The sequence below is a fragment of the Mus caroli genome, unplaced genomic scaffold (assembly GCF_978045245.1).
Source record: "Mus caroli unplaced genomic scaffold, Mus_caroli_1 scaffold_6, whole genome shotgun sequence".
Classification (NCBI taxonomy): Eukaryota; Metazoa; Chordata; class Mammalia; order Rodentia; family Muridae; genus Mus; species Mus caroli.
In genome coordinates this window covers 41,383,206-41,455,294 of record NW_028227261.1, presented here as the reverse complement: position 1 = coordinate 41,455,294, position 72,089 = coordinate 41,383,206, and the positions used below count along the sequence as shown (strand labels likewise).

Genomic DNA, 72,089 nt, shown 5'->3' with positions numbered 1-72,089 from the left:
CTTTTGTTCAGATACAGAGATATTTCACATTATATGGAGAAACTGATGGAAGAAATTTCAGATATTAGCAGAAGTCATTTGGATACTTGGAACATTGATGAGTTGACCAGCAATTTGAAAAAAAATCTAAATGCATTGAATCCCTTGGATTGGGTTTAGTATATAATCTTGCTTGCTATTATAATTGGCATTAATTTATTAGTAATTGTTGTGTTTCCACTTATCTTTAGAGTTCTTCGGAGATCCCTAGCCACGGCAATGAGACATTCTGGAACTTCATCTAAAAAATAAAAAGGGAAATCCAACACCCATTCATGATAAAAGTCTTTGAAAGATCAGGAATTCAAAGCCCATACCTAATCATGATAAAAGCAATCTACAGCAAACCAGTAGCCAACATCAAAGTAAATGGTGAGAAGCTGGAAGAAATCCCACTAAAATCAGGGACTAGACAAGGCTGTCCACTCTTTCCCTACCTATTCAACATTGTACTTGTAGTCCTAGCCAGAGCAATTAGAAAACAAAAGGAGATCAAGGGGATACAAACTGGAAAGGAAGAAGTCAAAAGATCACTCTTTGCAGATGATATGATAGTATATATAAGTGACCCTAAAAATTCCACCAGAGAACTCCTAAGCCTGATAAACAGCTTCAATGAAGTAGCTGGATATAAAATTAACTCAAACAAGTCAATGGCCTTTCTGTACACAAAGGATAAACAGGCTGAGAAAGAAATTAGGGAAACAACACACTTCTCTCAATAGTCAAAAATAATATAAAATACCTTGGCATGACTCTAACTAAGGAAGTGAAAGATCTGTATGAAAAGAACTTCAAGACTCTGAAGAAAGAAATTAAAGAAGATCTCAGAAGATGGAAAGATCTCCCATGCTCATGGATTGGCAGGATCAATATAGTAAAAATGGCTATCTTGCCAAAAGCAATCTACAGATTCAATGCAATCCCCATCAAAATTCCAACTCAATTCTTCAACGAATTAGAAAGGGCAATCTGCAATTTCATCTGGAATAACAAAAAACCTAGGATAGCAAAAACTCTTCTTAATGATAAAAGAACCGCTGGTGGAATCACCATGCCTGACCTAAAGCTGTACTACAGAGCAATTGTGATAAAAACTGCACGGTACTGGTATAGCCACAGACAAGTAGACCAATGGAACAGAATAGAAAACCCTGAGATGAACCCACACACCTATGGTCACTTGATCTTTTGCAATGGAGCTAAAACCATCCAGTGGAAAAAAGACAGCATTTTCAACAAATGGTGCTGGCACAACTGGCGTTTATCATGTAGAAGAATGTGAATTGATACATTCCTATCTCCTTGTACTAAGGTCATTTCTAAGTGGATTAAGGAACTCCACATAAAACCAGAGAAACTGAAACTTATAGAGGAGAAAGTAGGGAAAAGCCTCAAAGATATGGGTACAAGTGAAAAATTCCTGAATAGAACAGCAATGGCTTGTACTGTAAGATCGAGAATCAATAAATGGGACTTCATAAACTTGCAAAGTTTCTGCAAGGCAAAAGACACTGTCAATAAGACAAAAAGGTCACAAACAGATTAGGAAAAGATCTTTACCTATCCTAAATCAAATAGCGGACTAATATCCAATATATATAAAGAACTCAAGAAGGTGGACTCCAGAAAATCAAATAACCCCATTAAAAAATGGGGCACAGAACTGAACAAAGAATTCTCACCTGAGGAATACCAAATGGCAGAGAAGCACCTGAAAAAATGTTCAACATCCTTAATCATCAGGGAAATGCAAATCAAAACAACCCTGAGATTCCACCTCACACCAGTCAGAATGGCTAAGATCAAAAATTCAGGTGACAGCAGATGCTGGCGAGGATGTGGAGAAAGAGGAACACTCCTCCATTGTTGGTGGGATTGCAAGCTTGTACAACCACTCTGGAAATCAGTCTGGCGGTTCATCAGAAAATTGGACATAGTACTACCGGAGGATCCTGCAATACCTCTCCTGGGCATATATCCAGAAGATGTCCCAACCGGTAAGAAGGACACATGCTCCACTATGTTCATAGCAGCCCTATTTATAATAGCCAGAAGCTGGAAAGAACCCAGATGTCCCTCAACAGAGGAATGGATACAAAAATGTGGTTCATTTACACAATAGTACTACTCAGCTATTAAAAAGAATGAATTTATGAAATTCCTAGCCAAATGGATGGATCTGGAGGGCATCATTCTGAGTGACATAACACAATCACAAAGGAACTCACACAATATGTACTCACTGATAATTGGATATTAGCCCATAAACTTAGGATACCCAAGATATCAGATACAATTTACTAAATGCATGAAACTCAAGAAGAATGAAGACCAAAATGTGGACACTGTGCCCCTTCTTAGAATTGGGAACAAAACACCCATGGAAGGAGTTACAGAGACAAAGTTTGGAGCTGTGACGAAAGGATGCACCTTCTAGAGTATGCCATATCCAGGAATCAATCCCATAATCTGCTTCCAAACGCTGACACCATTGAATACACTAGCAAGATTTTGCTGAAAGGACCCAGATAGAGCTGTCTCTTGTGAGACTATGCCGGGGCCTAGCAAACACAGAAGTGGATGCTCACAGTCAGCTATTGGATGGATCACAGGGCCCCCAATGGAGGAGCTAGAGAAAGTACCCAAGGAGCTAAAGAGATCTGCAACCCTATAGGTGGAACAACATTATGAACTAACCAGTACCCTGGAGCTCTTGACTCTACCTGCATATGTATCAAAAGATGGCCTAGTCGGCCATCACTGGAAAGAGAGGCCCATTGGACTTGCAAACTTTATATGTCCCAGTACAGGGGAACGTCAGTGCCAAAAAATGGGAGTGGGTGGGTAGGGGAGTGGCGGGGGGGAGGGTATGGGGACCTTTGGGATAGCATTGGAAATATAAATGAGGAAAATACCTAATAAAAATTTAAAAAAAAAAAAAAGGGAAAATGCCACACCCACTCCAGTGGAGTCTGAATGACAAGTCCAAACAAAGGGTGGCCACAGTCCTGAGGCAAAAAGTTTCACAGAAATGGTCTCTGGGAGGTCCTTGGCATCCCATATCATGGATGTGGTCCAGATTTGTCCTTGCGATACTCGGTGGAGAGTTTTGCATGCTTTCTTTCAGTGTTGTTTTATTATAGGTGACCCCAAGGGGTGATTTGGCAAATAGCCAAGTTAGATTGAACATTGCTTCCTGGCCTCCACTAGTGTCCCAATATCCTAGTCAATCATTGAGTTGACCTTGGGCTCTGAATTTCATAAGAATGTTACTTATTCAGAAGAAATGTCTCCGGTGTTGATAGAGAGATAGTGAAAAGAAATCAGGCATTGCAGTTTACTTGATAAGAGTCAGAAATCTCAGGGCAAGTTCAACAAAGCAAACTTAGAATTCTCATTACACTCATGCATGGCTGACTGCATTACATAATCATAGAAAGAAGGTGGGTTGTAGTTTAAGAAGGAAGTAGAGTAAATTATTCTAACAACTGAGTCACTCCCATATACAGGAATTTACAATGGCCTAGGGAGAAGGTGGATTATACAATAGGCTAGAATTGGAATTATGCCTAGGGCGTGAAGCCCTTTCCCCTGGCTTCTAAAAATAAGCTGACTTTAGATAGGGCTGATTTTCATCTCAGTTGTAAACACTGCCTGGTTTCTGCCAGTTTTCATGTACACATTTCTCTGTTTTGTTTAAAGTGTCATTATTCATTGGATGGCCTCAGTGTATCTTGGCTGATGTATCTCCTAACTTCCCTGTTTCCTTCTCTAATGACTATATAAGTCTGATCCTTGCTTTGAAAGATTACACTCAGATTCAGCGCTCTCTAGTGTTCGTGTCTGTCACTCAACGACTCCTTGCCCACCTGAGTACCAGAACCCTGACTTTTCTCCAGATTGAGGGACCCTAAATGTTTCTGCCCATGGTACCATGTCATGAGAAGCAGCAATTTTTGACACTTTTAATGATACTGTGTTAGTTGTACAAATAGGAATATAGCATGGCTGCCCTCTGAGAAGCTCTACCTAGCAGTTGACTCAGACAGATACAGACATACACAGCCAAACAGAGCTTGGGATGCTTATGGAAGAATAGGAGGAAGGAAACTGGCTCCTAAGGGGATAGGAACTCCACAGGAAGACCAACAGGTTCAAGTAACCTACCCTTCGGCCTCTCAGAGACTGAATCATTAATTAAAAAAAAAAAAACCAAAACAAACAAACAAAAAAGCAGTATACTTGGGCTGGATCTAGATCTCCCTGCACAAATGTAGCAGATGTGTAGCTTAGTCTTCATGTCTGTCTGGAACAACTGGAGCAGGGGCTATCCAAAAGGTGTTGAGTGTATTTGGGATATGTTCTTCTAGCTGGGCTTCCCTGTATGCCTCAGCCTACAGAGACTTGTTCCTATCAGACAGAGACTTGATGAGGCAGGGCAAGGAGGATGACCAGGGGACCCCCATCTACTCAGAGGAGAAAAGGAGGGGGAGGGGGATGATTGTGGGAGGAAGTGACTGGGAGGGGGCATTGAGCTGGATGTAACATGAAAATGTACAAAATTATAAAATAATAAATTTTAAAAAATGACCACTAACATAAAGCCTTTGATTTGCCAGGATAATCAACATTGATCAGCTGGGACTGAAGAATCAGCTGTGATTAGGAAGAAACCACCATCATTGTGGCATAATCTTCTGTTAAGCAGAAGATGGGGCAGAAAGGTTTTAAAAGAGGAGGACTAGGGAGTTTGTTATTAGAGTGTATCTCTTATATAACAGAAGCTATAAACATAAAGTTCACCAACATGGTCACATGTTGTGAGCTCAACAAAGACTACATCTAAGAATATGTCAAAGCCACAAGGCCTCAACCCTACATAAAGACTCTAGGCAACTAAGGGGAGCTGGGAGCAGAAGGGGTGCCTTCCACAGGGAAGTGCTTGTTCAATGCCAAATGTTCAGCCCTGAAAGCATATGTAGATATGTACAAATAACATTGTTCAAACTAAGTAGATTATATTTCTCTCTCTCTCTGTCTCTCTCTCTTTGTGTGTGTGTCTGTGTGTGTGTGTGTGTGTGTGATAGTGATTCATGAAAAAGGACATCATGAATTTGAAGGAGAGTGGAAAGAGGTATATAGAAAGGTTTGAGGGAGGAAAGAGAAGGGAGGAATGTAATCATAATCTCAGAAATTAAAAAAAATTAAACCTTTGCTTAAGTGCTTCTTCAGGGTCAGCACACAGAGGCTGTGGTCCAAAGGGGTCCAAGTCTATATCTTGTGCTCCCAGGTGAACTTGTTATTGTATAATAGACTTCTAAGTAGTACTTATTTTGAAGACAGAAGGGGTCATGAAGAGGACCTGAGGCTTGGCACCAAGAGAGGTTAGGAGAGACATTGTTAAGGTACTTCCTGAACTGCACTTGAAACACCGGGATGGAGGGGTCTTGGAGGGAAGTTAAGGCTTGGCTCCATGTGATGGGGTCAAAATCACTGAAGAGAGGCCAGAAGAGGCTATTGGTAAGGTTTTAGCAAAGCTTCAACAGAGACTCCAGCATATTAGAGAAACCAGTACTATTGGACAACCCTGAAGGACAGCAGCATCTATGGAGTGGGAGTGGCTTGAGTCTAAAAGACAAACTGGATGCTGTGAATGGCAGAGGCACAGAAAGTGAAACTTTCCAAGCCCTTTGAAGCCCAGAGGATCATAAATGAATCCTACATATCGGAACATTGGGCCCTGAGTTATTTACACTGGTAGAGTTTGGATTTGTTTTGATTTTTTTAAAAATGACTGTGCCCTAGTTATTTCCCTTTGGAGTAAAATATATATATATACTTATTTTGATTTGACAGGAGCCTGTGGCCCTCTCTTCTCCCTGGGGGCTATTGGGCACTGGCCCAAGAGGGCACCGGAAGAGGAAGGTGGTCAGACAGCACGCATACTGTTAAGCAGATTGACTCCTGGAATCAGCTTCTGTGAGATGGCTCAAATTTATTTGGGATGAGCAAGGGCTATATAGATTTAGGGGAGTGGGTAGGGAATTTCAAGGTGGATATACTTTACTGGCTAGGATGGAAGCCTGGGAATTCTTCATTTACATAAAGAAGGATCCCTAGAACCTGGCAGACAGGTTCTTATTGGAGGTGGAGGCATTGAAACTTTGATCTGGCCATAGATTACTTGACTCCTCAAAGGTGGGAGAGGTAGATGTTCTGTTCCAGAACAGATAGGATGAGATCAGGGAGAGAGAGGCCCTAACTTCTACCACTCTCAGAATGAGATTTGTGGGGTTTGGAGCACCTCTTAGTCTTGCTCTGCCCCAGGCCAGCTCCTCGGTAATGCTTCCCTACAAGAGCCCACAGTTAAGAGGCTTTGGATATTTTAAAGAGGATAAACTTTGGAGTGTTTTTGAACTTCTAAAGACTGTGGGTCTTTGAAAAGTTACAGTATTGTATAATGTGATATTATTATTTACATTAGATCTTGAGGATGAGCAAGAAAGGAAAGATTATGGTTTAACAGTAATGTGTTTGTATGTCAAGATGACAAGGAGTCAGTTGTGCTTGCTAGTTTTGTGTCAATTTGACACAAACTAGAGTCATATGGAAAAGGGAACCTCAATTAAGAAAATGTTCCCACCAAATTGGCCTGTATGAAAACTAGTGGTGTATTTTTCTAATTAGTGATTGAAGTAGGAGGTCTCATTGCCATTGTGAGTGATGATTACCTTGGGTAAGTGAGCCTGATAAGACAGAGAGAACTAATAAAAGCAAGATGCAGATTTTGTCCACAACTTCAGCATTACTTCAAACCTCCAGTTTACACTCCTGCTTGAACTCCTGACCTGCTTTCCTTGAATAATATACTACAACCTGTAAGATGAAATAAACCCTTTCTCCCAAAACTATTTTTGGTCATAGTATTTTATCATAGCCATAGAAATCCTAACTAAGATAGTGATTATTGCATCATCTGTCTTAGTTAGGGTTTTACTGCTGTGAACAGACATCATGACCAACGTACCTCTTTTTTTTTTTAATTTTTAATATTTTTATTACATATTTTCCTCAATTACATTTCCAATGCTATCCCAAAAGTCCCCCATAGCGCCCCCCACTTCCCTACCCACCCATTCCCATTCTTTTGGCCCTGGCATTCCCCTATATTGGGGCATATAAAGTTTGCAAGTCCAATGGGCCTCTCTTTCCATTGATGGCCGACTAGGTCATCTTTCGATACATATGCAGCTAGAGACAAGAGCTCCGGGGTTCTGGTTAGTACATCATGTTGATCCAACCATAGGGTTGCAGATCCCTTTAGCTCCTTGAGTACTTTCTCTAGCTTCTCATTGGGAGCCCTGTGATACATCCAATAGCTGACTGTGAACATCCACTCCTGTGTTTGCTAGGCCCCGGCATCGTCTCACAAGAGACAACTATATTTGGGTCCTTTGAGCAAAATCTTGCTAGAGTATGCAATGGTGTCAGCGTTTAGAAGCTGCTTATGGGATGGATCCCTGGATACGGCAGTCTCTAAATGGTCCATCCTTTCATCACAGCTACGAACTTTGTCTCTGTAACTCCTTCCCTGGGTGTTTTGCTCCCAATTCTAAGAAGGTGCACAGTGTCCACACTTTGGTCTTCATTCTTCTTGAGTTTCATGCGTTTAGCAAATTGTATCTTATATCTTGGGTATCCTAAGTTTTGGGCTAATATCCACTTATCAGTGAATACATATTGTGTGAATTCTTTTGTGATTGTGTTACTTCACTCAAGATGATGCCCTCCAGGTCCATCCATTTGGCTAGGAATTTCATAAATTCATTCTTTTTAATAGCTGAGTAGTAGTCCATTGTGTAAATGTACCATAATTTCTGTATCCATTCCTCTGTTGAGGGACATCTGGGTTCTTTCCAGCTTCTGGCTATTATAAATAGGGCTGCTATGAACATAGTGGAGCATGTGTCCTTTTTACCGGTTGGGACATCTTCTGGATATATGCCCAGGAGAGGTATTGCTGGATCCTCCGGTAGTACTATGTCCAATTTTCTGAGGAACCGCCAGACTGATTTCCAGAGTGGTTGTACAAGCTTGCAATCCCACCAACAATGGAGGAGTGTTCCTCTTTCTCCACATCCTCGCCAGCATCTGCTGTCACCTGAATTTTTGATCTTAGCCATTCTGACTGGTGTGAGGTGGAATCTCAGGGTTGTTTTGATTTGCATTTCCCTGATGATTAAGGATGTTGAACATTTTTTCAGGTGCTTCTCTGCCATTCGGTATTCCTCAGGTGAGAATTCTTTGTTCAGTTCTGAGCCCCATTTTTTAATGGGGTTATTTGACTTTCTGGAGTCCACCTTCTTGAGTTCTTTATATATATTGGATATTAGTCCCTTATCTGATTTAGGATAGGTGAAGATCCTTTCCCAATCTGTTGGTGGTTTTTTTGTCTTATTGATGGTGTCTTTAGCCTTGCAGAAGCTTTGCAGTTTCATGAGGTCCCACTTGTCAATTCTCGATAACAGCACAAGCCATTACTGTTCTATTCAGGAATTTTTCCCCTGTGCCCATATCTTCAAGGCTTTTCCACACTTTCTCCTCTATAAGTTTCAGTGTCTCTGGTTTTATGTGAAGTTCCTTAATCCACTTAGTCTTGACCTTAGTACAAGGAGATAGGAATGGATCGATTCCCATTCTTCTACATGTTAACAAGTTGTGCCAGCACCATTTGTTGAAAATGCTGTCTTTCTTCCACTGGATGTTTTTAGCTCCCTTGTTGAAGATCAAGTGACCGTAGGTGTGTGGGTTCATTTCTGGGTCTTCAATTCTATTCCATTGGTCTATTTGTCTGTCACTATACCAGTACCATGCAGTTTTTATCACAATTGCTCTGTAGTAGAGCTTTAGGTCCGGCATGGTGATTCCACCAGAGGTTCTTTTATCCTTGAGAAGAGTTTTTGCTATCCTAGGTTTTTTGTTATTCCAGATGAATTTGCAGATTGCACTTTCTAATTCGTTGAAGAATTGATTTGGAATTTTGATGGGGATTGCATTGAATCTGTAGATTGCTTTTGGCAAGATAGCCATTTTTACAATGTTGATCCCGCCAATCCATGAGCATGGGAGATCTTTCCATCTTCTGAGATCTTCTATGATTTCTTTCTTCAGAGACTTGAAGTTTTTATTATACAGATCTTTCACTTCCTTAGTTAGAGTCACGCCAAGATATTTTATATTATTTGTGACTATTGAGAAAGGTGTTGTTTCCCTAATTTCTTTCTCAGCCTGTTTATTCTTTGTGTAGAGAAAGGCCATTGATTTGTTTGAGTTAATTTTATATCCAGCTACTTCACCGAAGCTGTTTATCAGGCTTAGGAGTTCTCTGGTGGAATTTTTAGGGTCACTTATATATACTATCATATCATCTGCAAAGAGTGATATTTTGACTTCATCTTTTCCAATTTGTATCCCTTTGATCTCCTTTTGTTGTTGAATTGCTCTGGCTAGGACTTCAAGTACAATGTTGAATAGGTATGGAGAAAGTGGACAGCCTTGTCTAGTCCCTGATTTTAGAGGGATTGCTTCAAGCTTCTCACCATTTACTTTGATGTTGACTACTGGTTTGCTGTAGATTGCTTTTATCATGTTTAGGTATGGGCCTTGAATTCCTGATCTTTCCAAGACTTTTATCATGAATGGGTGTTGGATCTTGTCAAATGCTTTTTCCGCATCTAACGAGATGACCATGTGGTTTTTGTCTTTGAGTTTGTTTATATACTGGATTACGTTGATGGATTTCCGTATATTGAACCATCCCTGCATCCCTGGGATGAAACCTACTTGGTCAGGATGGATGATTGTTTTGATGTGTTCTTGGATTCGGTTAGCAAGAACTTTATTGAGGATTTTTGCATCAATATTCATAAGGGATATTGGTCTGAAGTTTTCTATCTTTGTTGGGTCTTTTTGTGGTTTAGGTATCAGAGTAATTGTGGCTTCATAGAATGAGTTGGGTAGAGTACCTTCTGTTTCTATTTTGTGGAATAGTTTGTGAAGAACTGGGATTAGATCTTCTTTGAAGGTCTGATAGAACTCTGCACTAAACCCATCTGGTCCTGGGCTTTTTTTAGTTGGGAGACTATTAATGACTGCTTCTATTTCTTTGGGGGATATAGGGCTGTTTAGATCATTAACCTGATCTTGATTCAACTTTGGTACCTGGTATCTGTCTAGGAACTTCTCCATTTCATCCAGGTTCTCCAGTTTTGTTGAGTATAGCCTTTGGTAGAAGGATCTGATGGTATTTTGGATGTCTTCAGGATCTGTTGTTATGTCTGTCTCCTTTTTCATTTCTGATTTTTTAATTAGGATGCTTTCCCTGTGCCCTCTAGTGAGTCTGGCTAAGGGTTTATTTATCTTGTTGATTTTCTCAAAGAACCAGCTCTTTGATTGGTTGATTCTTTGAATAGTTCTTCTTGTTTCCACTTGGTTGATTTCACCCCTAAGTTTGATTATTTCCTGCCCTCTACTCCTCTTGGGTGAATTTGCTTCCTTTTGTTCTAGTGCTTTTAGGTATGTTGTCAAGCTGCTAATGTGTGCTCTCTCTAGTTTCCTTTTGGAGGCACTCAGAGCTATGAGTTTTCCTCTTAGAAATGCTTTCATTGCGTCCCATAAGTTTGGGTATGTTGTGGCTTCATTTTCATTGAACTCTAAAAAGTCCTTAATTTCTTTCTTTATTCCTTCCTTGACCAAGGTATCATTGAAAAGAGTGTTGTTCAGTTTCCACGTGAAGGTTGGCTTTCTATTATTTATTTTGTTATTGAAGATCAGCCTTAGTCCATGGTGATCTGATAGGATGCATGGGACAATTTCAATATTTTTGTATCTGTTGAGGCCTGTTTTGTGACCAATTATGTGGTCAACTTTGGAGAAGGTACCATGAGGTGCTGAGAAGAAGGTATATCCTTTTGTTTTAGGATAGAATGTTCTGTAGATATCTGCCAGATCCATTTGATTCATAATTTCTCTTAGTTTCTCTGTGTCCCTGTTTAGTTTCTGTTTCCATGATCTGTCCATTGGTGAAAGTGGTTTGTTGAAGTCTCCCACTATTATTGTATGAGGTGCAATGTGTGCTTTGAGATTTACTAAAGTTTCTTTAATGAATGTGGCTGCCTTTGTATTTGGAGCATAGATATTCAGGATTGATAGTTCCTCTTGGAGGATTTTACCTTTGATGAGTATGAAGTGTCCCTCCCTGTCTTTTTTAATGACTTTGGGTTGGAAGTCAATCTTATCAGATATTAGAATGGCTACTCCAGCTTGTTTCTTCATACCATTTGCTTGGAAAATTGTTTTCCAGCCTTTCATTCTGAGGTAGTGTCTATCTTTTTCTCTGAGATGAGTTTCCTGTAAGCAGCAAAATGTTGGGTCTTGTTTGTGTAGCCAGTTTGTTAGTCTATGTCTTTTTATCGGGGAGTTGAGTCCATTGATATTAAGAGATATTAAGGAAAAGTAATTGTTGTTTCCTGTTATTTTTGTTGTTAAAGTTGGCATTTTGTTCTTGTGGCTGTCTTCTTTTAGGTTCGTTGAGGGATTACCTTCTTGTTGTTTCTAGGGCGTGGTTCCTGTCCTTGTATTGGTTTTTTTCTGTTATTATCCTTTGAAGGGCTGGATTCGTGGAGAGATAATGTGTGAATTTGGTTTTGTCGTGGAATACTTTGGTTTCTCCATCTATGTTAATTGAGAGTTTGGATGGGTATAGTAGCCTGGGCTGGAATTTGTGTTCTTTTAGTGTCTGTATAACATCCGTCCAGGATCTTCTGGCTTTCATAGTCTCTGGTGAAAAATCTGGTGTAATTCTGATAGGCTTGCCTTTATATGTTACTTGGCCTTTTTCTCTTACTGCTTTTAGTATTCTATCTTTATTTAGAGCATTTGTTGTTCTGATTATTATGTGTCGGGAGGTATTTCTTTTCTGGTCCAGTCTATTTGGAGTTCTGTAGGCTTCTTGTATGTTCATGGGCATCTCTTTCTTTAGATTTGGGAAGTTTTCTTCTATAATTTTGTTGAAGATGTTTGCTGGTCCTTTGAGTTGAAAATCTTCATTCTCATCCACTCCTATTATCCGTAGGTTTGGTCTTCTCATTGTGTCCTGTATTTCCTGGATGTTTTGAGTTAGGATCTTTTTGCATTTTACATTTTCCTTGATTGTTGTGCCGATGTTCTCTATGGAATCTTCTGCACCTGAGATTCTCTCTTCCATCTCTTGTATTCTGTTGCTGATGCTCGTATCTATGGTTCCAGATTTCTTTCCTAGGGTTTCTATCTCCAGTGTTGCCTCATTTTGGGTTTTCTTTATTGTGTCTACTTCCTTTTTTAGGTCTAGTATGGTTTTCTTCATTTCCATCATCTGTTTGGATGTGTTTTCCTGTTTTTCATTAAGGACTTCTACCTGTTTGATTAGGTTATCCTGTTTTTCTTTAAGGATTTGTAACTCTTTAGCAGTGTTCTCCTGCAATTCTTTAAGGGATTTTTGTGCTTCCTCTTTATTGTCTTCTACCTGTTTACCAGTGTTCCTTTGTATTTCTTTAAGTGTGTTATTAAAGTCCTTCTTGAAGTCCTCTACCATCATTAGGAGATATGCTTTTAGATCCGTGTCTAGCTTTTCCGGTGTGTTGGGGTGCCCTGGATTGGGCGAAGTGGGAGTGCTGGGTTCTGATGATGGTGAGTGGTCTTGGTTTCTGTTAGTAAGATTATTACGTTTACCTTTCGCCATCTGGTAATCTCTGGGGTTAGTTGTTGTCGTTGTCACTGTTTAAAGATTGGAGCAGAAGCTGTGTTCCACTCACCAGCAGTCTCAAAATCCTGTGACGGGGGGTCGTGGGTAGCTGGCGGTACCCTGGTGCTGGTCCAGCCAGAAGAGGCCTGTGGTCCTACTCAGGCTGGTTTTCTGCTTCCCTAACTAATGCAGTCTCAGGTCCTGCGCGCAATTGGATTGGAGCAGAAGCTGTGTTCCACTCTCCAGAAGTCTTAAGATCCTGTGGTGGGTGTTGTGGGTAGCTGTCCAGTGTCAGCAGACCCTGCGCCCTAGCTACCCCGGTGCTTTTCTGACTGGAAGAGGCTTGTGGCCCTATGTAGGCCGGATTTCTCTTTCCCCAACCAGAGCAGTCTCAGGTCCCGCGTGATTGGACTGGAGCAGAAGCTGTGTTCCACTCACCAGCAGTCTCAAAATCCTGTGGCGGGGGTCGTGGGTAGCTGGCGGGTGTCAGCCGACCCTGTGCTCTAGCTACCCCAGTGCTGATCCGGCCGGATGAGGCCTGTGACCCTACTCAGGCCGGTTTCTGCTTCCCTAACTAATGCAGTCTCAGGTCCCGCGCGCAATTGGATTGGAGCAGAAGCTGTGTTCCACTCACCAGAAGTCTGAAGATCCTGTGGCGGGTGTTGTGGGTAGCTGGCGAGTGTCAGCCGACCCTGCGTCCTCGCTACCCCGGTGCTTTTCTTCCAATGTACCTCTTAAGGAGTATTCAATTGGGGCTGGCTTACAGGTTCAGAATTTCAGTCCATTATCAAGGCAGGAACATGGCAGCATCACATGATGCAGGAGGAGCTGAGAGTTCTACATCTTCATCTAAAGGCTTCTAGAAGACTGGCTTCCAGGCAGCTAGGCTGAGGGTCTTAAAGCCCATACCCACAGTGACACACCTGCTCCAACAAAGCCACAACTCCTACCTGTGCCACTCTCTGGGCTAAGCATATCAAACCATCATATCCCACTCCCTGGTCCCTATAGGATGATCAAACATGAGTCTCTGGGGGCCATAACTAAACATAGCATAAAGCAAAATACATTTAGTCAAACTTCAAAAGTCCCCATATTCTACAGCAGTCTCAAAATGTTAAAGTTCAGAGTCTCTTTTGGGATTCACCTAATCACTTAACTACAGTCCCCAAAGCAAGACCCATGTCCTCTTGGGCCAGATGGGCAAACTCCAAACTCTGCACCTCCATGTCTGATGTCAAAGTGGTCTTCAGATCTCTAACTCCTTTTATTAATATTTGTTGACTGCAAAAAACTTCTTTCTGCTGGGTCTGTTTCTACTCCCTGTTAGCAGATTTGCTCAGCAGATATCCCACAACCTTGGCATCTCAAACATCTTGGGATCTCCAAGGCAACTTCAATGGTATAACTTCTTGTTCAACATCTGGAATCCACAGATGATCATTTGGGCTCCTCCAAAGGACTTAATCTCCAGCTCTGCCCTAGGTAGCATTCTAAATTCTGGTTGACTCCACTCCACTGCTGCTAATCTTTGTGATCATCTTATGGCACTGGCCTCTCCAATATGATAGGGTCTTCCCCTACAGATAGGCTTCACCAATAGCTGCTCATAGGCTCCCTTCGTGTTGCCAAGCCTCAACTTATTTGTATGACTCCTTCAGCCCTGGGCCATCAATTGCAACTGAGGATGTACTGTAAGACCCTGAGGCCTTACACTGAGTGTGCAACCCCCCAAAACAAAATTTGATGACAGATAGCTGCAATGGCAAGAGGTTTATTGTTCTGATGTGCATGGGGTTGCTCAGCCTCGCAGGGAGAGTCAACCCTGAATTCAAAAAGCACAGCTCTTTTATACTCTTTTTATGGAGGGTTATTATGATTGGTCAGCGAAGCAGCAGTATGTTCTGAACTTATGAGTCAGCTATTAATGTCCCAGCTATTAACATCACGGGGGATTCTAGCGACAAGATCAGGACAGTTTGTGTTTTTTCTCAGAATTCAGTGTGGGGCAGTGTAGGGCATTTTTTTTTTTTTGGAATTGCTAATCTTATTTTGGCAGCTTCAGGCTTCCTCTGGTCATTTTGACTGGTAGTTTGGTAAGTCCCTTCAGAAGAGAAGGGGCTGGGTGGTCTTAGGTTTATTTTGGATTCTACAGTACCTTCACCAATGGCCTTCCCTGGCTTCTCACAGTACCAAGCCTCAGCCACTCTCCATGAGTCCTTCATGCCTTCAAAACCAGAATCTTACCCATTACCTAGTATAGCTGCAGTAGGGGTACAACCTTGGCTATCTCTGGAATACAGCTTCTTTGCACTCTCAAAAATCATTCCCTGAATTCATCTCAGCGATGCTGGTCTTTTCTTAATTACTGCTAATTTCTTAGCTCCAGTTGCTTGCTGGGGTTGGAGCATGGTTCCCCTTATTCTATTACCATCTTTCTTTTTCCCAGCCTAAGTTGGCTGTCATGGAACTTGCTCTGTAAACTTGTTCTGTAGATTGACCTTAAGCTCAGAGATCCACATGGGCTCTGTCTCCTGGGATTAAACGTGTGTACCACCATGCCTGGGCCTAAATTTAGCTATTGGGATCTTGCCTTGAGATCACCGCTCCTTTAATCTCTTAGGATTCAGCTCCATTTCACTTACTGGTACCCTTTTATTACTTGCTACATACTTTATATTTTTTTTCTTTCTAAGCTTGCTATACTTATTCAAAACACTCTTCATGAGACTTAACCAGAGAACAAAGTCTCTGTCCTGCTTTTTTGAGACTTTCTTTGTTAATGCAATTAATATAAAATCTCTTTACCTTAGCCTCATGTAGCCACATTCTTCACCAAAATATCACAAGAACAATCTCTCTTCCACTTATTAAAATTCTTCTACTCTGAAATCTCTAGAACCAGGCTTTCAGAGTTCAAATCACCCTCAGCAACAAAACCTACCATATTTCTATTAAGATGTCCCATTAAGCCTCACTTAAAGCATTCCACTGCTTTCCAAATCTAAAGTCCCAAAAGCCATATTTTTCCACATAAAAACTTAGGATACCCAATATATAAGATACAATTTGCTAAATGCATGAAACTCAAGAAGAATGAAGACCAAAGTGGGGACACTGTACCCCTTCTTAGAATTGGGAACAAAACACTCATGGAAGGAGTTACAGAGACAAAGTTTGGAGCTGTGACGAAAGAATGGACCATCTAGAGACTGCCATATCCAGGGATCCACCCCATAATCAGCTTCCAAATGCTGACACCATTGTATACACTAGCAAGATTTTGCTGAAAGGACCCAGATAGAGCTGTCTCTTGTGAGACTATGCTGGGGCCTAGCAAACACAGAAGTGGATGCTCACAGTCAGGTATTGGATGGATCACAGGGCTCCCAATGGAGGAGCTAGAGAAAGTACCCAAGGAGCTAAAGGGATCTGCAACCCTATAGGTGGAACAACATTATGAACTAACCAGTACCCCGGAGCTCTTGACTCTGGCTGCATATGTATCAAAAGATGGCCTAGTCGGCCATCACTGGAAAGAGAGTCCCATTGGACACACAAACTGTATATGCCCCATTACAGGGGAACGCCAGGGCCAAAAAATGGGAATGGGTGGGGAGGGAAGTGGGGGGGGAGGGTATGGGGGTCTTTTGGGATAGCATTGGAAATGTAATTGAGGAAAATACGTAATAAAAAATATTTTAAAAAAAGCATGGTCAGTCCTATCACAGCATTATCTCAGTCCTTGGTACCAATAAGACTACACCTCCTAATAGTGCTACTCTCTGGGCCAAGCATATACAAGCCAGCACACTATCTTATAAAAAGGATCTGAATTCAGAGAGGAGAAGTTCATGCGTGTCTACAGATATAGTGGGGATGATTTGAGTCTTGAGTTTCCTGAATTCAATGCTAGTACTCCATCTACCAGAATAGACACTCCAGGTCATAACTCAGCAGTAGATATAGCAAGACTCAGAGGATATGTCAAAGACAGCTACACTGGAAAGCTCTGCAGCCCAACAAAGTTTTCTTATATCATCTTGAACTCTTAACAACATTTTCTTGAGAAAAAAAATTCCCTCTAGCAAGGAGTTTTTTATCAATGAGAAAATTTTAATACTAACCAGCTACATATACTAAACTTATTGTAAACTGGACTATAAATTGCATAAATCCAAGGTCTATGACTTTTTTTTTGTCCCTGTGAACTAGTCACCATCATTTTCAGCATATAGAAGGTACTCGTTAAATTTCTGGGGAAAAGTGGAGAAGGAAAATGACAGCATTTGGGACATTACCACTGTCTCATTATTTGCCAGTTCATCAGCTCAGAATTCTGATTCAGTTTCTGCTCAGTCTTCTCCCTCCCATATGTATATAGCACACAGGAAAGATGTGCAATGGCCAACCAATGACTGGCCCAACTGGAGACCAATCTTATGGGAGTCAGTCCCTGATTCTATTAATGATACTCTGCAATGCTTGCAGACAGGAGGCTAGTGTAACTGTCTTCTGAGAGGTTCCATACTTCAGGTGAACATTATACCCATAGCTAACCATTAGATTAAAGGACAGCAATCTACCCACAACACCTTCCCAAAATGCTTACAAGTGTTGAGGAACAAAAATGGATATGAGAGAGAGAGAGAGAGAGAGAGAGAGAGAGAGAGAGAGAGAGAGAGAGAGAGAGAGAAAGAGAGAGAATATGGACAACCATTGACTGGCTCACCCAGTTTTTAATTAGATAAATTTTATTTAAGCATCAGCTGCTCATAACCCTCTTGGTCAGATTGGAGATTGTTGCGCTGACTGAAGCTGGGAGAAGGTTTTTAAAGTCAGAAACCAGAATCACACAAATACTTTATTACTGAAGATATGTGCTTCAGAGGGTGTGAGAAATGTGCCATATCTTTTTCTGGAGGCAATTAGGCAAGTTTATAGAAGCCAAATAAGCAACTAGTTAACAATCTCACAACAGTTCCATGTTCTTAAGAAAGAGCAAAGGGAAGGTTTAGCGGCCAGCATTTCAGAAATAGTATAACAGTCAACATACTGGAATTGTTTTAATAGATTCAAGTTGCTGACAGGGTGTATTGGGGGGTATGGGCTAGCCTTGGACCTCTAAGATGGTTGCTTTTTTCAGAATAGAGTCACTTTAGACACTCTAAGAAAGCCCTGGAGCTGTGACACTAATGATAGTGGCTACAGAACTCCACACCTACTGGAACTCTACAAGAACTTTAACACTTGTCTAGGGCTAAGGGTTCTAGTACCAGGGACCCACACATCCACAGTGTCAGCAGAGTGCCACCTGATTCTCAAACTGTTTGTTCCCCAGTTTTGCTGACAGCAGTTGAGGGTAAAAATCTGTCAAAGAAAAGACCAGTGCGGCCAGAGTATCTCTTCACCATCCTGTGATTATTACCTAGGCAAAGCAAACAAACCCAGCCCCTCTGGTGAGAAGGAGCTTATTGAGAGTCCTCTCAACTCATGCCAAACCTGTTGGAGGTGTTGGAGAATTATGCAAGTTGCATCCACATTCCTCACCTGCTCTATTAAAGAATGTTGACCATGTACCCTGAGATGTTTGTCCTCTAAAGTAGCTTTACAGATGTCCCTGGGCATGTGACAATTGCCATATCTCACACAATCCCTTCCTGCTGACTGAGCTTCGATGGTGTATGGATTGTGTGTGTGGATGCCGGTGGTGTGTGGAGTGTGTATGTGGAGATACATTTGTTTCAGAACCACACTTGGTAGCATGGTCATTGTGGGCTACAGCAAGCTCTCCTCACTGAAATATATTCAGTAGTGTGTTGGCTACCAGTATATTTAGTCCAGAGGACACTAGTGTGTACACATGGCAGTGTGACAAAAATATAAGCTGTAGCATATCCCAGGAATGCCACACAGTGGGAGAAAAAAAGCAAGCCCCCACCTTCTGTGTTGGAAGGGATGGGGACACCAAAACATTTGTCAGCCTCTGTCAACACTCTCAGACTTGGCTCCCTTGTGAAACAATATAGAACTGGTCTTGTCCATATCACACACAGAGAGAAACAACAAACACTCTCCCAGTGTTCATAGTCTATGATCCTGATGCTCAGGGCCTTGTGTTGGACATTCCTCCCACTGTGACTGTCTGTTATGACTATCTCCTGTCCTGTCAATATGTCAGGGGACCTATCTTATGATTAATCCTTGTCTCTGATTCCCAGAATAGTTTGGTTCCTAACAAGAAAACTCACTTCCAGATATTGCCTGGTTATAGCACTCTGGAGTTTTTATTACAACACCAAGCACATTTTATCTAAAGTTGGTTTTCAGGGCATGAACTAGTTAAGTTCCTGCAAATTAAAGTCATTGTGTTAATAAATTGCTTTCTCTCTTGAAGTGGAAACGTATGGGTTCTTTGGAAAGTCTGGTGGATGATGTTTTGCTAGTAAAACATATGAAGGAATTTTTAGCCAAAATGGACACAGGTTAAAAACTAAGGCAGACTCATGAAGGAACATTTAGCTGAAGCAGACACAGGAGAAAGAATGTTTTGCTAAAGCAAGCTCATGAAAGGACACATGAGGAAGGATTCTTTGCTAACAACATGTATGTGTTGGTCAGCCTCGTGCTGCGTAGTTGAGCTGCATTTGTCATGACTCCATAGAGAGATATGCACCAAAAGATTTCTGGTGATGTGCTGCAGTTTCTTGCTGTTTCCTCTGATTCAGGCTGATTGGCAAAGTGATGTCAGCTTGTAGCAGCCCACAGCTACATGAACTGGGTTCCTGAAGGAAAGCTGGGGCTGTATGGAAGAAATTGCAAGAGAAATAATGAGCCAAGACACAGTTTTCTGATTAAGGCCCAAAGTTTACATAAGAGTCTGAGCTTATATAGGGGGCATCCAATCCCCCACCATGCCATGATCTCTTTTAGTCAGGATAGTGTCAGAACAGGTTCAGCCTCTCAGCAGGTAGTGGCATCTTGGAGGAAACAGAAGATGTGACAAAACAATAGACATAGACTAAGTCAGAAGACCCTGCCCTAGGTGGGCTGGCTGACAGTGGCAGAGCAGGTCTGAGCCAGCCTGCTCAAGACAGACTCATTGTTGAGGCAACACAGGAGCTGAGACAAGACATGTGGAGGATATGTGATGTTTAGAGGGTATAAATAGGACTTGATAGACAATGACAGAGGCTGAGCTAGGCTTGCTTATAGAGCTAGCTGTATAATGCTTGTAGGTCTCGAGTCTTCACTGACCTTAGCTGTGCTGAGAGAGCCACAGCCTCTTGCCTGGTGTGTGAGCCTCATAGAAAGTTAAACAAACTGCCTTAAGCCAAACCAGAGATATTTAAATTGCAGGGTAGTAAGTGATATAAAAGTAAGAGTCCATTTTTACAATATCTTCCTGTGGAACAGGCCTTAATTCCAATAGGGAAGTGATGTACCCATAACATTCCTGCCATAATGCACCCATGGGCATTTCTTGCCACACCAGGCATTACTGCAGTTCACAGGGTTCACAGCTGGGCAATCAATCCATTGATGGTTCTGTCCTTTCCCAACAATCTGCATAGACCTTCCGGTCCAATGGAAACTAATAAGCACCGAGGAAGCTTCCTGATCAGTACATATTGGATTTCTCTCTGTGCCATGATTAATGTGTGTGGTGTCTTCAATAATAAGGTCTTTCTATCAAATTCTGGTAGCCAACCAAGGACAGTGTCAATAGGTTGTATTGTTTGGGGATGTGTCTCTATGACATCTCTGTCCAGAAACTTGAAGAGAAGTATCACACTCTTGGCTTTTTATTTGGCAATCTATAGCATCTGGAATGAGAATAAGCACCTATGTAAGGTAGCTCCAGTTAAACACACACACACACACACACACAGAGAGAGAGAGAGACAGACAGACAGAGAGACAGACAGACAGAGACAGAAAGAGAGACAGAGACAGAGATAGAGAGAGAAGTGAGAGAAAATATAGGTTTCAATATGGCTTTTTCAAACATCATTAGAATAATTATTCTTCCCCCAATACCCATCTCTGCCTATCCTCCACCCTTAGCCTCATTCTCCAGTACTATTCCTCCCACTTCATATCACCAGTGTTCTATTCCTCCTCCCTGAGGATCTTTCCTTTAGGGGGCTCTCCTTTTTCATCTATTATCCTGTTTTAGTTTCCTGGATTCTACAATTGCTCCAAAATAAACATGTAAATATAAAGATTCAATATAAAGACTCTTCATAAGAGTCTAGCATTGAATCATTACACGTAATATTTGTCTCTCTAGGTTTAGTTAACGCATTCTTTATAATATTTTCATCTCTATTCTCTTATCTGCAAATTTCATTTTTTTAAAAGCTGAATAAAATTCCATTGTATATAGGCACTACACTTTAATTATCTACTTATCAGTTAATAGACATTTGGCTGTTTCCTGCTCTAGCCATTGTTACTAGAACTGCTATAGCACAGCATGGTGATGTGCCCAGGCAGAAATGCCCTGGCCACCAAGAGCATATCAGATTCACCAGAGCAGGAAGTGTTCCTGCTGATTTGTGTTTATGTAACCAGCTTCTCGAGGCCTCAGTGAATGTTTGCAGAGTGAATAAATACATTGATGTGATTAAGAAAGAAGAGACTCAGAGTCCCAAGAGACCAGTCCCTGTTCTGGACCTTGCTTATGTATCCTGGCTCTTTCCTGTCCTTGAGTTTTATGGGACTTTCCCCCATCCACAGTATTCTTTTGCTCTCTTCTGGATTTTTAAAAAATAGCTCATGATTATATGTGCTTATGTGTAACAAAAATATTAATGAAGACTCATTCACTCACTTTCCCATAGTGAACTCCTTCCCTTATCTTTAAAAGTAAAACTTGAATTCTGCAAGCCATGCTGCATGGTAGGCTCTGAAAAATCCTCAACTGACAGATTTTGAAGGAATGTTTTCCAGCACGGCATAAAGACTTACTTGGAAGCTATTAGAATCCAAAGAGAAGGACACCAAGAGGTGAGCAGGGTTGGTGTGTGGCCTGTGTGTGTGGATGCACACTGGCTTCAGAGGCATGCCTGGTAGCATGGTCACTGTGGGCTACAGCCAGCTCTTTTCACTGAGATACCTTCAGTAGGGTGCTGGCCACCAGTATGTTTAGTCCAGAGGACTCTAGTTTGTACACATGGTGGAATACATTTGGTGTTAATAAATTACATGAGCATATTTAACCATGGTGAGCTGGATTTCACTAACAACCTTTTGCTAAACACAGCATTGCTTACAACATTGTAAAATTGTACCAGTCCATGGGGCTGACACACTGACGAGCCATAGATTAAGCAACAGGAATTTCTGGTTCCTCAGTGTGGACACTAGAAGTTCCAGGCCACCTGATTATGCAGGTGGTTTCTTTTATAGGCTCTGAGGAGGTATCTGTTGTAGACCTATCATTGTAGTTTGTAAATGGCTATCATCTTAATATATACACCACCTCACATATTGTCTGTATGCATGTTATTGTGTATACAACTCCTCCTTTCATGAAGATATCATCTTAGTGAGTTACAGTCCACCCTTATCTGTCTCTGATTCTGTTGCCTGCCATTGGATCCCTTTCTTCTAACTGAACTACCTTGTTGGGTCTTAGTGGGAGAGGATGAACTTAGTCCTGCTGCCATTTAATTTCCCAGGGCAGGCTGGTACCCAAGGGGAATTTCTCCTTCTCTCAGGAGAAGGGGAGGAGGCAATGAGAGGAGGGATTTGTGAGGGTGGGAGTGGAAGGAGAAGAAAGATTGAGGATTGTGACCTGGATAGAATGTGAATAAATAACTTAATGGAGAAAAAAAAGTCTGCCCTCTTGATATAACTTTATGTTGATTACCTCTATAAAGTCTCTACCCTGTATTAATGTGACATTCTGAAGTATTAAGTGCCATTATCTTAATGTGTCAATTTAGAGGGATATATATATATCTTCCTAATTAACCCCCTACTGTAATATAAACATATATGTGCAAAAGTTTTATAGCTTATATAGTCCATTCCTGGACACTAATCAGATATTTACTATGTGTAAACTTCTAAGGAGATTTCCTGAGCAAAGATCCATTGGTGGCCCAACAAAAAATAATAATCTGATATAAGCTCAGATCCTGGGGACATAGCAGGAGTCTGCACTACATCACATCCTCACAGACAGTGATTCTCTGAGCTAATAGATCTAGTGCCATAGTCCTGTTACCTGTTTAACCTGTCACTCCTACTTGAAGGACAAAACTGAAAAGAAAGATTATATATATATAAATTATTTATTTATTTATTTATTTATTTATTTATTTATTTTACCCAGTGTCAGGTCCCAAAGGACTGAGAACTATACCAGACTATACCAGATCCTGAAAGCCTGTCTATTCTAGTTATAGGGATAAACCATATTGTTAGTCTACGACCCTGATTGAGTGACATTGATATTGGGGAGAGTAGGTGAGAGTGAATACCAGCTACAGGGACTCTTCTCATTTGAATATATGCCTTAAAATCTGAACACTGCCAAGAGTAGTAGTTAAAAACTTGAGTGCTAACCTCCAAATTGCTCGTCACTCCCCCAAAGCTACAACCTTGCTAAGGCCAATAAATAATATTTATGGAATATATATTATGGCTATGTGGATCTGAATCAATTTCCTCCTTCCTATCTTAAATGAGGTGATCTGTTACCCAAATCACTCAAAATAAGAAAGAAATACATCATATTCACACTGACTGGTGTGTGAAACCTCTAATCATTTGCTGTTCCAGGTCATGAATGCATGGTTTACCTCGCTTAGTAGAAGCTAGAAGTTGGTCTTACTGCTTATCATTAAGGACACTGCCGCAGACCCTTTTGGTCCCTTGTCTGCTTAGAACGGTGCAGGTGGACAAGGAGTCGGTGATGGACGACAGACAGATGAAACACAAGAGATTGTGTAGAATCTGAATGTATTGTCACAAAGTGAACACCAGTCTTATATAATACAGAAAATAAAGGGGGTAGGATGTCACAGCAGGCAAAGTACATTGAAGTTACCTGACACAAAACAAAGGAATGACTTCAAAAGTACTTACAGGAACCAGGTAATATTTACATTAAAATAAAACCGCCCTGCTTAGGGTCAGCTAATGAGAGCTGAGGATTTCACACCCTAGTCACAATTTGTGCTACTCCTTTGAGCCTTGTGAAAGCTAGCACCAGGGGGTTCTGCTCTAGCAGACCTTTTCATGAATAATGCAATACCACAACCCCCCTATTTCCTAGGTGCTGATAAATTCTTGTATGAGTGTAACTTGGCTGTTCTTTTAAGTATCTGTGGAGAATCTCCATTTGTCAGAAGAATTCACCAACTTGCTTCTAATATGCAGTGTAGCCTGCTATACCTGGCTGTTGTGAAGATTCCTGTCTCAGTGGGATTCCCTAACTTTTACATGGTAAACCCACCTATTAGCTAGGCCATTGTGTATTCCCTTGTTTGGGTAAGACTGGCTACTGTCCCAAGTAAACACTCTGCAGACAAGCTCTGAGATATTCCAGCTTCGTCCTTTGTAATGCCTAATCAGTTTTACCTTCTCTACCAGAAGTAAATTTGAATGTTACTGAATAGGTAACCTTCTGACTGAATTCCTACTGAATTCCAACTTTGTTGGCTCCAGGATTTTCTGGGACCTTGGAACACTGGCGAAGGCTTAGCTATGTCAGAATTCAATCTTAAAAGGCACTTATAATAAAATAATACTAAAAGAGAGCACATGGATCCATACACCAGACTAACGCGGGGATAGGGTATGAGTATATGGCCTATGAGAACTCCAAGGTTCCAGAACGTGAGTTTTTCTGAAACTCTTTGCCTTGTGAGTGCTCCCAGACCTCTCAGCCTGCCAATCAAACTTCACTGGAGCGTGCGTAGCAGGACACAGTGTATGTATGTCAACTAGTCCTCATTGTATTCTGGGACATTTGTGTTTCGGTGCACTGAGTCTGTTTTCCTGAGTCAATGTGTCTATAGGGACAGAAACACAGGGATGGTGAGCAGTGAGAGGTGGCATGGCACAGTCTTCCACAGTTACCCTGAATTCACAGCTGCCCATGGCCTCAACTGGGCCATCAGCTGTGATTAATGTCAGTTTCCTGTGAAGCATTTCCTTTCTTCCTCTCTTTCTGGCCCCACATTGGATAACACCTGTAGGTTCTTGTTTTCCTGGATTGGTATGTGTGGTGGTTTCAAAGAGAATAACCTCCATTGTCTAATATGTTTAAATGTTTGGTCCCATTAAAACCGGTTGGGAAAGATTAGGAGTGTGGCCTTGTGGAAGTAGATGTGGTCTTTTTGTAGAAAGTGTGTCACTGAAGGTGGGCTTTGAGGTTTCAAAAGTCCATGCCAGGTGCTCTCTCTCTCTCTCTCTCTCCTCCTCCTCCTCCTCCTCCTCCTCTTCTTACTCCTCTTCATCCCATTCTACTTCTTCTTCTCCCCTTCATCATCATCCCACAGCCTGTCTGTGACTCAGCACCATTCCCGCTAACCTGCAGCCACACCTCTGGCCACCGTGATTATAACCTTCTGAAAATGTAAGCAAGTCCACAATTAAAAACTTTCTTTGTATGTTGCCTTAGTCATGGTGTTTTGTCACAGCAATAGTTTTGGCACAGCAGCAGAACAACTAAAGCAGTTTGTTTGTCCATATATGTTTATTTCTCAGCTGGGGTAACAAGATACATCTGGTAGAATTTTGGGGGTCACTTAAGTATATGATCATATCATCTGCAAATAGTGATATTTTGACTTCTTCCACTGCATGATAGTGGTACAGCGACAGACAGGTAGATCAATGGAATAGAATTGAAGACCCAGAAATGAATCCACACATCTATGGTCACCTGATCTTTGAAAAGGGAGCTAAAATCATCCAGTAGAAAAAAGAGCGTTTTCAACAAATGGTGCTGGCACAACTGGCAGTTATCATGTAGAAGAATGTGAATTGATCCATTCTTATCTTCATGTACAAAGCTCAAGTCTAATTGGATCAAAGAACTCCCCATAAAACCAGAGACACTGAAATTTATAGAGGAGAAAGTGAAGAAAACCCTCAAAGATATGGGCACAGGGGAAAAAATTCCTAAACAGAAGAGCCATAGCTTGTGCTGTAAGATCGAGAATCGACAAATGGGACCTCATAAAATTGCAAAGCTTCTGTAGGGCAAAAGGTACTGTCAATAAGACAAAAAGGCCACCAACAGATTGGGAAAGAATTTTTACCAATCCTAAATCTGATAGGGGGTTAATATCCAATATATACAAAGAGCTCAAGAAGCTGAACTCCAGAAATTCAAATAATCCCATTAAAAATGTGGTACAGAGCTAAACAAAAGAATTCTCAACCGAGGACTACTGAAGGGCTGAGAAGCACTTGAAAAAATGTTCAACATCCTTAATCATCAGGGAAATGCAAATCAAAACAACCCTGAGATTCTACCTCAAACGAGTCAGAATGGCTAGGATCAAAAATTCAGGTGACAGCAGATGCTGGAGAGGATGTGGAGAAAGAGGACACTCCTCCATTGCTGGTGGGATTGCAAGCTTGTACAACCACTCTGGAAATCAGTTTGGCGGTTCATCAGAAAACTGGACATAGTACTACCAGAGGATCCAGCAATACCTCTCCTGGGCATATACCTAGAAGATGCTCCAACTGGTAATAAGGACACATGCTTGACTATGTTCATAGCAGCCCTATTTATAATAGCCAGAAGCTGGAAAGAACCCAGATGTCCCTCAATAGAAGAATTAATTCAGATATGAAGAGTTAAAGGTCTTGTTTCTGTGCCAAGTCCTGTGCTAAAAGTTAAAACGGAAGTCTATCTTCCAGTAGTTTAATGACAAAAACAAAATTGTGTCTTGTATTGTAAGAATCAAGTACCTGCACTTGGGACAGACAACATCTTTTCTTCATTCTTGCACTCCTTCATTTACTGAGTGGTTTGTGAAATGTTCCAGTTCCTGGCACTGTCCTGGGCCTGAACTATGGCATGTTCTTGAAGAAAACTCCAATAATACTAAAGAGGGCAAGTGCCTCTTTATACATACAGGCTCCAAGTGCCTGCTGCTTGCCATTCTGTCTTCCCATCATTTGCTCCCATCCCTTGCCAGTGTGTCCTCATCCTCGCTTTGGCTTGCTCACTGGTACTTCCTTCTACCACCCTTCTGTGGATTCTCCCATATCCCTCCCTCTACAGTCCCCACTTGCTAGTCTTTCCAGCTATCTCCTACCTGCTTGCGTGCCAATGTCCTCCTCACTTCTGACCACCTCTCTCTCCCCCACCACCTGCTCCCTTGTCTTTCCCTCTCTGTTTTTAGGTGGCCATCCCAGTTTGCTATTATGAACTAACGCCGCTTTCATGGAGTAAACAACATGTACTTAGTCTTCCATATTTGCAGGTTGGATGTTTACATTAGTTTTCCCTGAATAAAAAGTATGTTTTTCTTCAGGAGTTCTCAGGATAAACCACTCTCTCCCATCTTCTAGCTCCTACGGCTTTGTGCTCAAGGCAAAGTAGGTTAGGCCCACCAAGAGTCATCTCTTGTAACTGAAGTCAACTAATTATAGTCATTATTCACAGCAGAACTAAACTAGTTTTTAACTGAATGGTTGGGTAATTCACCACGGTCATGGTGAACTTAAAAGCTAAGCATGATATTTCACACTTATTAACTTGGTATGATTCATCCCTTTGAAACTACTTAATCTGCAAACATAGATTTGGTGGATACCCAACCAGCTTGAGGTTATTTTTGACATCAGAAATACAGCAGACACACTTCTTCCAACTGTGGTATATAACACTAAAAACACACTAACTTTACTGCCAAAATAATGCAAAAGTCATGTCATGGTCCCTCTTCTCCTTGGTGTTCTGTGACCTTCATATTGTGATATGAAAGAAATTAACATATCTTAATTTATATGCTAATGATATTGAGTGGAAGAACAAATGTTAGTATACATGACCATATTTCCAAGAATATGAAATGACTGGCCTTTATACACTTGTTTTTTCTACTGGTCACAAGGTTACAGTAGTATTTAGAACCATTACTTTCACTATCTGCTCCATGCTCCCTTTGATTTTAGAAGGTTCCTCAGTAGGTTGTCTTGTCTTTGCATAATGGAATAACCCAAACCTTCATCCTCTGAAGGACTGGGTTGCTCAAAATCCTGCTTGAGTTGGGTTTTTGTTTTTTTCAACTTTCTTTAGAGGAAGGGTATGTTAAAGGATAGAAGATGCTCAATGATGATTCTGTGCTCCAGACATTCTTTCCCTTCCTTCTTTGTAAGGACTTTACCAAGGTCATCCTGAAAAAATCAGAATCAATTATTAAGCAAAATAGTAGTTCTCTTTGACTCCAGCGCACAAGTGCCCTAAATGCCGGGTACTGGTCTTAATATCAGGGTCAATAAAATAGTGGTTGGAATTAAATGGAAGTTTTTCTCCCATTTGACCCTTTAGGCCATTTGCCAACATGAATTTTGGACAGGGAGACATTTTATTTTTTGTTCAGCTGCTAAGGGTAGCAGGAAGTATATGCCATTCTTATTTCTATCCCTTGCTTTCTGTACCCAGGATGCCTGGTTGTGGGGAAAATAGTGACATACTGGACATTGAGTTTTTTTTTATTTTTTATAAAATATATTTTGGTTATATTAATTCCTAAGTACACATCAGTTCCAAAGAACATTCCAGGTGAAAAATTCCTGAACAAAACACCAATGGTTTGTGCTGTAAGATCAAGAATCAACAAATGGGACCTCATAAAATTGCAAAGCTTCTGTAAGGCAAAGGACACCATCAATAAGACAAAAAGACAACCAACAGATTGCGAAAAGATCTTTACCAATCCTAATTCAGATAGGGGGCTAATATCCAATATACATAAAGAACTCAAGAAGTTGGACCCCAGAAAACCAAATAAACCTATTAAAAATGGGGTACAGTGCTAAACAAAGAATTCTCACCCGAGGAATACCAAGTGGCTGAGAAACACCTAAAGAAATGTTCAATATCCTTAGTTATCAGGAAAATGCAAATCAAAACAACCCTGAGATTCCACCTCACACCAGTCAGAATGGCTAAGATCAAAAACTCAGGTGACAGCAGATGCTGGCAAGGATGTGAAGAAAGAGGAACACTTCTCCATTGCTGGTGGCATTGAAAACTGGACAAAGTACTACTGGAGGATCCAGCAATACCACTCCTAGGCATATATGCAGAAGATGCTCCAACATATAATAAGGACACATGCTCCACTATGCTCATAGCAGCCTCATTTATGATAGCCAGAAGCTGGAAAGAATCCAGATGTCCCTCAACAGGGAATGGATAAAAAAAATGTGGTACGTTTACACAATGGAATACTACTCAGCTATTAAAAAGAATGAATTTATGAAATTCTTAGGCAGATGGATGGATCTGGAGGATATCATCCTGAGTGAGGTAACCCAATCACAAAAGAACATACATGGTATACATTCACTGATAAGTGGATATTAGCCTAAAAGTTCAAAATACCCAAGAAACAATTTGCAAAACATGAAAAACTCAAGAAGAAGGAAAACCAAAGTGTGAATACTTCGATTCTTCTTAGAAGGGGGAACAAAATGTCCATGGAAGATGTTACAGAGACAAAGTGTGGAGCAGATACTGAAGGAATGACCATCCAGAGATTGCCTACCTGGGGATCCATCCCATATACAACCACCAAACCCAGACACTATTGTGGATGCCAACAAGAGGTTGCAGACAGGACCCTGATACAGCTCTCTTCTGAGAGTCTCTGCCAGTGCCTGACAAATACAAAAGTGGATGCTCACAGCTATCCATTGGATGGTGTACAGGGTCTCCAATGAAGGATCTAGAGAAAGTACCCAAGGAGCTGAAGGGGTTTGCAATCCCATAGGAAAAACAACAATATGAACTAACCAGTACCCCCAGAGATCCCTGGGACTATACCACCAACCAAAGAAAACACATGGTGGGACTTCTGGCTATAGCTGCATGTGTAGCAGAGGATGGCCTAGTCAGTCATCAATGAGAGGAGAGGCCCTTGGTCCTGTGAATGTTCTATGTCCCAGTATAGGGGAATGCCAGGCCCAGGAAGCAGGAGTGTGTGGGTTGGTGAGCAGGGGGATGGGGTAAAGGGTAGGGGGGCGGTTGGAGGGAAAACCAAGAAAGGGGATAACATTTGAAATGTAAATAAGGAAAATATCTAAGAAAAAAGAAAGAAAGTTAGAGAAGTGAAGGAAAAAAAAAAAGAACATTGCCCTCCAGCTAGTAGTATATATCAAAAACTGTTCAAAAGTTATTTCTCTGATTGTGAGACTCAAAGCTGAGAAAGATATACTCGATAATCAGCAAAGGAGAAAAGACTCAACAGACATCAAAGAACTGATATTGGCAGTCATGGTCATTGGATTTTCCCCTACATAGGAGAATATTAATTTGAACTCAGTCCAAGTTCAAGCTTCATTACTTCCCAGTCAGTTTTCCCACTTTAATAGAGGACACCCCGTGAGTTCAGGAGATGAATTGGTATTATAATTAAGACGTAGGGGACAGGTGTTCTCATTTCAGCACAGCACAGAAGGCAACAGGTGGCTTGCTGTGGTGGGAGAACTGGATTCTGATGGTGCCAAGTGGCATTGGTTTCTGCTGCTTATATTCTTGAGCTTGCCTCTTGCCATCTGGTTATCTCTGGTGTTGACTGGCCTTGCTGTCTCTGACTGGAGCCTGCCCCTACTGTGAGCCTGTGAGCCTGATTGTGACTGGCAGGGCATGGTGATGGTGGCTGGAGCATAGAATCTGCCCCCAGGTGCAGCTGTGGACTGGAAGCTTAGTTTAGGTTTTATACCCAAAGCTAAAGATCAGAGCCATTAGCACCAAACAAGAGAGAACATACTGGCTGAATGTAGTAGCGCTCACATTTGATCCCAGCACTGAGGAGGCAGATCTAGAAGGACCTCTGTGAGTTTGAGGCCAACCTGGTCTACAGAGTGAGTTCTAGGACACTCAGGGGTAAACAGTGAGACCCAGTCTCAAACAAACAAAAAAACAAATAAACAAACAAACAAACAAACAACAGCAACCCCACACACACCAAAGAGTGCTCCTTTATTTCATTATGTAACTAATTATTTTCTTTAAAACTGTCCATTTTGGCAGAAACAATGGAAACAGGCAACCTTGGGAGGTTGGTGGTGGAGGATCCTCTAGAATTTACCAGAGACCTAGGAGGTGAGAGACTCTCAGGACTCAAATGGAGGGAACTTGGATGAAGTGCTCTACAGTGGGGAGGGGGAACTTGTACAGTTTACCTCCAATGGAGGGACAGGACATCAAGTAGAGGGATGGGGTTGCCATCCCACAGTCAAAAACTCTGTCACAGAATTGTTTCTGTCTGAAGGAACTGCAGGGACAAAAATGGAGATGAGCATGAGAGAAAGGAAGTCCAGTGACAGGACTAAGTGGGGATCCAGCTCAAGTGGAGGCCCAGGGCCCTGATGAGGTTACTGATGCTGTGGAGAACTTGCAGACAGGAGCCTAGCATTGCTGCCTTCTGAGAGGGCCAACAAGCAGCTGAAAGAGTCAGATGCAGATATTTTCACCCAAGCATTGGACAGAAGCCAGAAAGCCCTGTGGTTGAATTGGGGAAAAGGTAGGAGCTGAGGAGGAAAGTGGCCCCATGGGAAGACCAGCAGTCTTAACTGACCTTGACACCCAAGATCTCTCAGACACTGAACCACCAACCAGGCAACATACAACAGCTGATATGAGGCCCCTGACACATACATGTACAGCAGAGGACTGCTGGATCTGGGTTCAGTCAGAGAAGATGTACCTAACCCTCAAGAGACTTGAGGCCCCAGGACTTGAGTGGAGAGGCCTGGTGGGATGAGGTGGGGTGGGTATATCCTCTTGGAGATGGGGATGGGGCAGGGAGGAGGTATGGGATGGGGAGCAGTCAGGAGCAGACCAGGGGGGAGATGAAGTCTGGGCTGTAAAAAAAAGATTAAAGAATAAAAATAAGCCGGGCGTAATGGCACACACCTTTAAGCACTCGGGAGGCAGAGGCAGGTGGATTTCTGAGTTCAAGGCCAGCCTGGTCTACAAAGTGAGTTCCAGGACAGTCAGGGCTATACAGAGAAACCCTGCCTCAAAAAACCAAAAAACAACAACAAAAAAAGAATAAAAATAAATAAGTTTATTTTTAAAAATGTTTATTTTATTCGTGTTATCTGCCCATTCTCATACAATTACTTTGTGGTTTAGGAGAAAAATCAGTATGTTTAGTGGTTTCAAAACGCAGAAATATTAATGTGTGTAGATTTTTTTTTCTTTAAAAAGGTCACATAAGCTTTATTTATTTATTTATTTATTTATTATTTATTTATTTATTTTTGCCTGGTTGGGTGGTTCAGTGTCTGAGAGTCTGGGTCAGTTGAGACCGCTGGTCTTCCCATGGGGCTGCCCTCCTCCTCAGCTTCTTTCAGCTTTTCCCCAATTCGATCACAGGGGTCCCCGGCTTCTGTCATTGGTTGGGTATAAATATCTGTATTTTTTCTTTGACACTAAGTTTTTAAATTTCTCCTAGGCATTTCTGTTAATGCTATTAATAATTTCACAGGTAAATAATTACATTAAGTTCTCTGTCTATGTAGTTTCTACAAGGGACTTGTTCATTTTGGAATAACAAAAATCAAAATGTAACTAAAATTTTTAAAATAAAGGGTTTATCTGAGATATTTGGCTTTTGGAGAGCCATAAGTGTAACCGAGTAATATAAAACTGCACTGGGATCAAATTCAACTTTTCCAAGCTCGAAAGAACACACTGATGTGATCTATCTACAGGAAAAAAGCCTTAATTGCTAACCTGGGAACAGGCTGACCCTAAGCTGTTAAATTTTTCCTAGGCATTTATGTTAATGCTATTAATCCTACCTTTGGCAAATAAAATAAATCAGGAAGCACATTTATTTCTTTTTAAACGGTAGTTTCTGAAACTGAACTTGGACATGCTTAGCCTTAAGCTTTAGACATTTCATTTCCGTCTTTCTCCAAATTAGTCAATATTTATTAGTCATCATAGAAGCCACAGACCTGTACACCATTCTATACAATACATAAGGACATATGATGGTAGCTACAATTTTAATAATATGTAAGTTCATAGCCTATACACAATTCTACACTCCACTTTAATTTTTTAACTTTATGTGTATAAATATTTTGACTGCATGTGTGTATGTGCCAGAAGAGAGCATCAAATTTCTTAGATCTGAAGTTATAGATGGTAATGAGCTGCTATGTGGGTACTGGGAATCCAACCCAGGTTCACTGGAAGAGCAGCCAGTGCTCTTAACCACCGAGCCATCTCTCCATCCCCTCACAATCCCCTACACCCTGTTTTATTTTTATTTTTGTAAGGTTTCCTAAAGTCCTCCAGAATTCTCAGTGAACATTGGGTTCACTGACTACACATACACAAGGCTTGACATATATCTCCTCATACAAGCTGATCTGGATTATGAGAGAGCAACTTTTGTGCCAATGTGTAGGGTAAATAACGTACCATATCTTCTTGCCACTTGAAACACCAAAAAAGTATAATTGACATAGAATGATCCTGTTATAATCAGAGCTTCTACATGGACCAATTGCTCAGCCTAGTGCTTGTTTTTTCCACATTAATGGTTAACATTAATTCTTTTTTTTTTTTTTGACCCAGAATGCCTGGCTACAAATCTTGTTATCTGAAACATCCCTAGGTTTACTTCAGATTGAGATGTTTAATTTTTTAGGTTGTTTTGTAGGATAGTTAGGAGAGAAAATAAGTACTGATGGTAACTTTAAACAAAATATGGTCAGCTCATGTATGCCATTATAAGTCTGAATTTGAAAAACTCAAGATGAAAAATTGGGGGTATTGAGTGAATTCAGATGTATATAGTTGCATGTCTTTTGACCCAGTTCAGAATTCAAAGAAGAGAGAAGACAACTGTGAGTCATAAGGCAATGAAGAATGTGTGTTAAGAAAAAGTATTTGGGAAGGTGAGAAAGCAGGGCAAGCGGTGGCCTCAGGAGAGATGGCTTTTGTAGAACTCTTTCTGAAGTGTCTTTTGCTTTTGAACTTTCCTGGTTAATCTTACAAAATTATGTTAACAGTCCACCATATGCTTTTGTTTTTCCCTTCTATGGTAGACATTTGTGGTGGTTTAAATGATTAATGTCCTCCATAGGCTCAGATTTTTTGAAAAAGTGGTTTGTGCTTGGTGGTGTGGTTTGGGGAGGTGGTGAAGCCTTTTGGGGGGAAATGTATCACTCATAGTGGAATTTGAGAATTCAGAGCTTCACCCCACTTCTCACCCTCTCAGCTTTATGCTTGTAGCTGAAGATATGAATTCTCTGATTCTTGCTCTATCCACCATGCTTCCCTGCCATGACAGACATGAATCTCTCTGGAAACCTAAGTGCAAATGAATTCCATGGAATGAGTTACAGAGACAAAGTTTGGAGCTGAGATGAAAGGATGGACCATCTAGAAACTGCCATATTCGGGGATCCATCCCATAATCAGCTTCCAAACGCTGACACCATTGCATACACTAGCAAGATTTTGCTGAAAGGACCCAGATATAGCTGTCTCTTGTGAGGCTATGCCGGGGCCTGGCAAACACAGAAGTGGATGCTCACAGTCAGCTATTGGATGGATCACAGGGCCCCCAATGGAGGAGCTAGAGAAAGTACCCAAGGAGCTAAAGGGATCTGCAACCCTATAGGTGGAACAACAATATGAACTAACCAGTACCCCGGAGCTCTTGACTCTAGCTGCATATGTATCAGAAGATGGCCTAGTCGGCCATCAGTGGAAAGAGAGGCTCACTGGACACACAAACTTTATATGCCCCAGTACAGGGGAACGCCAGGGCCAAGAAGTGGGAGTGGGTTGGTGGGAGAGTGGGTGGGGGAACGTGTGGGGGACTTTTGGGATAGCATTGCAAATGTAAATGAAATAAATACCTAATAAAAAAGTTGTCTTGGTCACTATATTTTATCATAGCAGCAGAAAATAACTAACACAAGGTTTCATTCCTCTAACACGACCTTAGTTAATTTTATTGCAGCAATACTGTTTTCTGCCATTGATCACAAGACTGTCAGTTCAATAAATATTTGTGGAATTTGCTTAACAGTAGGAAGAAAACCACAGCATATCTTATTAGATATCTAGAAAGGGATTAAGATCTTGTGTTAACAAAAGAAGACACTGAGCTCCAGGAAGTAACATTGCTGTCTGCGTATGTAGTGAAGCTGACATTGGTTTTAAACATCCCGAATCGAAGTTCAATGAATGCATCTTTCACCAGCACAATCACTGTAAGTCATGATTGGATGGTGAATGCAACAAGAATGGGGGGTATGTCAGAGGGTCCTGGTAGAGACAGCTTGGACTTCCTGTAGGAAATCCTACCACATGCGTTCAATGAGTTTTTGAGTTTTTCCCACCTAAACCCTCAATTTACCTATTTATCATAATTTTTCATCCCTAAAATCTTAGAAACAGTACAAAATCCACTTCTAACAAACTTTTAATAAACTAAATCTTGAACTCCTTGAATTCATCTTCTGCCAGCTCTTTTTGTAAATATTCAAATATTTACACAAATATTTGTGAATTCTGTGGATAAATTGACACTTACCACTGTCACCTAATATGTCTTTAATATCATTGCTCCACAAAGGAGGCTGTTCAGGTTCATCAACCCTAATCTTGAAATCAAGCTCTGCTCACACCCCTCTCCCTCCCCCAAGTAGGTGGGGCAAACCCTCCTGGGGTTTGCAGACAGGAGGGTGTTCAGTTAAAGTGAAGGAGAGTTGGTGATCCAGAAGCTGTTGTATCATGAGTGCCTCTGCTCTGAGCTCCATCAGATTCCCAGGAAGCATCTATGAGTTCCTTCAAGTAGCCTCTGTGCTCAGCCTGCTCCTGCTGCTCTTCAAGACAGCCCAGCTCTACCTGCACAGGCAATGGCTACTCAGCAGTACTCAGCAGTTCCCATCCCCACCTTCTCACTGGCTCTTTGGACACAAGGTAGGAAGGAAAGAGATGGGTGGGTGGGAGAGCAGGGAAGATGAGGCGTTTAGAGAATAAGCATCAAGCTTACAAAACAGGGCTTGTTATAAAACAAGCACAGGTTCTTCATGGGACAGAAGGCTCAGGATGGAATACATCTCAGGCTGGGATCACTCCAGCAACAGGGACTCAACAGATCAAAAGAGCCTGGTCTTGCTATTGGCAGCTAAGAGCTGCTCATTTATGCAGATCTGTCATCTGTTTTAAGAGCCCCAGACTCAGGAGCTTGTGGTTGGTCCTACCCAAGCCTTTCCATTTCCAGGCTGAGCAACACCTACAGCCTCACCTGTTCTAAATAAGCTAGGCTTCTCAGAGGTTCCCTGCCCCCATTTCTCTACCATCTTCTTCCCCTGGCACAGAGCTCATCTGAGAACATGGCTACAAGTGTGGTAGAATCTGTCCTGTGTATGGTAACAACAGGCAGGAATCACAGGAGGTGCCTAGTGCCCTAAAGGGACTCACTTTCCTATTGGGTTAAAAGACTAACCCTATATGTTTACTTAGACTGAAAAAAAGTTGCCTCAGTAAATGATTTATAGGCTGAAATCCTGAGGGTCAAAAAAGTGGTTTTTCAGATGTGAGAGACCATTGCTAGAGATGCACTGTTATTCAAAGTCTGTTGATTTATGGGTCCTCCTCCTGCATAACCTGTAGTGTGTGCTCCATGTTGCTAAGTGCACTGTATACCTCAGGGCCCAACCAAGATCCTGACACAATTGTACAGTCTCCAGAAATGTAAGAAAAAAGCAGCCTAGGGGCTGGGGAGGGCTTAAAGTGTCACCTCTGAGGGGATGGAGACAGACCTAGGTCAAAGGTTGCAGAGAGGAGCACATGACAAGGGTTACACATTGACCACATTTTAAAGGAGATACGAGTATGTGGAATTTGAGCCATAGCTGAGGTTCTGGGGCCAGATTCTGGGAAATACAGCTTCACCTAACAGGACCACAGCATAAGGTCATATCAGTTCCTAGAAGAGGGCAAAGGTTTGGATGACACCATAGATAGGCCATCAAGCTCTGCTCCAGTCCTAGGTTCTGTTAAGTCATCTTCACTGTATCCCTGTGGTTGTTCTTCCCTTTATTTAGAACCAATAACTAAAACAAAAGAGTGTTCAAATCTTACTCTGGAGGTTTTGTTTGTTTGGTTTTTGTTTTGTTTTGTTACACAGTAATGTCTAGCAAGGTAGCCCAGGCTGACCTTGAACTCACTATGTAGCCTATATTGGCCTTGTACCAGCAGCGATCTTCAGGCTTCATCCCCCCAAGTGTGTGTTAGGATTACATATATAAATCACCACATGTGGCATGAAGTATTGTCAGTGATTCATTTTTCTACTGATATCAGATCTTAAAGGACCAGGACCTTCAAGATATTCTAACTAGGATTAAGAATTTCCCAAGTGCTTGTCCACAGTGGCTCTGGGGAAGCAAAGTGCGCATTCAAGTGTATGACCCTGACTACATGAAGCTGATTCTGGGGAGATCAGGTGAGAGTGAAACGCCCTCACCCACCATTGTGGATTTTCTATTCTGGGTTTATGCCTGAGTCCATGAAGTTACAGGAAGACGTGATGGTTCAGTTACTAATGCCAAAATAGTACTGTTCATTTTTTCCTAGCATATGCTCAGCAATATTTATTTAATACTTGTTTGTACTTACTACTGTAACCTTAAAAGAGTAGTATGAGTTCATTTCATTTACCTTTTTAGAACTAAATGGGGGTGATCAGTTATATAAAAGTAAATTTCATATGTATAGTTACTTGAGTTTGAAACTTCTAATGGTTTCTGTTCTGTATTATAGATAACCAAGCCACTGCAGTAAAACCAACCACAAGGCTTTTATTCTTCAGAGTGGAGGACATAATATAATCTATGTTGCTTGCTAATTTATCACTCTAAACCTGAGGATGACTAGCTCCTGGTGCAGGGAGGTTGTATTCCTAAGCCAAACTGTCAAGGTGGATAGAAGGGGATGGAAGACAATGGGAGCTAGCAGGAGACAAACTGTCAAGGGACAGTTATTAAGATTTCATCTCTCTCTCTGATCTTATCTGCAATCACCTTTGTTTCTAATTAATGCCTCCCCTTTTTTTTCAGACCCAAAAGCTAATGGTTCCTACAGATTTCTAGCTCCCTGGATTGGTATGTACAGCCATATAAGTGTCAATTGTGGTCACTCTCCACTTGAGTTTGTCAAGATTGTTACCTTGACTCACTGAGCAATGGGAACAATCTTCAAGATGTAATGTTGCATTTAACCTAGTTTCTCTTCTTACCAGACATTAACCTCCTCCGTGTGTGTCTGTGTCTCCTATTTACAAACATTCTCAGCCTGACATATATGTCCTTCCCTCACTATTTTGAATCTTTATCCTGTAGCTTTCATGGTCTCATCATATGTACCAGGCCAACTGGGGAAAACATGTTGTAAAATATTAGGCTTTTTCCATTTTTCTTTCTGTTTCTGCAAGATCTTCAATGTTTGACTCTCCAAACTACCCCCAGTCTTCAAATCCCATTGTTCATACACTAATTTCACACAGCCATCTCTGTACAGGGTATGGTTTGCTTATGCTGGATGGACAGACATGGTTTCAGCACCGACGAATGTTGACCCCAGCTTTCCACTATGACATTCTGAAGCCTTATACGGAAATCATGGCAGACTCTGTTCGTGTAATGCTGGTGAGTCTTGTGTGTGTGTGTCCCCTCTCTCTCTTTGTCTTTCACTCTGATGCCTACAACCCATTCACAACACAAACTCAGATTCTACTCTTAACAATAAAAACCATCAAACACAGTCACATGGAATAACAATCCATAATGTGAAATAGGTTCCACAAAAGTCAATGCCACAGAGAACTGTATGGGGTGGGAGGGAAATGGGGTAAGGGGAGAGGAGGGGGGAGGAGAGGAGAGGAGGGGAGAGGAAGGGAGGGGAGAGGAGAGGAGAGGAGAGGAGAGGAGAGGAGAGGAGAGGAGAGGAGAGGAGAGGAGAGGAGAGGAGAGGAGAGGAGAGGAGAGGAGAGGAGAGGAGAGGAGAGGAGAGGAGAGGAGAGGAGAGGAGAGGAGAGAATCATAGTGTATACATGGCCAAGTCTAACAGCATGCTTGATAAATGGTGAATCTTGCCAGACAACAATGCTAGCTGCTTCTCTCCTGATATGTCTTGGGTATGGCAGTTTCAGTGACCAGGGCTACTCCCCAAAATGTCACTCTGTTCTGGGTCTCAGAGCTTCTACATAATTGAAAGATACTCACAGTGAAATGCACAGCAGAGCCATATTCACACAGACAAATGTGATGTACCACCATACCTCTCATGACTCTAATTTCTGATTTTATAGTGTTCATTAAACTTTTGATGAATGAGAAAGAGTTAAAGATCAAAATTATACCCATTAGAAACACATGGGCAGGCCCATGGGCTTTCCTTTCATTAACTATTTTATTCTCATACTTGAGTTTCCATTAGTTCTTTCAAGTTTCATTCATCTACCAGAAATATGAAGAGTTCTCTTATGTACCTTTCATCAACTAAAAAGTTATAACTGATTTACAAAATTCAAAGTGAAGATATGTTTAATTTTAATTTTTCCCCTGAGAAATGGGTATGAGTTATTTATTCATGCTTAATTTTCTAAAAGATGTCTGTACTAGTCACTTCTTATTGATATGATTTTAGACCTGAGAAGAGGTGCCAAAGTGGAGAAAGCATGAGTTGTTGTATCATGATCCCAAATAGGAAGAGAGAAAGAGGAAGACCAACACTGCCTTGACTTTCTCTTTTTCCCTTTCTATTTAGTCTAGAACCCTGGCCCAGGAAGTTGTTGTGTTGCCATTTAAAGAAATTCTTACTCCCTAAGTTGATTCTACTAATGCCTACACAGAGACACTCAAAGGTGTGCCTCAGTCCTTTCTTTTCTTTCTTTTTTTTTGGTTGGGAGGGCTAAAGTGTATTTATTTATTATTATAATTTTATTATTTAAAGCAATGATTATTTGTTTTATCATCTGAAGAATTTATTCGAAATAGCAGCAGAGAAATTGTCTTCATGCTGCCACACACAGACACAAACACAGATATAGCACAATATCCAGATTTAGCCCAAGCACATTCCTTTTGAGGCTCATTTATATATCTCCCTATGCCATAGCATATCATTTAAATAATGGGTATTTTCAATGCTAATTCCTTTGTTGACTTTCTCAAAATGTTCTGCATATATCTTCAAGACTCCAATACATACAGCATATTTCTTTCCTTCTGACACATTTGTAACAATAGTATCTTCTGCAGCAGGGTAAAGCTTAGACCCAGATGTTAACCCTGGAAACATGATATTTGATCCACTAAGAACAAGTTTAGTGCCTCTTTTATTAATCCACTGTTGTGATAAGATAAAAGAATCTGAAATCATCCTAAGGTTGGATTTAAAAAAGTCCCTTCTCTTTGTCTAAAAGACAGTAGTAATTCTCCATTTACTGTAAAGATTTCTGTGTTTTCATAGTTTTTGAAAATGAACCAGGAAGGGGACAATGATAGGGGAGGGCCTGAAACATAAAGGAAATTGAATTAGGAAGAGTCCAGCACAATGAAAGACATCATTGACAGTTGGAGTTGTGTCATTCTTAAAGCAATCCTTAAATTTAAGTATGTTTTAATCATATTCTTCCCGTCCTCCAAGTCCTTTTAGATCCTCTCCCTGTCCCTAACTACTCATCTTCAAGTTATTTTTCAAAATCAAACAAAAACTTTTTATAACATCAAACCCCCAAACCAAGAAAACAAAATAACCCCCAAAGCCCCATCAAATTGTAACCAAGTAAAGGCATACACACACATACACCACACACACACACACACACACACACACACACACACACACACACAATGGAGCCTGTTATATGTTGGTCAAATATTTCTAACCATAAGACCTACCATGGAGTAGTTGATATACCCAGTGTCACTTGATTAGGGAAAACTATTTTCCCTCTCTCAGTAGTCAAAAATGACAGTTAAATGACAGTTGTTAACCTTTACTCTACTGTCTAGGATTTCATTCATTCATTCATCCAATTTTTTAAAAAATATAACAGAATAAAATAAGATAAAGCAAAAACTAGCTGCATATGTATCAGAAGATAACCTAGTCGGTCATCAGTGGAAAGAAAGGCCCATTGGTCTTGCAAACTTTATATGCCTCAGTACAGGGCCAAGAAGTGGGAGTGGGGAGAGGGGAGTTGGGGGAGAGGGGAGTGGGGAGTGGGGGGAGTGTTTGGGGGACTTTTGGGGTATCATTGGAAATGTAAATGAAGAAAATACCTAATTAAAAATTAATATAAAAAAGAAAAATAAAGAAATCAAGAAATCACAAAGGGAGACTACCCTGGATATAGAAAACCTAGAAAAGAGATCAGGAGTCATAGACACAAGCATCACCAAAAAACAAAAAACAAAAAACAAAACAAAACAAAACAAACAACCAAAAAAGATAAAGCAAAAACTATAACATGGAATGTGGACAAAACAAACCAACAGAAGAGAAAGTGCCCAAGAGAAAGCACAGGATCTATCTGTTCCCTTTAATCCTTTACTCTATATCTACCCTCTGTAGTTCTATGGGTTGTAGATTGATTATCATTGACTTCACAACTGATATACACACATAAGAAAATACATATGTTTGTCTTCTTGGTAGTTCCATCCATTTGCCTGAAAACTTCATGGTGTCATTATTTTAGTGGCTGAGTAATACTTCATTGTGTAAATGTACATTTTAATCATCCATTCTGTTGAAAGACATCTAGATTGTTTCCAAATTCTGGCTATTATGAATAGAGCAGCAATGAACATGGTTAAGCAAATGTCTCTGTGGAAGGATGAAGCATTCTTTGGGTATATGCCTAAGAGTGCAATATCTGGATCTTGAGGTAGATCAATTCCTATCTTCTTGAGGAACTATCACACTGCTTTCCATAGTGGCTTTACAAGTTTGTACTCCCACCAGCAATGGATGACTCTTCCCCTTATTCCACATCATTATCAGCATGAGTTGACACTTGTTTTTTGGTCTAAGACATTCTTTTTTTTATTAGATATTTTCTTTATTTGCATTTCAAATGTTATCCCCTTTCCTGGTCTCCCCTCCAAAAACCCCCTATCCTCTTCCCCTCCTCCTGATCACCAACCCACCCACTCCTGCTTCCCTCTCATGGCATGCCCCTACACTGGGGTATCAAGCCTTCTCAAGACCAAGGACCTCTCCTCCCACTGATGTCCAACAAGGCCATCCTCTGCTACATATACAGCTGGAGCCATGGGTCCTTCCATGTGTACATTTTGGGTGGTGGTTTTGTCCCAGGGAGCTCTGGGGGTGCTGGGTGGTTCATATTGTTGTTCCTCCTATGGGGCTGCAAGCTCCTTTAGCTCCTTTGGTCCTTTCTCCAGCTTCTCCTTTGGGAACCTTGTGCTCAGTCCAATGATTGCTGAGAGCATCCACCTCTGTATTTGTTAGGCACTGGCAGAGACTCTCAGGAGACAGCTATATCAGGCTCCTGTCAGCAAGCACTTGTGGGCATCTGCCATAGTGTCTGGGTTTGGTGACTGTATATGGGATGGATCCTTACAGGTATAAGATGGAATCTCAAAGTAGATTTGATTTGCATTTCTTTGATGGCTAAGGATGTTGGACATTTCTTTAAATGTTTCTCAGCCATTTGAGTTTTCTTTATTGAGATTTTTTTTCAGGTATGTACCCATTTTAATTGGGTTATTCACTTTTTGACACCTAGCTTCTTAAGTTCTTCGTATATTTTAAGTATTAGGTCTCTATTTGATGTATAGTTAGTAAGAATCTTTTCCCATTCTGTACACTACCATCTTATCCAAATGATGGTGTCCTTTGCCATGCAGCAGCTTCTCAGGTTCATGAGGTCTCATTTATTAATTGTTGATTTTAGTGCCTGTGCTAAGAGTGCTCTGATCAGAGAACCTTTTCCTGTGCCAATAAATTCAAGGCTATTTCCCATTTTCTATTCTATAAAATACAGTGTGATTGTTTTTATGTTGAGATCTTTGATACACTTGAAGTTGAGTTTTGTGTAAGGTGGTAAGTATGGATCTATTTGGATTCTTCTACATGTAGCCATCCAGTTTGTCCAGCACCATTTGTTGAAGGTGCTGTCTTTGTTCTGGTGTGTGTTTCTGGCATATATATAGGAAAAGTCAGGTGTTCGTAGGTATGTGGATCTCTGTTCATGTCTTTTTTTTCCTTTGATTTAAGTTTTATTGCATTATGGTGAGAAAAGATACATAATTTCAATTTATCTGGATTTGTTAACATTTAAATACTTTGAGTAAATAGACTTACATTACATTCTTCTTTCCTTTTTGTACCCCAACTCCTCCCAGAGAGCCCCCACTTCAAAACCTGCAATATCTTTCGTTTTTTATCAGTCTGTAAAATTTATAAAATATTGTATCAATAAAAATGAGTATTATAAAACTTGCTTGATATAAAGCAACAATCAATTGAACAGTTTTATGTAGATGTTTGTCTATAGCAATACTGAAAATACATATGTTTTATTCAATGTAAATTTCAAATAGCTCCAATTATATTAACTGTATATTTTAAAATAATATATCACTATTAGTTTTTTAATGAACATAGATAAAATCTTTTTGTTTATTGGTTTGTTTTGTTTTTAGTAGAGCTTAAAATCTTGGCTCTTACTGTGGTACAAACACAGAATAAGAACAGCTTTTGGACAACGGAGTTCATAGGCTATACTGGAATGTCTCTTACATCACCAAAGGATTTTACCTCCATAGTAGATAAGCTAAGAGTTGACAGCTCTGCTGCACCAAAGAATGAACTGTAGGCATGATTTTTGGACACAGATTTCCTGCTATGGTGAAAGATATTTGACTTAAGTGATTGTTGTTATTCTCAGCCCACAAGGAACAGGTTACATTCATTTCAGAAATAGTGTGTGTATTAAGATGGTCTATCCATGAAGTCATTCATCAATTGTTTCAATGAACAATGGTTCTGCTTGGAGGGTAGTACAGACATTAGGTGATGGTAAGGTTCTGTTTCATTGGCTGTGATGATTTTGAAAAGTATTCATCTCAGAATAAGAGTAGCTTATAAGGTCCTCTTCTTCAAAATTGATACAATAATTATAAACTTCAAGCAAAGCATTCTGTCTCATTCTTTGATGTTCTCTTACAAGTCCCCTCCCAAATTAATTGCCCACATTTCTATTGGCTGTATAAATAAATTTGAAATACATTAGCTGTCCTGAAAACCATAGTATAGTGTAAAAATATCAAATAAAAAATCCTACCAATAGAGAGGCTGAATAGGAGAAGCATGATTTCAAGACCATTATGTGGCACACAGCAAGACCCTGTCACGAACAAACAAGCAGAAAATGGATATGGATTGCACAATACTGGACATATTTCTCCCATTACCAAATTAGAGAGACCACTGGATGACAATCAACAAATTTCTAATTCCTCATATTTTTGAATTTCAATTGATTAGGATATGTTGGTAATATTAATTTTCATATTAAGGAAAAGTGATTGTTACTTCCTGATATTTTTCTTGTTAGAGGTGGAATTATGTTTGTGTGGGTTGGTTGAAAGATTACTTTCTTGCTTTTTCTAGGGTGTAGTTTCACTCCTTGTGTTGGTATTTTCTATCTCTTATTCTTTGTAGGGCTGGATTTGTGGAAAGATATTGTGTAAATTTGGTTTTGTCATGGAATATCTTGTTTTCTCAATATATAGTGATTGAGAGTTTTCTGGGTATAGTAGCCTGGGTTGGATTTTGTATTCTCTTAGGATCTGTATGACATCTGCCCAGGATCTTCTAGCTTTCATAATCTCTGGTAAGAAGTCTGGTATAAATTTGATAGGTCTGTCCTCATATGTTCCTTGACCTTTTTCCCTTGCTGCTTTTAAAATTCTTGCTTTGTTTAGTTCATTTGGTGTTTTGATTATTATGTGACAGGAGGAACTTCGGTTTTTGTTGAGTCTATTTAGAGTTCTGCAGACTTCTTGTATGTTCATGGGCATCATTTGCTTTAGGTTAGGGAAGTTTTCTTCTATAATTTTGTTGAAGATATTTACTGGCCCTTTAGTTGGGAATCTTCACTCTCTTCTATACCAATTATCCTTAGGTTTGGTCTTTTCATTCTGTCCTGGATTTTCTGGATGTTTTGGGTTTGGAGCTTTTTGCTTTTTGCATTTTCTTCTACTGTTGTGTCAATATTTTCTATGGTATCTTCTGCCCCGAGATTCTCTCTTCTGTCTCTTGTATTCTACTTGTGGTGCTTGCATCTATGACTCCTGATCTCTTTCCTACGTTTTCTAACTCCAGAGTTGTCTCCCTTTGTGATTTCTTTATTGTTTTTAGTTCCATTTTTAGATCCTGGATGGTTTTGTTACTTTCCTTCCCCTTTTGGATTGTGTTTTACTGTAACTCTTTAAGACATTTGTATGTTTCCTCTTTAAGGGCTTCTAGCTGTTTACCCGTGTTACTCCCAGTGTTTGGGACAGATGTTGTGTCCTCCTCACCTCCTTAACTCTTATCCTGGGTATGTTGGAGCTCCTGGGAGTGGAGCTGTCTCTGAGTGTTGTGGGGCTGGCTCTTATATTCATGTCTTCAATTTTATTTCTTTTATCAATGTTCCTGTTTTTGTGCCAGTATCATGCTTGGTATTTTGAACTACAGTCCTTATATTATTCATAGTTGGTTTAGCTATCCGTGTCTTGTGTGTGTAGGTGTGTGTGTGTGTGTGTGTGTGTGTGAGAGAGAGAGAGAGAGAGAGAGAGAGAGAGAGAGAGAGAGAGAGAGAGATGATTTTTGTATATGTGTATGTTTTCATATAAAGCTGAGAATTGTCTTTAGTATCAGTGAAGTATTGAAGTTTTGACAGGGATCGCATTGCCTCTGTAGATAGGTTTTGGTAGAATGTCCACTTCTACTACTTTAATCCTACTGAACAATGAGCATGAGACACCTTCCACCCCCTGATAGCTTCTTCAATTTCTTTCTTCAGTGATTTAAAGTTTGTATCATACAAGTCCTTCTGGATTAGAGATACTTAAAGATATTTTTTATTGTTATTTGAGGCTACAGTAAAAGGTGTTGTTTCCAAGATTTCTTCCTTAGACTGTCTGTCTCTTGTATTTAGCAGGGTTACTGATTTTTGTGAGTTGGTTTTGTATCCTGCTACTTTATCGAAAGTGTTTATTGTCTGTAGGAGTTTCCTGGTGGAAATTTTTGAGTCACTTATAAATACTATCATATCATCTTTAAATAAAGATGTTTTGACTTCTTCCCTTCCTATTTGTATCTCCTTGATACACTTTAGTTCTGTTATTGCTCTAGCAAAGACTTCAAGTACTATATTAAATAGGTATGAAGAGAGTAGACAACATAAACTTGTTCCTAATTTTAATGGAATTGCTTTGAGTTTTTCTCCACTTAAGTTGATGTTGTCTATGGGCTTGCTGTAAACTGCCTATATTGTGTTGAGCTATGTCCCTTGTATATCCCTAATCTCTTCAGGACATTTATTATGAAATGATGTTGAATTTTGTCAATGACCTTTTCTGAATCTAATGAGATGATTACATGGGTTTTGCCTTTTAGTCTGTTTACATTATGGATTTTATTGACAGATTTTCATATGCTAAACCATCCCTACCTCTCTGGGATAAAGCCTACTTGATCATTGTGAAATCTTTTTTTTTTTTTTGTATGTGCTTGGATTCAGTCAAAAGTATTTTATTGAGTTTTTTTTTTTTTTCATCTATAAGGGAAATTGGTCTATAATTCCAGTTCCTTCTTGGGTCATTATGTGATTTAGGTATCAGGGTAAATAATTGTGGCCTCATAAAATGAACTCAGCAAAGTTCCTTCTGTTTCTGTTTTGTGGTATGATTTCAGGAATATTGGCATTAACTCTTCTTTGAAAGTCTGGTAGAATTCTGTGCTAAATCTAGCCCTGGGAATTTGTTTGTTTGCTTTTTTTTTTTTGAGGTAGGGAGACTTGTACTGACTTATATTTCAGTAAGGGTTGTATTTCTATTTAAATTGCTTATCTGGCTTTGATTTAACTTTGGTAAATAGTAAGTACTGAGACAGATATCCATTTCTTTTAAATTTTCCAATCGAGTGAAGCACAGGTGTTTTTTGTTTATTTCTTAAAAAGTATTTTCATATGAATATCTGGGGCCTCCTTGAAATCTGTTGCTATGTCTACTTTTTCATTTCTATTTTCATTCGTTTGCATCCTCTCTCTCTCTCTCTCTCTCTCTCTCTCTCTCTCTCTCTCTCTCTCTCTCTTTCGGCCGTCTTAGTTAATTTGGATAAGGGTTTGTCAATCTTATTGATTTTCTAAAAGAACCAACTCTTTTTTTTCCTGATCCTCTGTATGTTTTTGTTTGTTTCTACTTTATTTTTTTCAGCTCTGAGTTTATTTCTTACTGCCTACTGCTTTGGGTGTCATTTCTTCTTTTTGTCCTAAATTTTTCTGATGTGTTGTTAAGTTGCTAGTATGGAATCTTAATAATTTTTTATTGTAACCTTACCCACGTAGCACTGCTTTATTGTGTTCCATACATTTGGGTCTATTGTGTGTTCATTTTCATTCAACTCTATAAAGACTTTGATTTCTTTCTTAATTTCTGTCTTGACCTATTTTTTTGTCATTCAGTGGGTTATTCAGCTTCTATGAGTTTGTAAATTTTCTGTGTTTCTATTGTTGGTGATATACAGTTTAGCCTATGGTGATCAGATAGGATGCAGGGTATTATTTAAATTTTCTTGCATCTTTTGGGACTTGTTTTGTATCCAAATGTATGACCAGTTTTGAAGAAAGTTTGATGAGGTGTTAAGAAGAAAGTCATTCTTTTGGTTTTAGGCAAAATGTTCTGTAAATATGTGGGGTCCATTTGGTTTATAACGTCAGTGCCAGCATTTCTCTGTTTAGTTTTTGTGTGGAAGATTGGTGAGGGTAGGGTATTAAAGTCTCCCACTATCAATGTGGTAGTATCAATATGTGATTTAAGCTGTAGTAATTTTTTTTTATACACATGAGTGCTCTTGTGTTTGGGGCATAGATGTTAAGAATTATAATGTCATCTTTGTGGATTTTTTTCCTTTGATGAGTACATAGTGTCCTTCCCTAGCTCTTCTAATAACTTTTTATTTGACATTTATTTTGGCAGACCACACCACCTTGTTTCTTAGGTGCATTGGCTTGAAATAACTTTTTTCCCAGCCATTTACCCTGACGTGTTGTTACTATTTGTTTCTTGGATACAGTAGAAGTATGGATCCTGTTTCCACATCCACTCTTTTAGTCCTTTTATTGAGGAATTCAGATAGTTGATGTTGAGAAATATCAATGACCAGTGATATTTGAATCTTGTCATTTTGGTTTTGTTGCTGGTGGTGGTGGTGGTGGTAGTGTGTGTGTGTTTGAAATAGAGAGAGGTGGGGAAGGAGAGAGAGAGAGAGAGAGAGAGAGAGAGAGAGAGAGAGAGAGAGAGAGAGAGAGAGAGAGAGAGAGAGAGCATGTTTCCCCTTTATTACTTTGTTGGTTTGAGATCATTTATTCCCTGTGTTTTCTTTGATGTAGTTAACCTCTTAGTTTGGAGTTTACTTTCTAGCATCTTCTCTAGGACTAGATTTGTAGAAGGATACTGATTTAAATTTGTTTTTACCATGGAATATCCTATTTTTTTCCATCTGTAGTTATTGAAAATTTTGCTGGGTATAGTAGTCTGAGCTGACATTTATGGTCTTTTATAGTCTGCAGGACATTTATTCAGGCCCTTCTGGCTTTTGGAGTTTTCATTGAGAAGTCAATCCTCTTGCAGCTGTTAATATTTTTCTTTTGTTCTGTACATTCAGTGTTTTGATTATTGTGCTGAGGGAACTTTCTTTTCTGGTTCAGTGTATTTGGGGTTCTGTATGCTTTTTATACTTTGATAGACATCTCCATTTTTGGTTAGGGAAATTTTCTTCTATGATTTTGTTGAAAATATTGTCTGACTTTGACCTGAGCTTTTTCTCCTTCCTCTGTTCCTATTATTCTTAGATTTGGTCTTTTTGTGGTATCATAGATTCCTTGGATGTTTTGTGCCAGGAATTTTTTTAGATTTAACATTTTCTGTGACTGATGTATTAATTCAATCTATGTATCTTCAGTGTCTGAGATTCTCTTTTCCATTTCATGTATTCTGTTGGTGATTCTTGCCTCTCTGTTACCTGTTGGAGTTCCTAAATTTTCTATTTACAGATTTCCCTCAATTTTCTTTATTGATTCTATTTTCACTTTCAGGACTTGAGTGGTTTTGTTCATTTTCTTCCACTTATTGCTGTGCTTTCATAGATTTATTTAAGGAGTTTATTTGTTTCCTCTTTAAGGACCTCTATTGAATTCATAAAGGGTGTTTTAAGGTCTTTCACTTGAACTTTAACTATATTGGAATACTCAGGACCAGCTGTGGCAGTGTTTCAGGACATATTGTCCTGGCTGTTATTGTTTGTGGTTTTATGCTAGCAGGTAGAAATCTGAGATTGAAAGATTATAATTCTAGGTGATGATAACTGATCTTGTCTTTGTTGAATAGGTTCCTCAGTTTCTGTTTCCTCTCTGGTTTTTAGGAGAAAGTTGGGGCTGTGTTTTGCCTGTTAGAAAGTCTTTTGAGGTCCTGATAGGTATGGGCACTGGGGGTTGCAGGAAAAATGTGTTTCTGAGTATTGGGACCTGAGACTTAGAAATAGAGATGGGCTTGAAGAGCTTTACAAGATGGAGGAAAGCAGGGTGTTCCATCAGGATGTGAGCAGAAAGGGACCGGCAACAGCAGAATTCTGAAAGAAGCGCAGCATGAGACTAGGCGATTGGACTTAGAGGAAAATGAGGAAGTGAAGATCTGCAGAGGAAAGTAAACATATGCAATTAGCCTACCTACTTCCCTGATCAGAACATCCTGTGTTCACAGGGAGTCCCTCTGGAGTTTCTTAATTTAACTAAGTTGACAATGAAAATCAGCCTTCACAACATCTGATATGGGGAGTCATAAAATCATATCTAGAGATGAAGGAAATGAGTCTGTTCTAGTTAGCACTAGCCTTCTGGGAGACTTGGATTCAGTTCTCTACTTCTATTACAGGATAAATGGGAACAGATTGTTGGCCAGGATTCCACCCTGGAGATCTTTCAACACATCACCTTGATGACCTTGGACACCATCATGAAGTGTGCCTTCAGCCATGAGGGCAGTGTCCAGTTGGACAGGTCAGGAATATCCCTGAACTATAGACTCTTTGGTCTTGCAAACTGATGTGGCCTCACTTGAGAAGTAGATGGAACAGCTTAGATACTACTGTCCACAAACACAAGATTCTCTATTCTGTCGCTGATATACTGCAGATTTCCACATAGATGTAAGCCTGAATACGAAGCCATCTTCTAAAGACATGGTGGTTGCAGGAGTTTAAAGAAAGAAACAACATACATCCTAGAATCATCTCTGTCCAAATTAAGGAAATTACCACTCTGTCTGTGGGTCATATCACCTCATCACTGTACTGTTCCTTTGTATTCACAGAAAATACAAGTCCTATATCCAGGCAGTTGAGGACCTGAACAATCTCGTTTTTCTCCGTGTGCAAAACATCTTTCACCAGAATGACATAATCTACAGAGTGTCCTCTAATGGCTGCTGGGCCAACAGTGCCTGCCAACTTGCCCATGATCACACAGGTTCTGTCTGTTTCTTTTCTCTCCCCTCTTTTACCAAGGTCAACCTAAAGAGGCTAACCATAATTCTGAGGCAGAGCCAAGTCCTTTGGTCCTCTGAAGGATGTAAAATGAATTCATGTTGGGTACTTTCCTGGTACAAAAAAGCTAAGATGTAGGATACTGGATGATGTGTAGTAGATACCTGGACCATCACATTGGTGATATTAAATGAAATCACCCCAGCAGGATCCAAAATGAACTTCTCCAGTTGTTATCTCTAGGGGCAGCCTGATCTCTATCAGGTATGCTGGCTTCTCACATCTTACCCAGCTATCTTACCTTGATTATATACATCCTGGCCTCTAGTAGGAGTAGAGGTTGGGAAAGAGGGTATATGGGCCTCGTAGGAGTTGTGCTTTCATCTTTGCCTGGTAAGTATTATCCTTTGACAGACCAAGTGATCAAATCAAGGAGGAGTCAACTTCAGGATAAGGAAGAGTTTGAAAAGGTTAAGAAGAAAAGACGATTGGATTTCCTGGACATCCTCCTGTTTGCCAGAGTGAGTGTATGAAACCAGATGAGAGACTTGAGGCTTGACTTAGAATCAGAGCATAAGAAACAAACATTACTCTCTCATCTGTGGTCTTATCCAGATGGAAAATGGAAGAAGCTTATCTGATAAGGACCTTCGTGCTGAAGTGGATACTTTCATGTTTGAGGGCCATGACACCACAGCTAGTGGTATCTCCTGGATCTTCTATGCTTTGGCCACAAATCCTGAACATCAAGAGAGATGCAGGAAGGAGATCCAAAGTCTCCTAGGAGATGGGGCTTCTATCACCTGGTGAGTGGGTGCTCAAGATAGATGAGATTTCTGTCTTCTGGTAATGGGAAGCTCCTGGCTGTCCCAGCTCTGTGTGACTTTTGGATGGGCCTCATTTCAGGAACGACCTGGACAAGATGTCCTATACTACCATGTGCATCAAGGAGGCCCTGAGGATCTACCCACCTGTACCAAGTGTGAGCAGAGAGCTCAGCTCACCTGTCACCTTTCCGGATGGACGTTCTTTACCCAAAGGTATGAACTCCCAAGAACAATTCAGCAGGGATAAAGAAGAATGGGAATGCTATGGTTCTGCAGTTTTGAACTAGTGAAATCTCTTATAGATTTTCCATGCCTTATCAGTAGTGATGAAAGGATTTTTACTTTAAGTTAGAATGTAGTGTATGAAGTGCTTTGCATACAGTTAGACTTCAGAAAAAAATTCAGAAAAATGCCAACCTCTATATTGAACTTCAGACTTTAGGCATTAGTTGCTAAATTATTACATGACATAAAAGAGATCTAGGTAAGTGTTAGGAAGATATGTTTCTTTCTATGGATGAAGGGAAATGAGGAAGTTTAGGGGCTTCCATGTCATGGATGAAACATTCCACTATCTGAGGATCCCTCAAATTGATGGGCAAGTTCAGCTGACAACGATATCTTAGTTACAGATCATGGTAGGAAAATATTCACATAATCATCATTGGGCATGATTTCCTCTTGTGCCACAGTGAAGCAGTGTGGAGAAGAAAAGATAATAAGTCTTGCTGAGGCTCCAGAATCTCATATAAAAATGGGTATACATACAATAATTGCTTTTGGAAGCTGCCTGTGAATGTTGAATGTGGCCTACTTCATGAGAGATATTTCATGAAAAAGAGAGTTATTATTTCACTTAATATAATAGTGATTCTCAAATGCTTTCTTGTTCTCACACCTAGATTCATGATTTTAAGCAAGTAACACACACTCAGTGCTTCACCAAGCCCACTCTACTTTTCTGTGATTAACATGATGACTCCAGCATGCAGACCATTTGTGTGTGCATATTCTCTGAAGAATATGGGAACTAGTGCCCTACCCATTGGCTAACCAGTCATGCTTTGTACCACTCACCCCACAGGTATAAATGTCATGCTCTCCTTTTATGGCCTTCATCACAACCCAACTGTGTGGCCAAATCCAGAGGTAAAATGGGTGATGGGAGAAGGTCAGGGGAAGATATCTCAGGACCAACACTTCCTCCCACTCTCACTCCTGGACATTTTGTCCCTTCATGAGTTGGAAGCAGGAGTTTGACTCCTACCTTCCCTGAATCTGGTATTCACACTGCAGGTGTTTGATCCTTCTCGATTTGCACCAGGGTCTTCCCGACACAGCCACTCATTCCTACCCTTCTCAGGAGGAGCAAGGTGAGTGTAATGAATGGAGAAAAGAGTCGTCTCTGGGTACATATCTAGTATCTCTGATTCCGTAGTTCCTATGTGACATCTTCATGTGTTTGTAAGTGGGAGGCATTTTCTGTGTCCCCCTCCAAAGGGTTGGTATTTAAGGGTGTAACTGGGCGGGGGGGGAGGGGTTGGCAGACAACTCTTCCCCAAGGCCAGATAAGTTTGTGTCAGTGTGTGTTTCCAATTCCAGTATATGTTGACATTTTCATTCATTTGTAGAATATGAATCTTCATACTTAGGTTTTCTCATTTAAACTGGCTCTTAGGCATTTGTTCCCCTCATCTGTTAGATATCTTAAATGATTGATGGATGTCTCCATCACTCTCAACCCTTCCTACCACTTCTGTTTAATTCATTAATCAGTCACAACAATGAATATAAAAATATTTTTGTGTTGTTATAATTGTGTTGAAGTCACGTATGGAAAATTGAGAGCTCTCTGTGGTAGGGTAGACACCAATGAGTCTTCTTCTATATAGTTTTTATTTCTAGTCCAACAAAATTGCTACTGCATATTAAGATGTCTAGTTTCCCAAAGAACAAAATTAGGAGAGATGTTTACACTTCAGAGCTGTGATCCACTTACCAGTTTTGAAAAATGGGGAGAGTACATTAGACATGACCTATCTATAATATGTACTATTTGTACACTAACAAACATTCCTGAAATGGCTGTTGAGCAAGAACATTACAGTGCAGAGAGCTGTTATGAAATGTGTAAAGGCTGGAGGACTCTGTCATCTTGTGGAATGTGAATTGCCACAGAAGTAATGAAGAAAAAGAAGGCTTTCTTTGTCCACAGTTCTGTGACATTCTACCATGCCTAATCAATTATCACAGAACAGGCTGTAAGCTTATTGTTTATCAAAGATAAGTTTACTACTGGTGAACACTCCACTTAGGGCTCAGTTAAAAATCATGATGAAATCATTGACAAATGAAAGAGAATCAGGTAGTTCAATTGCCATAAAAAATTTTACTTTTTGTGTACAATAATTCATTTTTTAAAATTAGTAAAATCCAAACATTAGTAAAATCCAAAGTATTTACTGAGTTCTTTTTTCTCTGGCCCAAGGCCTGTGCTGTGACAAAAGTGCAGAAAGCTGGTCGACAGAATCAGCCACACCTGTATGAAACAGACATCTTTCTCCTTTGATATTTTCCATTACTCACTAGGGAGTTAGTAGAATGATCAACATTCCTGTCACTGTCCTAAGCCTGGACTGAGCTGTGGCCTCCAATGAAGCACACCAATAGCATACCTGGGCAGAAGGATGAGGACTAGCCGCTCATTATTCTGAGCCTTGAGTATGAGGAGGGAGAGACAGAAATAGAGAGAGAGGCAGAGAGGGAGAGAGACAGAGGCAGGGGTGGAGAGTTTCTCCTTGGCCTCAACATTTGCTGAAATAAATAGGGGCTGGAAAGGTAGAAGGTGAGGAGGCAATAACTTATAGGGGGTGTGGCTGCAGCTGAGCCATCTAGACACTATCCTATGAGTTTGGAACAATAGGAGGGTCAATATGAAGAGAGGGAATTGGGGAGACATACAGGACATTCCTGGAATAGAATTAAAGGCCTATGGGTGCTCATGGACTGAGCATGAACTGGTCTCTCGCCACTGAGTGGGAGGCAGAGAAGCAGGAGCTTGAGGATTTCCAACCTGGTATATTTTCCAGGAACCTCTCCATAAGTATATGACTCCTATGTTAGAACCATATTTACTTTGCCCCAAAGACAATGATTGCTAAGAGTGTGATCCATTCATCTCCATGTTGCCCTGACCAGAAAAATCCCCACTGGTGGATCAGAAACTCTTACTATGGAGAGTCAACTAGCCAAAGACTGATACTAAAAGGGCTGGTCTAATTGACTGATTCCTCGTCTCTCAAAGCAGGATTAGAGCCAGTTTCAGAAAAGAGGGGTATTTGTAAAGGATTAAGACAGCAAGAAAGGACAAGAATGACAGGAGCCTAGCATAACTATCCTCTGAGAGATTCCACCCAGCAGCTTGCTAAAACAGATGCAGAGACTCACAATCAAACATTGGATGGAGCTTGACTGAGGGCTCCAAAGGGCATAGGAACTCCACAGGAAGATCAGCAGAGTCAACTAAGCTAGACCCTTGGGGGCTCTCAGAAACTGAACCACCAACCAAAGAGCATACACAGGCTGGAATAAGAAATGCACATGCACACACACACACACACACACACACACACACACACACACACACACAAGGCAGATGTGCAGCTTTGTCTTCATGTGGGTCCCGCAACAAATGAGCAGGTGTTATTCCTAAAGCTGTTGTCTGTCTGTGAATTATGTTCCCCTCATTGGGCAGCCTGGCCTGGCCTCAGTGGAAGAGGATATGCTTAATCCTACAGATACTTGATGTGCCAGAGTGGGGGGGGGATACTAGAAGGGGGAGCTCAAACCTCTCAGAGAAGGGGAAGTGGGGTGGAGAAAGGGACTGTGTGAGGAGGAACAGGGATGGTGGCAGTGTATTTGGTGGTTATATGCAAGAATTTGGAGAGAGGATAGGAAATGGAGAAAGGTTGTAATTATATTATAATCCCCAAAATAAAAAATACAAAGAAAAAAACCAAGACATCAAGAATTAAGGCCCAAGGTAGAGGTATACATGTGTGACTTGTAAGGCAAGGGGTTTAGGCTGAGTCCTATGAAAGAGTGCCCTAGATGTCCAGCTCTATGCTAGAGCACAGAGGACAATGGCTACACAGCTCACAATAAAACCCGAGGCCTCTAATTTCATTGTACCTTTCTGACCCAGGAACTGCATTGGGAAACAGTTTGCAATGAATGAGCTGAAGGTAGCTGTGGCCCTGACCCTGCTCCGCTTTGAGCTGCTGCCAGATCCCACCAGAGTCCCAATCCCCATACCAAGAATTGTGTTGAAGTCCAAGAATGGGATCCATTTGCATCTCAAAAAGCTCCAATAATCTTCACAGGACAAGAGAGCTCAAATGGCATGCTGCCTGCCATTCTGTCTTTCTGTCACTCACTCTTTTCCCCAGTCCTTCTGCTCACATCTCATTCTTTCTTCTCACCTTGTTCACCTCCACCCACCTTCTGCTGGGCTTCCAGTCTCCTTGCCTGTCAGTCTTTCTCAACTTCTTCTGATATCCCTACTTGCTTTTCTCTCTACCTGTCCCTAACCTGACTGCATGTTTGACCTTTGACCTTAATGATCTCCCTAACTTGCACCCTGCCTTTCTCTTCTGTGTATTTCCTTCTCTTCTACTGCTTGTCTATCCTTAAATTGGGCTTTATTCTGATGTCATAATTAATTAAAAGATAAGTGTGTGCTCCTATGACTCTAGATATCAAGTGTTTTTCATGATTTCACTGGAATGAAGCTGAGGTCATTGCAGTGCCATCACTCCTTGGTTATTGCTGTGCTTCTTTTTACCTTTCCATCACCTGTAGCTGCATTCCTTGCTTTCAAGAGCCCTACTAAGTGTTAAGATCTGTGAGACAACCATCTCACCAGCAAGAACGATGCCACAATAGGATGCTTCTGCACACGTTTATTGGGAGAGCATTGACTGTGTAGGTGAAAAACTCCGAGCCCTGGGCCTCTCACTCTTATATACTATCAGTTCCCATCCACTCACAGCAGGCCACATCACCTCACCAGGTACGCAGCTTCAGCTAATCAGGGCAGCAGGGGCATATCTCCACCAAAATGGCTTCGCCAGTAACCTGGTACACCTGTGCAGCTCTCACGATGTTTGTGGCTTATATGAGGAAGTCAGGTGCAAGTCATACGACTTAGCTGCAGTCCTTGGCACCTTTGGGACTGCCGCCACACCCGCTCCCCACAATGATCTAACACCATTGTTAAGTATCTCTTCTTCTGTCTCCAGATCATTTCTCCATCTTTCCAATGTGTATGCTTGTTTTGTGCCTAAAGGGGTAATTCTGGTCCTGTTCTTAGTTCTATCAAGATTAGGACATGCATATCTAAAAGAGCCAATTTTCAACCAACCTAACACAGACCTTCCCTGACTGTCACCTCATCTATCCATATAAATCTCCCCTTCAAATTCTCCAACTATCAGCTTACATTTTAAGAGTCTTGCCATCTTCCCCACAATAAATTTCATAATGTGGCATGTTGTTCCTATACTCTTTGTATAGAGAGAGACTAATGGGATAAGAGACTTTAGGAGGCTAGAAATGACTATGCTCTTTAGTATTATGGATCCCCTCTAGTCTGGCAATAAGGATTCCACATGTTCCACTAGGCTTTACCCATGTGACGTTTGATAACTACACTCATACAACTGTAAGATTCGTATGTAAGTGACCTTAGACAACATGGTCTTGTTTGAGAGGTCAGAGAAAGAAACACACTTCCTATGAAAAAATAATCAAGAAATGAGGAACTAAAGTAGAGTAGAGGGAACTTGGCAGCCAGTCTTTCAACCCCCAGAGAAAGCTCCACTCCCAGGTGCTCTAGCACACCCAGGATCTTAGGATCAGGGGTGAGGAGGACACAACACCTGTTCCAACATCACTGGGAGTAACTGGAACCAGCATGATCCAGGGACACAGGAACCCAGGCTGACCAGTGGCTCAGTTCCCTTCTGGCCTGCTTCAGTTTACCTTGGGTACGAACTCGGCAGCCAGTCTCACAGCCCCCAGATGAAGATCTAATCCTAGGCACTCTAGCACATCCAGGACCACAGGATCCCAGGATCCCAGGAACTTGGTCACACCAGGATCTCAGGATCTCAAAGGCAACTTGACTCCCCAAGAGGAATTCTGACACACCCAGAATCTCAGAATCACAGGTTCCTGGAATCACAAAATCACACAGACAACTGGACTCTGAGGAGTTCTGACTCAACCACGATTACAGGAAGGACAGGATCCAGTCAGATATATCGAGGGCAGAGAACACTGAAGATAATCAAATGGCAGGAGGCAAGTGTAAGAACATAAGCAACAGAAACCAAGGTTACCTAGCATCATCAGAACCCAATTCTCCCAACATAGCAAGTGCTGGATACACCATCACACGGGAAAAGCAAGACTCAGATCTAAAGTCACTCCTCATGACAGTGATTGAGGACTTTAAGAAGAACATAAATAACTCTCTTAAAGAAACAGAGAAGAACACAGGTAAACAGAGGCCCTTAAAGAGGAAACAAACAAACAAAAATACCTTAAAGAATAGGAGGAAGGGGCACCTTCCCTGCCAGAGGAGGGTCAGCCTCCAGGGAGGGATCTGACCTCGAGACCAGATGAATACACCATCTTGTATATGAGCACACAGACTGCAGAAGCAACAGATCTTTGATAGGGTCCATTCAGGCCTTCATCTTCAGCCAGGAGGCAGAGCTGAGACCCAGGCCTCTGGGCACCTTTCCCAGCAGAGGAGGGGCAGCCTCAATAGAGGGCACTGACCCTAGCACTCGGCAGGAAACAAAGTTGAACCCCAGACCTTTGGGAACTTCCCCACCAGAGGAAATTAGGCCTCCTGATAGGGCTTTGATCCCAGGACCAGGTGACTGGCCATTGTATCCCCATCTCTCTCAGAGACCAGTCCTCACAGGAGTGCGTGCAGGGTGCAAAAGCAACATAGCTTCTTATTCAGGGTCCCTTCGGGCCTATACCTTCAGCCAGGGGTTGGAGCTGAGCTCCAGAACTCTCTGCACCTTCCCTGCAAGAGGAGAGCTTGCCTGCAGAGAGCGCTCTGACCACTGAGACTCAAGAGAGAGTGGGACTCCTAGGAGTGCTGAAAGAGGCTAACAGAATCGTAGGAGGAGCAAGCTTCATCCAGAGACAGCTAGAACAACTAACACCCGAGATTACCAGATAGCAAAAGGAAAATGTAAGAATCTTACTAACAGAAACCAAGACCACTCGTCCCACCACAGCAAGTCCTGGATACCCCAACATACCCAATAGGTAAGATTTGGATTTAAAATCATATCTCGACTCGCCAGCTACCCACAACACCCGCCACAGGATCTTAAGACTTCTGGTGAGTGGAACACAGCTTCTGCTCCAATCCAATTGCGCGCGGGACCTGAGACTGCATTAGTTAGGGAAGCAGAAACAGGCCTGAGTAGGGCCACAGGCCTCATCCGGCCTGATCAGCGCCTGGGTAGCTAGAGCGCAGGGTTGCCTGACACCCGCCAGCTACCCACGACCCCCACCACAGGATTTTGGGACTGCTGGTGAGTGGAACACAGCTTCTGCTCCAGTCCAATCACGCGGGACCTGAGACTGCTCTGGTTGGGGAGAGAGAAATCCAGCCTACATAGGGCCACAAGCCTCTTCCAGTCAGAAAAGCACCAGGGCAGCTAGGGCGCAGGGTCGGCTGACACTCGCCAGCTACCCACAACACCCGCCACAGGATCTTAAGACTTCTGGTGAGTGGAACACAGCTTCTGCTCCAATCCAATTGCGCGCGGGACCAGAGACTGCATTAGTTAGGGAAGCAGAAAACCGGCCTGAGTAGGACCACAGGCCTCTTCCGGCTGGACCAGCACCGGGGTACCGCCAGCTACCCACGACCCCCGCCACAGGATCTTGAGACTGCTGGTGAGTGGAACACAGCTTCTGCTCCAATCTTTAAACAGAGACAACGATAACAACTAACCCCAGAGATTACCAGATGGCGAAAGGTAAACATAATAATCTTACTAACAGAAACCAAGACCACTCACCATCATCAGAACCCAGCACCCCCACTTCGCCCAGTCCAGAGCACCCCAGCACACCAGAAAAGCTAGACACGGATCTAAAAGCATATCTCATGATGATGGTAGAGGACATCAAGAAGGACTTTAATAACTCACTTAAAGAATTACAGGAGAACATGGCTAAAGAGTTACAAGTCCTTAAAGAAAAACAGGATAACAAAATCAAACAGGTAGAATTCCTTAAAGAAAAACAGGATAACACAATCAAACAGGTAGAAGTCCTTAAAGAAAAACAGGAAAACACATCCAAACAGATGATGGAAATGAACAAAACCATACTAGACCTAAAAAGGGAAGTAGACACAATAAAGAAAACCCCAAATGAGGCAACACTGGAGATAGAAACCCTAGGAAAGAAATCTGGAACCATAGATACCAGCATCAGCAACAGAATACAAGAGATGGAAGAGAGAATCTCAGGTGCAGAAGATTCCATAGAGAACATGGGCACAACAATCAAGGAAAATGGAAAATGCAAAAAGATCCTAACTCAAAACATCCAGGAAATACAGGACACAATGAGAAGACCAAACCTACGGATAATAGGAGTGGATGAGAATGAAGATTTTCAACTCAAAGGACCAGCAAACATCTTCAACAAAATTATAGAAGAAAACTTCCCAAATCTAAAGAAAGAGATGCCCATGAACATACAAGAAGCCTACAGAACTCCAAATAGACTGGACCAGAAAAGAAATACCTCCCGACACATAATAATCAGAACAACAAATGCTCTAAATAAAGATAGAATACTAAAAGCAGTAAGAGAAAAAGGCCAAGTAACATATAAAGGCAAGCCTATCAGAATTACACCAGATTTTTCACCAGAGACTATGAAAGTCAGAAGATCCAGGACGGATGTTATACAGACACTAAAAGAAAACAAATTCCAGCCCAGGCTACTATACCCAGCCAAACTCTCAATTAACATAGATGGAGAAACCAAAGTATTCCATGACAAAACCAAATTCACACATTATCTCTCCATGAATCCAGCCCTTCAAAGGATAATAACAGAAAAAAACCAATACAAGGACAGGAACCACGCCCTAGAAACAACAAGAAGGTAATCCCTCAACAAACCTAAAAGAAGACAGCCACAAGAAGAGAATGCCAACTTTAACAACAAAAATAACAGGAAACAACAATTACTTTTCCTTAATATCTCTTAATATCAATGGACTCAACTCCCCGATAAAAAGACATAGACTAACAAACTGGCTACACAAACAAGACCCAACATTTTGCTGCTTACAGGAAACTCATCTCAGAGAAAAAGATAGACACTACCTCAGAATGAAAGGCTGGAAAACAATTTTCCAAGCAAATGGTATGAAGAAACAAGCTGGAGTAGCCATTCTAATATCTGATAAGATTGACTTCCAACCCAAAGTCATTAAAAAAGACAGGGAGGGACACTTCATACTCATCAAAGGTAAAATCCTCCAAGAGGAACTATCAATCCTGAATATCTATGCTCCAAATACAAAGGCAGCCACATTCATTAAAGAAACTTTAGTAAAGCTCAAAGCACACATTGCACCTCATACAATAATAGTGGGAGACTTCAACACACCACTTTCACCAATGGACAGATCATGGAAACAGAAACTAAACAGGGACACAGTGAAACTAAGAGAAGTTATGAATCAAATGGATCTGGCAGATATCTACAGAACATTCTATCCTAAAACAAAAGGATATACCTTCTTCTCAGCACCTCATGGTACCTTCTCCAAAATTGACCACATAATTGGTCACAAAACAGGCCTCAACAGATACAACAATATTGAAATTGTCCCATGCATCCTATCAGATCACCATGGACTAAGGCTGATCTTCAATAACAAAATAAATAATAGAAAGCCAACCTTCACATGCAAACTGAACAACACTCTTCTCAATGATACCTTGGTCAAGGAAGGAATAAAGAAAGAAATTAAGGACTTTTTAGAGTTCAATGAAAATGAAGCCACAACATACACAAACTTATGGGACGCAATGAAAGCATTTCTAAGAGGAAAACTCATAGCTCTGAGTGCCTCCAAAAGGAAACTAGAGAGAGCACACATTAGAAGCTTGACAACATACCTAAAAGCACTAGAACAAAAGGAAGCAAATTCACCCAAGAGGAGTAGACGGCAGGAAATAATCAAACTCAGGGGCGAAATCAACCAAGTGGAAACAAGAAAAACTATTCAAAGAATCAACCAATCAAGGAGCTGGTTCTTTGAGAAAATCAACAAGATAGACAAACCCTTAGCCAGACTCACTAGAGGGCACAGGGAAAGCATCCTAATTAACAAAATCAGAAATGAAAAAGGAGACATAACAACAGATCCTGAAGACATCCAAAACACCATCAGATCCTTCTACCAAAGGCTATACTCAACAAAACTGGAGAACCTGGATGAAATGGAGAAGTTCCTAGACAGATACCAGGCACCAAAGTTGAATCAAGATCAGGTTAATGATCTAAACAGCCCTATATCCCCCAAAGAAATAGAAGCAGTCATTAATAGTCTCCCAACTAAAAAAATCCCAGGACCAGATGGGTTTAGTGCAGAGTTCTATCAGACCTTCAAAGAAGATCTAATCCCAGTTCTTCACAAACTATTCCACAAAATAGAAACAGAAGGTACTCTACCCAACTCATTCTATGAAGCCACAATTACTCTGATACCTAAACCACAAAAAGACCCAACAAAGATAGAAAACTTCAGACCAATATCCCTTATGAATATTGATGCAAAAATCCTCAATAAAGTTCTTGCTAACCGAATCCAAGAACACATCAAAACAACCATCCATCCTGACCAAGTAGGTTTCATCCCAGGGATGCAGGGATGGTTCAATATACGGAAATCCATCAACGTAATCCAGTATATAAACAAACTCAAAGACAAAAACCACATGGTCATCTCCTTAGATGCAGAAAAAGCATTTGACAAGATCCAACACCCATTCATGATAAAAGTCTTGGAAAGATCAGGAATTCAAGGCCCATACCTAAACATGATAAAAGCAATATACAGCAAACCAGTAGCCAACATCAAAGTAAATGGTCAGAAGCTTGAAGCAATCCCTCTAAAATCAGGGACTAGACAAGGCTGTCCACTTTCTCCATACCTATTCAACATTGTACTTGAAGTCCTAGCCAGAGCAATTCGACAACAAAAGGAGATCAAAGGGATACAAATTGGAAAAAATGAAGTCAAAATATCACTCTTTGCAGATGATATGATAGTATATATAAGTGACCCTAAAAATTCCACCAGAGCACTCCTAAGCCTGATAAACAGCTTCGGTGAAGTAGCTGGATATAAAATTAACTCAAACAAATCAATGGCCTTTCTCTACACAAAGAATAAACAGGCTGAGAAAGAAATTAGGGAAACAACACCCTTCTCAATAGTCACAAATAATATAAAATATCTTGGCGTGACTCTAACTAAGGAAGTGAAAGATCTGTATAATAAAAACTTCAAGTCTCTGAAGAAAGAAATTCTAGAAGATCTCAGAAGATGGAAAGATCTCCCATGCTCATGGATTGGCAGGATCAACATTGTAAAAATGGCTATCTTGCCAAAAGCAATCTACAGATTCAATGCAATCCCCATCAAAATTCCAAATCAATTCTTCAACGAATTAGAAAGTGCAATCTGCAAATTCATCTGGAATAACAAAAAACCTAGGATAGCAAAAACTCTTCTCAAGGATAAAAGAACCTCTGGTGGAATCACCATGCCGGACCTAAAGCTCTACTACAGAGCAATTGTGATAAAAACTGCATGGTACTGGTATAGTGACAGACAAATAGACCAATGGAACAGAATTGAAGACCCAGAAATGAACCCACACACCTATGGTCACTTGATCTTCGACAAGGGAGCTAAAAACATCCAGTGGAAGAAAGACAGCATTTTCAACAAATGGTGCTGGCACAACTGGTTGTTAACATGTAGAAGAATGCGAATCGATCCATTCCTATCTCCTTGTACTAAGTGGATCTAAGTGGATCAAGGAACTTCACATAAAACCAGAGACACTGAAACTTATAGAGGAGAAAGTGGGGAAAATCCTTGAAGATATGGGCACAGGGGAAAAATTCCTGAATAGAACAGTAATGGCTTGAGCTGTAAGATTGAGAATTGACAAGTGGGACCTCATGAAACTGCAAAGTTTCTGCAAGGCAAAAGACACCATCAATAAGACAAAAAAACCACCAACAGATTGGGAAAGGATCTTCACCTATCCTAAATCAGATAAGGGACTAATATCCAATATATATAAAGAACTCAAGAAGGTGGACTCCAGAAAGTCAAATAACCCCAATAGAAAATGGGGCTCAGAACTGAACAAAGAATTCCCACCTGAGGAATACCGAATGGCAGGGAAACACCTGAAAAAATGTTCAACATCCTTAATCATCAGAGAAATGCAAATCAAAACAACCCTGAGATTCTACCTCACACCAGTCAGAATGGCTAAGATCAAAAATTCAGGTGACAGCAGATGCTGGCGAGGATGTGGAGAAAGAGGAACACTCCTCCATTGTTGGTAGGATTGCAAGCTTGTACAACCACTCTGGAAATCAGTCTGGCGGTTCCTCAGAAAATTGGACATAGTACTACCGGAGGATCCAGCAATACCTCTCCTGGGCATATATCCAGAAGATGTCCCAACCGGTAAAAAGGACACATGCTCCACTATGTTCATAGCAGCCCTATTTATAATAGCCAGAAGCTGGAAAGAACCCAGATGTCCCTCAACAGAGGAATGGATACAGAAATTATGGTACATTTACACAATGGAGTACTACTCAGCTATTAAAAAGAATGAATTTATGAAATTCCTAGCCAAATGGATGGACCTGGAGGGCATCATCTTGAGTGAAATAACACAATCACAAAAGAACTCACACAATATGTATTCACTGATAAGTGGATATTAGCCCAAAACTTAGGATACCCAAGATATAAGATACAATTTGATAAACGCATGAAACTCAAGAAGAATGAAGACCAAAGTGTGGACACTGTGCACCTTCTTAGAATTGGGAACAAAACACCCAGGGAAGGAGTTACAGAGACAAAGTTCGTAGCTGTGATGAAAGGATGGACCATTTAGAGACTGCCATATCCAGGGATCCATCCCATAATCAGCTTCTAAACGCTGACACCATTGCATACACTAGCGAGATTTTGCTGAAAGGACCCAAATATAGCTGTCTCTTGTGAGACGATGCCGGGGCCTAGCAAACACAGGAGTGGATGTTCACAGTCAGCTATTGGATGTATCACAGGGCTCCCAATGGAGAAGCTAGAGAAAGTACCCAAGGAGCTAAAGGGATCGGCAACCCTATTGTTGGAACAACATGATGTACTAACCAGAACCCCGGAGCTCTTGTCTCTAGCTGCATATGTATCGAAAGATGGCCTAGTCGGCCATCAATGGAAAGAGAGGCCCATTGGACTTGCAAACTTTATATGCCCCAATATAGGGGAATGCCAGGGCCAAAAGAATGGGAATGGGTGGGTAGGGAAGTGGGGGGCGCTATGGGGGCTTTTGGGATAGCATTGGAAATGTAATTGAGGAAAATATGTAATAAAAATAAAAAAAAAATTACAAAAAAAAAAAAAAAGAAATTCCTAACAAATGGATGGACCTGGAGTGCATCATCTTGAGTGAGGTAACACAATCACAAAGGAACTCACACAATATGTATTCACTGATAAGTGGATATTAGCCCAAAACTTAGGATACCCAAGATATAAGATACAATTTGCTAAACGCATGAAACTCAAGAAGAATGAAGACCAAAATGTGGACAATATGCCCCTTCTTAGAATTGGGAACAAAACACCCATGGAAGGAGTTACAGAGACAAAGTTTGGAGCTGTGACGAAAGGATGCACCTTCTAGAGACTGCCGTATCCAGGGATCCATCCCATAATCAGCTTCTAAACGCTGACACCATTGCATACACTAGCAAGATTTTGCTGAAAGGACCCAAATATAGCTGTCTCTTGTGAGACTATGCCGGGGCCTAGCAAACACAGGAGTGGATGCTCACAGTCAGCTATTGGATGTATCACAGGGCTCCCAATGGAGAAGCTAGAGAAAGTACCCAAGGAGCTAAAGGGATCTGCAACCCTATAGTTGGAACAACATGATGAACTAACCAGTACCCCGGAGCTCTTGTCTCTAGCTGCATATGTATCGAAAGATGGCCTAGTCGGCCATCACTGGAAAGAGACGCCCATTGGACTTGCAAACTTTATATGCCCCAATATAGGGGAATGCCAGGGCCAAAAGAATGGGAATGGGTGGGTAGGGAACTGGGGGGTGGTATGGGGGACCTTTGGGATAGCATTGGAAATGTAATTGAGGAAAATATGTAATAAAAATATTAAATATTAAAAAAAGATATGAAATTGCAGTTGAAAACAAAACAAAAAAAAAGAAATAATATTGCATAATCCAGGTATCATGCACACTCACACCAGCATTATAAAGGACTAAGGACTGATTGAAAGTCGAGAAATAAAGCTTGATTTAGGACTGGATTGTGATACTTGTGACTAGTTACCTATGTTCTCCATTAGCCAAATAGCAACGAAGAAAACACACTTCTTGTTTTAGTATACTTTCCAATCCAGGGAGCAAGGAATTGATAAAGTCCAGAAGCCTTTGGATCTGAAATGTAGGACGGGTCTTGAGGTCCAGATGGGAGATGGTGTTCAAACTGAAAGCTTTACTTTAGTTTTTCAGAAATTTAAAACTTATTTATTATTTGCAGTGCACCTACTACAGTGTCTGTGTGGAGGTCAGAAGGTAACTTTGTGGAGTTGGTTCATTCACCCCATTTTCAATATGGGTCTCAAGGATTAAAATTAGGTCATTGGGCTTGGGCAGCAAACTCCTGTACCAGTCCATCGATTTCAGCAACCACAACATTAGTTTTCTGTTGATTTCATGCTGCTGCCTTTTCACTCAAACTACCTCCCATTCCTTTCTGTTTTTGTGTTGCCAGTTAGCTGGACTTAGGAAAACAAACTTCAATGTACCAGCAGCTGAACGTCTCTGTCATTATGATGTTTGGGAAATTTGTAAAACATATCAACTCAATATGATTTAAGAGCAACAGAAAAAACAGAAGAGAGAGAGAGAGAGAGAGAGAGAGAGAGAGAGAGAGAGAGAAAATTTAAGCCTTGTGCAGCTATTTTATGTGATGAGAACTATGTAAGTATTTGCTAACCATATGTTGGTCTCTGGACAGAAAGAATGGTAGGTATTATTTAGACATTGATGGCTGAAGTGTCACTCTTTTCTAAAATTATACAGACTTGGGTCTTGAATTTTGGGTGGCAGATATGCTACAGCTGTAATGAGTTTGGACTCTCACCTGATCTCCCCAGAACCACCTTCACATAGTCAGGGTCATAAAGCAGGACTCATATATTGCTCCCGGAGAGACACTGTAAGCATGCACTTGGGAATTTCTTTACCCATATAAGAATCTGCTGGAGCTCCTTGTCCTTTGGGAACAGAACATCAAAGAAAAGTTGAATTCACGAAGGTATTTTTGACATCTAGTACTTCGTGTGGTATGGAAGATTCAGGATCACCACAGGGGCATAGCTCTGTCATGTTCAAGAAAGGGTAGAAATTTGTGTTGGTTTGATAATCTGTCTTTTTTTCTTCTATTCAGACCATTGCTGTGTCCCAGGACTTGTCCTGGCCAGATCCTGGAGGTTTTTTTAGATGAAGCTAAAGCTCCTTAGAGAATCTACTGAGGTAAGAACTTCTGTTTTCTGTAGTAACTCTGAATTTTGCTCTTCTTAAATGTGGCTAGTGTGTGAGCCCTCAGTGAGTGACTCTTCATGCAGACCCTTACCAAACTACATTATACTGAGAGTTAGTTAGTAGCACAGTCAGCCATTCTTACTGCTTACATACACTTGAGGATGGGAATGGCAAATGAATCCAGCCAGTTTCACTTGCCCATAGAACTTTCTGTCTTGTAAGAGGCTTTCTTTCTAGATGGAATGTTTTACCTCTAGAAAGCCCTGCATTGTAATCAGACATTTCTCTCCAAAATGGGCAGTTTCAATCTCAGAGGAAATTGATATACAGCATAGAAATCATCACTTCTACAATTTCTCTCAGAGAACAACCTAGATTAGTTGTTTCTCTGTAGCTGACACCACATTTTCCCATGCCTTTCTACAGCCTGAGATTTGAGTCTATTGTCATAATGTTTTCTTTTAAAAAGAAATCATGCTCCACATGACTAAGGTGAGCCCACTCTTAGAATTAAACCCAGCGTTCCTCAGAAACTACATGCTTATCACTCAGCAGACTGGCATGTATACTAATGCTAAACTCTCATAGCTTCAGCTTTTCACACTCTTCCACCCTCTCCCTTCTTCCTACCTTCAGATGCCCCCAAAGCCAATGAGAAGGCATGCCTGGGAAATGCCTTGAGCAGCCACTGCCTTAGTAAGTAGAATTGGACTGCATTGAACAGCACCAGAAATAGACAGAGCAGGAAGGCCCCTTGGAAGAACCCAGAGATACCATCCAAGTATCTTGTAGGGCTAAATAAAAAAAAAAACCATGGTTAGTAGTTTCTGGATCACTAGTGTCACTAAATGTTTAGAACACCCTCATTTAAGTCAGAAGAAGTTAGACTCACCTACTAGTGGGAGGGGGAATGGAGAAGACAGACAGAGACTGACCTCAGAATCTAAAGTTTATTAATCTGCAACATCAGCTTTGGTAAACAGTAAAAATAAAACTCTAGTATCTAGTCTATATGTATACCAACTCCCATTTCTCTGAACTACTCACAACTATTTATTGAGCACATATTGCATGTTATGTATATCCTTGCTGATGAGGTAGAGTCATGGACTAGACATTAACCTGGATATTAAGGAATTCACATTCTAATTTACCAAACATGTAATAGGTGTAGCTGCTTGTACTATTTTCCTAATTTCAGGGTGAAATGATGACAATGGTAATTGGTGGTTCAGATGAATGTAATTGCTGAGAGTTTCTACCCATAGTCATCTTTGCATCTGGACTCCAAATCCAGCTGTTTTTTCCATTTTATCTGAGGCTTGTCACAGTCACACTCCAGATTGATCCAGGATGGATGTGCCAGCAGGTGGAACAGTGCAGTTGCATTCAGATGGCTCAAGACTCAATCAGCCTCACCACATACGCAGCCTGTTACAGACTCTTTCTGTGCCTCACTATCTTGACTGAATAGAATAAAAAGACCTTTCTTTCTAAATACTTAAATTGCCCATTACCTATTCAGTCATTCATTAATTTAAGAATATTTCTTGAACTCACATAGGGAAAACTCTAATAAAGAAATCAGTCCAATTATATATACTATGCCTTGCCTGAAAAATTTAATGTCCACACAGAATAGATAAAGAGAAAGTTAAAAAAAATGAGGTGTTGAAGAATTACTAGCCAATCAACTGAAAAGTGCTGACTGAGATGGTTTCCAACTATCTCATTTATTTGTGGATTTTATGGAGATATTATTTAAACAGAGAAAGAATGTTTTGGTTGTGAGTCTATCCATTAACATGAAGATGGATAGCTAGGAAGGCCCTGAGGATCTAGGAGAGGTTGGAGGAGGGAAAGAATATGATCAAAATATATTGCATGAAAAAATTTAAAAATAAATTTAAAACATGACAAAATTTATAGAAAGGAAGAAAAACAAAGAAATTAAGGGGCAGAAATAAGCCTTTCTCTGGAATCTTTACCCTCACCTGGGTCATGATTATGTTCCCTAAATTAATCCTCGTTGTGAAGACCACAAAGAGGCATACACAAAAGGTATTTTAACAAGAATCTCTAGAAAGCCAGCCCATTCACTCTGCCAGGAATGTGTGTTTGCCCCTCACTTGGTCCTTTATCATCCAAACATTTTCTTTAACACCCACTACTTCATCTTCCACTGTGACACAACACGCATAACCCACTACTTTTTCTTTCTTTCCACAATTCTGAGCTTTTGTCAAAACCAAAACCGAGAGGGACATGTAACTATTCATGCTCCGTATGTCTGACCTTTTAGCCCACTTTGTGGTAATTTTACAACTTCAAATATTTGTTGGATGAGTAAATGATTGAAAGATCCAGTCATGCTGTGAATATTTGATCCTGTCCCAAGAAACGGAACAGGTCATCTTGTACCCTTTCTCCTTCCCTACTTGGATCCTCTCCCACTTTCAGAGTGGGAGACAGTAGTGGAAAGAACTTTAGCGTCAAAGACTACTGCTGAATTTTAGTTTTGACTGTTTCCTTCTCTGAATCTGAGTTCTTTTTGTTTGACACATATTATGGTAAACATGAACACAGAGCAGGTAGGTACTTGACCTACTTTCTCTCATAACTCTCCAAAAGTATGTTGTTTTTAAAAAGTCAAGGAATGAAACCAGAGACTTAATATTGTTTTTTGCTACAGCACATTCTACAGTAGTTCTACCATATAGTTAAGAGCACTGGTTGCCCTCCAGGGCACCTATGTTCTATTTCCAGCACCCATATGGTGGGCATCTCATAAACAACCATGTGTAACTCCAATTCCATGGGATTTGACACCTTTTCAATTCCTCTGCTGTCACTACATGCATGAGGTACACAGACATATACCTATGGAAGTAAAATACCTAGGCACATTAAGTTAATTTTTGTTTGTAAATTAGGGGAATCTTCAGGAAAATGGATGACCAGAGGTAAGTCCCTTCTTCATTCTAATTTTAAAAAATGAAAGACAAACATATCTTCAGATAAATTGCTAAACACTGAGGCACCAAATTTCATAAAATAATAATATTAGATTCAATACCAAAGATTTGCTCCAATAGAATAATAGTGGGTGTTTTTAACACCCTACTCTCACCGATATGCATGTCATTCCCAATAAACACACACACACACACACACACACACACACACACACACACACACACACACATACACACACACACACAACCAGACATACAACCAGACAGACAGACAGAGTCCTGAAGTTATATGACACCATAAACCAAATGGACCTAGTGGACATTTATATTCCACCCAAACTCTTCAAACCACCACAGCTGTTTCCAAAGCCCTACAGAGTTGTTTACTGCACTCTCTCACTGCTCTTTTGTTTTGTTTTGTTTTGTTTGTTTGCTTTTTGTTTTTCGAGACAGGGTTTCTCTGTATAGCCCTGGCTGTCCTGGAACTCACTCTGTAGACAAGGTTGGCCTCAAACTCAGAAATCTGCCTGCCTCTGCCTGTCACTGCTCTTGAGAAACAAACTCCAACTAAAGCATTAGCCACCTAATGGGACATGATCTGGGAAATCTTGGAAAGAAAGCTTTTGCTTTTATAAAAATATGATTTTTATATTCCATTCATTTGTTGTCTAAATGTGTTTATTTATTTCCCACTTGATGGTAGTATTTTTATTCTTAGATCACCCCCCTCCAACCCTGTGTTTTCTTCCTTATGCCACCCTTACATTTAGTTGTATGCTGGCTTTACCTTATTGGATTGGGTTTTTAAATTAAAAGTTCATTTATTTCATTTGATGTGTATGAATGTTTTGCCTGCACTTATGTCTGTGTACCATGTGCATACCTGGTACCTATGAATGTTAGAAAGGGGTGACAGAATCTCCTTGATTTGGAGTTACAAATAACCATGAGCCACCATGTGGGTGCTGGGAATCAAACCTAGGTTCTCATCAAGAGCAGCACGTGCTCTGAACTGTGGATCCATCTCTCTAACCCTCTCACGTTTTTTAAAAATAATACTAGTGTTTTTACTTTTTATTTCCCTTCTTACATTTATCTGTTTTGGGTTTTTAATTTTTCTTTAGGAGGGTAGGATTTTTTTCCCCTCTCTCTCATTTTTTTTCTAGTCTCCTGTCCTGTCCTTCCCTCTGTCACATCCTTTCTCCTTCCTCTTTTCCTTTCTTTTATCTAACTTTGCTCTCCTCTATTTCCCTTCTCCAGTCTCCTTCCTTTTATCTATTGGTTTATTGTTTCTACAGTTAATATAATTATAAATTTATACACTAACAATTGTTAATCTTTACTGGATATTTTCTTTATTTATATTTCAAATATTATCGCCTTTCTCTATTTCCCTTCTTCCCTGAAATGACCTATCCCATCCTCCCTAGCCCTGATTCTATGAGGGTGTTCCTTCACTCACCCACCCACTCC

The 72,089-nt window shown here is 40.7% G+C and overlaps 1 protein-coding gene and 1 pseudogene across 1 annotated transcript; one reads left to right on the top strand and one right to left on the bottom strand.

The window, feature by feature from the left end:
• The first annotated feature begins 35,753 nt into the window (after nucleotides 1–35,753).
• Nucleotides 35,754–56,427, top strand: LOC110293094 (cytochrome P450 4A12B). Its single transcript, XM_021160867.3, has 12 exons — nucleotides 35,754–35,990; nucleotides 37,380–37,521; nucleotides 38,135–38,179; nucleotides 38,595–38,722; nucleotides 50,246–50,370; nucleotides 50,684–50,838; nucleotides 51,270–51,376; nucleotides 51,471–51,661; nucleotides 51,762–51,895; nucleotides 52,767–52,831; nucleotides 52,979–53,055; nucleotides 55,887–56,427. The coding sequence occupies exons 1-12, from the start codon at nucleotides 35,802–35,804 to the stop codon at nucleotides 56,053–56,055; spliced, it is 1,527 nt and encodes a 508-aa protein (XP_021016526.1). The 5' UTR covers nucleotides 35,754–35,801; the 3' UTR covers nucleotides 56,056–56,427.
• Nucleotides 40,167–41,765, bottom strand: LOC115030857 (malignant T-cell-amplified sequence 1 pseudogene; annotated as a pseudogene).
• Nucleotides 56,428–72,089: the final 15,662 nt, after the last annotated feature.

Coding starts and splice junctions, on each gene's coding strand:
- LOC110293094 (XM_021160867.3), top strand. CDS start 35,802: ATGAGTGCCTCTGCTCTGAGCTCCATCAGATTCCCAGGAAGCATCTAT. Junction 38,180..38,594: donor ATTTCTAGCTCCCTGGATTG/GTATGTACAGCC, acceptor ATCTCTGTACAG/GGTATGGTTTGCTTATGCTG. Junction 52,832..52,978: donor CTGTGTGGCCAAATCCAGAG/GTAAAATGGGTG, acceptor TTCACACTGCAG/GTGTTTGATCCTTCTCGATT.